The sequence below is a fragment of the Poecilia formosa genome, unplaced genomic scaffold, assembly GCF_000485575.1.
Source record: "Poecilia formosa unplaced genomic scaffold, Poecilia_formosa-5.1.2 Scaffold437, whole genome shotgun sequence".
Lineage (NCBI taxonomy): Eukaryota > Metazoa > Chordata > Actinopteri > Cyprinodontiformes > Poeciliidae > Poecilia > Poecilia formosa.
In genome coordinates, this window is record NW_006800376.1 from 227,866 (window position 1) to 292,399 (window position 64,534).

A 64,534-nucleotide genomic window follows, 5' to 3' on the forward strand; every position below is an offset into this window, starting at 1 on the left:
TTCACGCTCATCATTTCAAGACTAAGATTATTATTATTATTATTTTAAATAAAATAACTGAAATGTCTCCCCAAGGTTTTACTAACATTGTGTCCCTGTGGCTATATTTTTGAGTTAAGCTGAAGCAGGATATTAAATGCTTAGTATTGCCTTCAAAAGACATAATTTACACACACGTTTCTTTCTCAGCATTCCATTTCATCCTATGGATTTTTATATTGAGTAAAGAGAGAGGGCGCCATCTTGTGGCTTAAAGTAAAAATGCGAATGAGCTTTCATCTGTTCTTTAAACATAATCCGATTTTGAAAAAGAATTACGTTTAAAGCTGATTTCTTTACCAACTTTATGTTAATCCAATTTTTATTTTTATTACCTTACTGGTAATATTGCTGGAAAATTTTTGTTTTGTGTGTGTGTGTGTGTGTGCGTGTGTATGTGTGTGTGTGGCTTATTTCAGATATGTCCAAAATTGTTTTCAACAAATTGTATTTTCTCACTTGATATGGAAAGTCTTGAATCTTTTCCCTTGGTGTGACGTTTCTTTATTCTGTTGCTGATTATCCAAATCGATAAGGATCTGTAAAAAAAAGATATCCAAAGATATCCAATTTAGCGTCGTCGTCTTCAAATTGCCACAAGGTGGCCCTTCCTTGACTTCCCTATTGAAAAATATGTTGTAAATGTGAGGAATTTTGGAAGACGTTTATTACTTGCACTCATAGAGGTCATTAATATTTTTCCCTTATCTTTAAGATTCACTTTGTTTAAAATCTGCTAATTTGAATCTATAAAATTTGTTTCAAGTATATTTCAGCTGCACTTTAATTGTGGCAAAACGGCATTTAAAGTGTATTTAATACATCTGTGTGCTAAAATGCAGCAAATATATACTCTAGAACAAATCAAAACATGTCTTTAATAATTTATGGACTTTATCAGTTTGATAAGTAGATTATATTGCTCTACAAATGCACTTAAATCTACTGTAAGCATACCACTAATATAAGAAATACAAGAGATAACTTTTCATTAAAGTAACGGTGATAGTAAATATAGACCTCAGTTCTTACATGTCAAGATAGTTTATTACTTTATACATATTTTACAATCACAAAAATGAATACATTTAGAAAGAACAAAGATGGATGTCATGTAGCTACTTACTTTCATCTTAAGAAAAAGTTAAAAAAATAAATAAATAATTTGAACAAATAAAATCTAAATTGATGATAAAAAGTGTTCAAAAACATGAATGTCAATTTACATATTTCGTCAGCACTGCAGACACTTTATTATATCATCACATTCCTTTGCCAATCACCCCCTCTTTCTTTACAAAAGATGCTTCAGGCAAAAAAAAAGGAAAAAAAAACACTCCATTATTTAGGAAGTTGACAATTTGTAGCAGTGTCTAATGATTAGTAGAGAAAAATCAACTCATGCATGTGGTTAATCTCTGCCAGTAACTGAACATCCTAAATGAGAATGTAATAAATAAGATGTCCTCATTCTCCACAGTTTATGTATGATAATGTGTGTGACATGACAAAGCGGGAGATCCTACAAGATATAAGCATACTGTCTTTGTTTGTAGCACGAAAGATCCAAGATGAACAATTAAATATTCTTTTAGGTGAAAAAGTGAGGAAACACCAACTTAGAGGGAGAAACAACTGAAATGCTAATCATCTGAGTTTGTGAAAATGCTAATAGCTTTTGAAATGCTTGAGCTTAAACTAAGACTGAAGTGTTTTGTTGAAAATCAGTATTGTGTCCGATGAGGACTGAAGAAGGTAATCACATGCGTTTATCCTAAAAGGAAACAAAATATTCTCAAGCTAAGCGTTTTACCTAACAGGAAGTGATCATTAATTTAAAGATCATTTATTTTAACATGTTCAGACACATCTAAATAACCAGTTTATCATTACAGCTTCAGAATAATACACATGCAGACGATTTCAAACTGACCCACCTTTAATCCAGACCTGTCACTCCACTGAAAACATTAAAAGATTCGGCATCTAGATAAAGCAGACACACGTTTAGTTTTTAGTCTCACATCAAGGAGGACCAAGATTTGTGCTCTAAACGTTTATTAACAAACACACAGTTTTGCTTTCAATATCAAGCTGAACAATTTTGCTAAGATTGTTTGGTATATTTACACGATCTGGCAATATTTTTTGAAGCTGTTCTATGCTATGTGGACACAAAATAAAAGGAAACTGAAAGTGTCAATAAGTAAAAATTGAAACTCATCAAATTACCCTGAAAACAGATTCAGGGTAATTTGAATTACCCTGTCTCCTCAATCCTGCAGTCCCGACTGAAACTGGCAACAGCGTATTCGCGTGTTAAATCAACGGATCCCTTTTAATAATAGAACCAGTGACAATTTCAGGGAAGCAAATATGCCAGCCTTCGAACTGATCCCGACATCTTCAACCCTTTCTTGCTGTCGATTGCAACAAGCTGAATGTAATAAAACTTTCTTAAGCCACACATCCGGCCGGCCTCTGGTGGAGGATAAGTCATTGTTCGGTGGCTCATGCCCCTCTGTGGGTGAGCTCTGCTGGGGCATGCTGGACACTTGTTTACCCAGGATCCAGAGTCTCAAGGGCCAGCTGTGTGGACTTCCCTTTATTTGCTTTCGGATCTGCCCAAATGAAGCAGAGTTAATTCTACGGAGTGCCGCAGAGATTACACAACTGCTTCCTGCAGCGGAGGAGCTGATAGGGTTTTAATTGGTTCATTCTCAATATATTAAGTAGAACTTGTTCATGTAGAGCGAAAGTCAGAGCATATATAACAATGTTAGACATTGTCTAACTTCTCCTGCGTTTCCAATAAACTCACTGAATGAGTCTCATACTGGAGCATCCATAAAGCTGATGCTGACTTTTGCTGGACTGAGGAATGTAGACAAGTAACTCTTCTGCTGATCTGCATTCACCAGACGAGGGCCAGAAGTACTTGCTTTCGACTGGGCTTTATGAGCCACAGAGGTCTGCAGGAGGAGATGTCGGTGGAGATGAAAGTGGAACCAAAAGGAGGGAAAAGCCGTGTTTGCAGATTTAGCAGAGTTCAGCGGTCTGTTGTCCGGATCCGCCGAAGGCTCAGCAGCTCCCTTTGACTGCTGCCGGCTTAATTTGTTGTTCTACAATGAGTCTGTGCACTTCTCCAAATCCACAAGCAGAATGCAGACGGAGAGTCAATTATATCTGCATTAGCAGGAGTTGGCCGGGCAATCCCTTCATGCACACACTCCCAAATCAAGTGCTGTAGGTGACGTGTTTACAGCGACGGAGCCTCGACACCGAGTCGCTACACTGCCTCTCTGGGTGGCTGTGGATTTGTTTCAGACGGCGCAGCCTCGTCACTCCAGAAATATGCAACGCAAAGGTATTCGTGCCACTGCGGCAGCTTTACAGCCACAAACCTCAGAGTATTGAGAATTTAAGTGATATACCAATACAAACACAGAGCAGTACATAATTGTCAATTAGAAGCGAAACGATACACGTAACTTTACATTAGATAAAAAATATGAACCTCATTTATTCTGACGCCCCTAAATATCCAGGGCAAATGACTGAACTCGGAGTTAATCCAGTTAATTAATGATCTCCACCTCTGTTACCCGACTTGGAAAGGTGGGAATTAACCATTGTAACTCTGGAGGAGCTGCAGAGATCTGCATACCGTCCCCCTAGAAACACACAGCGCTCATGCATCATATTTATACGGGAGAATTGAGCCGGACAGAGGAGAAGAAAAGATGAGTAGAGTCCAGTCAAAGTACAGACCTGAGTCCAACCAAGAAACCATTGCATGACTTGAAAATTCACATATCTTCTCCACCTATTCAAACTGAACTTGAGGTATTTTACAAAAAACACAAATCAGCAAAAATTTTGAAGTTTTTCAATTAAAAATATAAATGAACCATCAAAAGTCAAATGTTTTATATCTAATTTTGCGTTTTTAAACAAGCTCCCTGACAGCGGCAGGCCTGATCTTCTGAATCAAAAGACTTCCAGCACTTCTGTGGATTAACAAAAGAGTCTAAAACTCTGGCTTCAATTGGTTAAATAAATTCTGAGCCATAAAAAGTTTAACTCTTCCCTGTAGAATAATTCAATAATTTCTCCTTCCTGGGGTTTGGGAAACAATCAGGGCAGAGTGAGATATTTCACATGTATTGTTGAGGGAGATTTCACACATCTGGGGAGACGCCCGATGCATTTTTTCTTTTTTTTCCCATCCACTGAGCTTTTATATAAAGAAAAAAAAAACAAAAAAAAACACAATTCTGTTGTTCGACACTTCCCACTTTGATGTTTTACACAGAGAGCGGGGTGCTCTGCTGAAATTCCCCCCAATTTGAATAAACTAATATAAATTTGGGAATATTTCTCATGGCCTTGTGTGCGTTCGGTGAAAGGCTTCAAAGCTGCGTGTTTGCGCCACAAATGGGGGTGAAAGTGGTAGTTTTTCATTTTATTCTCCCTTAATCTCATTACTCCCCTAGCTGATTTCATACCTGCAGGGGAAAGAGAGAGAGAGAGAGAGAGACAGAGAAAAAAAAAGTCTGTGATCAATTATATTTGCCTCGCTTTTCAAGCAGCTTGTTGTCATTTTGCCATCTGCGGACCAGCATGTCCAGTACAATGTGGTGTTTTCACTGGCTTCACTGGGCCCTCTGTGGCTTTCAGAGCAGTAGGGAGAGAGACCCTTTTCTCCTGCTCCTCGCCCCAATCCGGGGCTTTCTTCTTCCTTTTAAGTGGGCTGTTGATGAGGTTAGTCTAATCAGATTAAGTCAGCTCACATTGGCCTCTGCAGTTTGTTTTCTTCCCAAAGGCGTTCTGACATCTCCTATACTCTTCCTTTATCCGTCTCTTTGCACTTTTCATCCAGGCTTTCACCCAAAAAAAAAAAAGCCTTTCAGCAGAAATCCCAATGGACTCCTTTATAAACAGCAGTCCCCCCAATGATATAGGTTATTTAGAATGGGTCACTAGATTGCTATACATGGGAAAGGTCTTTAAAGCTGTGCAATGACGCATTTGGACATTTTCCACTGGTGTCTGTGTGAATGCCAGAGATTAGGTAAACACAAAGCACTAAATCGAATTCTGGAAATCGCTGGAACCTTTAATTTGATTCCTAAATAAATGTTTGAGGGTTGTTTTGCAAACGACATGGCTAATGCAATCTACGCTTTTATGTAGCGGGCGATTAGATGAGAGCGGGGCTTTCACGGCTCGCTTGTTAAATAGTTTTTTACGTCAAATCACAAAGATTTAGAAGTGATATCTCACAAGACGAGACGGCCGTCGTGAACGGGATAGTAAACGTAAACCCTCAAGAAATCTTACTCTGTGATTCTGTAAAACAAACAAAAAAAAAAAACAAAAAAAAAGTTTTAGGGAAGGTTATGATTTTAAATTTGTTTGAATTTGTAGAGGATAATTGAGGAGAAATAAGAGATGAAGTGAACCAAAGAATTCACCTGATTAATCGTATTTCTACATATTTGTAAATACTATTGAATAATTCTTGCTAAATTAGATTTAACGGTCGAAAAAAGCCTCTCCTTTCACAACCACAGCCGAATTTACAAGGATGTGGGTCCCTGTGCTGGAGTCTGCTTTTGGTGCCCTATCCACTGTTGGAAATTAATTTTAATTATGTAAATTACAGTACATTAATAAACTTCATTATTTTGAAATACTTTGGTATTGCTTATATTCATACAAATATTTATACAACTTATGGGATATGGGCTTTTGAGTTTTATATAAAGCACAATGTTATAAAAAAATGACTGAAAATCTATGGGGCCCTGGGATACTGCTCCTGTAAGGCCTTTCTAAAGTCTGGCAGAGCACAAAAAAAACTCTTTTTCCCCCCCTTAAAATTCATTTGAAGTGATTTGCAAGAACAAAACCTTCCTGCATTTGCCAAATAAGTCTCTGCAGTCGCCCTCAGGAGGGCGTAGAAACCTGATTCCCCCGCTAATAACAGGCTCACAAAGACAATGGGTGCAACAGGAGGCCCTTTTCAGATGACTTCAGCGCCCTGCCTTTCCAAAACCTCACGGCAGCCCACCGACTGAATGAACGTGTCGGGGCTGCAGAGCCGTTTGGAGCTAATGGATCTGAGAGACTGTCCACTTAATTACATTACAGCCTTTCAGCAGGCCTTTGAGCTCTGCCATCGGCCACACCGCGGCACTTCAGTCACGGCTACAAAGTGCAATGCGTTGTGACAGATCTGGCCCTTCTGGGAACTCTGGGGAAAAAAAAGGTTGAGCTTCATGAAACAGGTGATCCGCCTCAACTTTCCTCATCCACGAGGCACACACACACAAAAAATAAAAATAAAAACAATCAGACACTGAAGGTAAAAACTATATTTTTCTATCGTCTCTCAAAAAAATGCTGATGGTTCAGTTTTCTTCGAATCAATTCTTGATTTATTAGTTCTCAACTTACAGCAGAATTTGTGGGGAAAAACATGTAAAAAGTGTTTCCTTGAAGAGATGTGAAGTAGAAGAAAAATAGTGCATGGCTTTCAACATATTTTCCACATTTAGGTTTTGAAACCTACCAAGTCGTGTTTTAATGTTGCTTGTAGTTTGTTTGCAATAATCCTAGAGGACACAGCAAATGAGGTCAAAAGAGAGACCAAAAATGTTTCTCCTTTCCTGCATGCAAAATTCTATGCACACCAAAAAGTTAACACTGGCAATTACCCCAGTCACACCACCCCCTTGGTGAAGCATGGTGATGGCAGCATCATGCTGTGGCAATGCTTTTCGTCAGTATAGACAATGAAGCTGATAGAAATTGATGGATGGAGCTGAATACAGGACAGTATAGGAAGAAGATCTGATAGAGGCTGTAAAGACTTGAGACTCACCTCACTTGAGGTTCACCTTTCTGCAGAACAACGTCTCTAAACAAACAGCAAGAACAACTGGGATGACCTGGTCAAATTCCCGACCTAAATACAACGGGGAATCTTCCTTTTGCAACAAAAAATTGGCGAAAATGTCGGTGTTTTTGTATATAAAGTTGGTAGAGATTTATTCAAAGGACTTGCAGCTATAATAATCGGTTTCTCAGAAGATCCCAATAGAGTACACCAACCTTTGGGTTTAAACTGTAACAAAGTGCGAATAAAATCGAGGGTGTGAAAATAAGATGAATGAAAATATGTTATTTCAGATTCTATTCAGCAAATGAGTGTTTCGTTATTTGTTAAATAATCGTTGTTGATCAAAACTTTCCAAACTCTATGTAAAAGCCGTGTGTGACTGTTTCACTTACCAAAGCTCCTGTGTATCAAATGCGAGCACCAAACAAACACTGAGATAAAACGAAGCAGAAAATTGTCCTTTTTTTATACCCTTTTGGCCCAAATTGAGCTTGTGTCTAATCCGTTCCACACAAAACCCAACACAGCTAATGGAGAACAAGATTTTTCACAGGCTTCTGGTGAACCAGCCTTTAAAAAAGGGGAACATTTGTTGCTGCTTTAACATACCAGCCCATTGGTTTGTCTGGGCTCATAAAGAACCCTTCCAAATCTTCTCAGGCCAAATTATTTAAATGTAGACTGATGTCTTCTCAGTTCATGGCCAAAAGGTGTCACTTCCAGACACAAAAGTCACAGTTCACCCATGCTCACGCAGATTAAGTGGAAAATCCCTCTGACTAGTAAACACAAAGCAGCAGTTTGGAGATTTCCCCTCTCGATTATATACCATATTAAAGGTGCCATTGATCTTTTTGTCCAGTTTTGTTGGCGAAAGAAATGCGGGACTCTCTCACTCTTCTTCATAAAAATGACTCCCCATTATGCCGGTGCAAAATCAATGCAAATGAATCCTTTATTCATTTCCCTGTGAATAATCCAAGTGTTTGCACTTTTGTTTGGGCGCCGTGAGCTAAGCAAAAAAAAAAAAATCATAAGAAAGTGGCGGCGAATGTGAGCGTTTATTGGCCAGCGGAAAGAAGAGATGACCCCGCTTACCGGGTGACAAAGACTCCTTTATGACTGTGGTATGAACCTATGAAACAGGGGTATTCCACTGTGACTGACCAGCATGGCAGGGGGTCCAACATGTGTCAAGACGGTGCCTCAGTAAAACCAACTGCTCTGACACACAAAGGAGGATAGGGAGCAACCAGAAAAAGAAAAAAAAAAAAAAAGATCACTGCTTATTCAGAATCTCCGAGATGTGGTGACCGAATGGTCAGCGGCTGGGCTACTCATTTATTACTCATTTATTAGAATAGAAAAATACACCGGTTACAGAATATTAACATGAACGTAATTCCTCATGTGAATCTCTTCAATCCTGAGGCTGGCTCCTTAGTCATTTTCCCTGGCTTAAGGAGCCTAATTAGTGTTTTTGATGGCGCACATCACACTGACAAACAGTAAAGCACGGCAGTGGCAGCATCACAGTGTGGGAGTGCTCTTCAGGGGGATTGTAAAAGAAGAAGACATGCAAGAGAAAGTACAGGAGTTGAATTTCACCTGCTGTTGACTGTAAACATGCAATCAAGACATTTTCATTAACCTGGCCAAAGTTTTGCAAAATAGAAAATAGAATAAAAAGAAAATGTTCAGGCTTCCTCATGTTTTACAGTGCGTTCCTAGGATAAACTCTAATTGTATTTCTTGTGCACAATACTGTAACTGTACTTGGTTGCCTACATGTGAAAGAAAAGATATTACCCTAAGAGTAAAAGTTAACTTTTAAAAAAAATAAAAGTAGCACTTCTGGAGCCCTAGCCAGAATCAATATGTCTGAATTCTAATTTCAGGGAAGGACATAGTCTAACGGGCTTTAAGGCCATAAAATGCTCGATTGTGAAATCTGTTTTGGATCTGGTGCCATCTCTTTGCAATAAAAACCCTCAAAGAGAGTTACTATCTCATAGAGTTGAGATAATAACTCAACTCTTAAGATTTTCAAAACTGAATTAATTTATTCCTTGAACAATTCAATGTTTCATTGACTTTATCAACAGTAATGGCACGTGAGATATCAAAATTAGATTTAATTAGATCGAATTAGATATCAAAATTAGATTTGCCCTGCTCTGATATGTAAGATTATTAAATATTACACTGGTTTTATGAGTTTTTGTGGTTTTACTTTTTCGATACGAGAGCAGTCGCCACCTGGAGCCAAACATGTTGACTTGTGGTCGTCCTTTATATCATCACCGTTTCCTCTCCGAGGTTGATTGGTATCAGTTGGCGTTTTCGCTCTCGTCTAGATTTAAAAGTATTTTGTGATCGTTGCTAAATTCACCCAGCATCACCCCGCAGTCTGACTTCCTTGCAACACATTTCTGCTTGTGGTCACTTCAAACTTCATCCCATCATCAAAAGCCCTTTTCTGAACCCCAAACATCATCACCCTTTCCCCGTCCCTGTGATGTGGAGATTTCACACGGATCACAGCAAAGCCCTCCTCCTTTTAACTTTTATTTTGGCCCACAAGACAAGTTGTGTCTTTGAAACCTCTTGTATCAATCAGATCAAACAGCTGGGAAACAAAAGTGGAGGCTGGCAGCGTCAGACAAACACTGCCATTAGTCACTGCGCTCCTCTTGTGTCACGTCACGGATGAAGGAGGGCTTGTTTGCTCAGGAATATCTCCCACACTGTAAAGGCAAAAGGGAACCTACCGCCGGCGCATTCAGCGCGCATGCAAACAAGCGCGATGCTGTGTGGTCATTTACAATCAACACAGATCAAAGAGCACAAAGTGGACTTCTGTTTCAGAAAGCACCATGCGGCACAACCTTTTCTCCTCCTGAAGCTCTCGATCTTCCCACACTCGTAGACAAAATCGCCATTAACGGGGTCTGAAAAGTGTGATTTTTTTTTTTTAGCTCTCACTCTTGTATTCCTCAGCCTTGTCCCATCCCCAGGCCCCCTGCCTGGTACTGACCCAGCCAGCAGACCCCCTTCTGTCCCCTCTTTGGCCCCCGCCAACCCTGGGAAGAAGGGGCCCTCTCTGGAGTTAAAACTGGGGCTCATTAGCAGTGCCCACCTGGAGGCTGGACGGGGACAAACAGGGGGACGAAGGGGGCCGAGGCCTTTAATCTGCTGGCTGTGTGCAGCGTTGTGGCACACAGCGGGGACAAGGTTTCTGCAGGCTGGTGCGATGCAGCTCACAGCGCCACTGAACACACGTTGATCCTGATGCCTGAGTTTAATCTGTGTAATTGTCCCTCTGGGTAAAATAAAAAAGAAGAAAAAAGCCCTTTCAAAATCTTCCTCCAATAAAAGTCACTTTTATAACAGTTTCCCTTGATGGTATCACCGCAGTGCAAACAGTGCGTTAAACAATTGTGGAAACAAAACCGTTTGGTGTTCTTTGAAGTTCCGGGACCTTATGCAAATTTAAAATCTCATCAGTGCCTCAATGCTGCCCTCCCATCATTATTCCAGCCAGTAAATCTCAGCCTTGTTCAAGGGACGCAGTTTGCCGTGAATGACCTTCACTCCGTCAGTTGTGGGTACGGAGGGCTGGCGTTGAGGTATGCTTGTGTGTCTGTGTGTGCGATGCAGTGGTCTGGAGCCCCTGCGGTTAGTCGTACCGTGTCCAAAGAGAAACAAAGGGATTCCAGTCAGGGAACAGAAAGGCTACTGAGTCATGTGGCTGCAGACTGCATCCATGGAGTCATGTTGGAGAACATAGCATCCACAGGAATGCGGCATTGCCGTAATTTGCAATAATCTTGAAGCAATTTTTATTTATAAAGCCAATTTTCGAACATGGATGTAAACCGTAGTTTCTGTTGTTAATTCTGGATTTTTTAAATTATTTTTTTAAGTTGTTTTCCTATGTTTTGTGAGTCAATGTTTCCATGTTTGTTTGTTGTTTTTTTTTACTGTGCTCGCTTTGTGTCACTGAGTCCATCCTGTTTGTTTCCCATCAAGGAAGAAATACAGTGTCTACAAAAACCGTTCACCTCATTGGATGTTTTAAGCTTACTTCTTTCACATAGAAATCTTAATCAACAAAAATCACAAAAAATATGAAAAAAGTGAAAACTGATTTCAACAAAAATAATGACACTTAATAAAAATATGAAACAAAATAAGTGACTTTATAAATACCCACCCCGTCAAGTCAGTATTTATTATATGTGCACATTTATCTGAGTTCAGTTAAACCCATCATCAGGATTTGAAATGAACAACCAAAGTGTAAAAATGCCCTGGTCAGGCCATCCTCACAAACCGGGAGGGAAGGAGGAAGGAAGGAAGGGTAACCTGATGGTAAACACCAGGTTACCATGGTGAGAAACACCAGGTTACCATGACTACACTGAAGGCGTTACAAGCTTCAGCAGCTTGTAACGCTTGAGGCAGGACTGTTGTCCAGGTTCTTTACCAGTTCAAACTTTATGCTAAAGTTGCAATGAGAAAGACACCATTGAAGAAAACTCAGATCAAGGCTTTAACTAGCCAGAACCCAGACAGTCAGGTGACCTCAGGAGGAAGATGGCCTCAAAATAAAATACATTCGAAAGACTTTAGCAAGATAAAGTTGGCAAATACAGTGAAGTTGAGATGTGAAAGCTGGAACAATTAAACCAAAGGAGACTGAATGTTGATAAATTGCTTCAAGTGGTCAGGTCTATTGTAGTGCTTTTCAAAGAGGGCCAGCACAGTTGGTAGTACTGTTGCCTTGCAGCAGGAGGTTCTGGGTTTGATCCCGGCCTGGGATCGCTCTGCATACCGTTTGAATGTTCTCCCTGTATATGTTTGGATTCTCTCCTGGGTTTCAGTCTTCCTCCCGCAGTACAAAAACATTAATTAGTCTCTTTAAATTACCCTGAAGTTTGACCCAGGATGGATCGATGGACGTGCACAACTACATAGAGATAATGAACGATTTTTGATTAGACATTTACTATTTATTTATTTGAATCATAACAGATAAAAGCTACATTTTACGTGGAAAAGTTTTGAGGTGTACTCATTAGAAAAACAATGTTCACTAAAATCACTGGTTCCTCCAGGTGAGATGAAAATACTTTACACAATAAAAGAGACATTATATAAATACACAATTATTGTTTCACATTTTTCCGGAATTTCACTTTTACTAAAGCAGACTGAAGCAACCCTCTGAAGTTTGGTTTTTCGATTCTCAGTCACATGATAACCGTTCTTGACAGTCTTGAGCTAGATTTCAGTTTTTGGAAGAGTTTTACTCTGAGAAACGAGAATAGATGGTTATGGTCCAAAATACTATGTTGCAACTCGTTACTTAACACTTAAAAAAATTGTTTAATATGTTGGAAAGAAAAAAAATAAAGAGCAGATAATAAAGTGTCAAAAGTGTCCTCACTTCTTTCATTTCTATAATCCAAATTGTTTCGGAAGGACAGAACATTTGGAAACCCTGGATTCTTAATTGAATTGATCAAAGAGGAAGAGTCAGCGTTGATTATTACGAACAGTGGATTGATTGGTAAATCTCAGTCACGGACCGCCAGATCAGCGACAATTAGCATCAGCTTGACTCTCCAGTCTCACTCCTTAAGCGGGATCAAAACAGCAACCTGCTGACTGAGCACATTCCACTTGCAGCCAGCTACTCAAAGGACTCCCAGGAGGATCGCCCTCCGTACCTCACCGCTCCGCTGCTGTCCTGAGGACCCTCCGGCCCGAGGCTAAGCTCTCCCTGCAGGTAACCCGGAGATGCATCAACGAAACACAACACACAGAAACTCGCTGACCGCTACCTGCCAGTTAAGTGCCTCAGGTGGTGTTTGAGCGGCCTCGACTTCACAATCAACCACATTTCCCCCCCGCCTCAGAGCCAGGGGCATGAGAGAGGCAACATATGGCCGGCTCGGATGAACTCCCCCCACCACCACCCCACTGTTTCAGAAAACTCTGATGAGCCTCCAGGGCGATCTGAACGTCACGCTCCTCCTTACTAGATTAAATCTAATAATCTCCTATTAACGAGGCTTTCAGTGCAGAGTGGTAAAACACCGGGCCTCAGGGTTCACCAACACTCACTGAAAACTGTTTTCTGCTGTTAACTCTGTGTTTTATAGCTGTAAGTAAGAGTCGTGGCGCTCATAGACTTTCCCCTCGCTTTGCTTCGTACCGAGCATCTGGATCCTCATCTATGGAGAAACGGTAGCCTGGTCGGGATGTGGACTCTTGTTAAAAGTTTTAAATGTTACCCAATCGCTAATGTTTGTCTGCGACATTTGTAAATCGCCAGTTCAGCTCTCAGTGATTCTTGAGAATAGGGACAAAACAGGTCCTATGGATAAAGCACAAAATTTTAATAAAATACACACAAAATATATATATTTTTCAAATATCTGACTAAACTAACCTGGGTCATGTGAGCACAACAATGTATATTTTCCTGGTGTTTGTTGAATATTTTTTTTATTTTAAACATTGTAGTCGGTGGATGATGCCTGTAAAATCCCTTGTCCCGGAGCAGAACTCAATACATTATAATCGTTTAAAACAATTAAAGAAATACTAAAATTATATATTATGACAAGTACAAGTAGTCATATAAATAATTATAAAAGTATCAATAAATTGAATTAAAAATAATTTTTAGATATTTTCCAACTCCGTTGAAATTTGTCCCTAGTTTTTGTCAACACCGTCAGAAATGAAAAGAATGTAAAAAAAATCAGGCATTATTGGGGGGCACCAGAACTTCTGAGGACCCCATGACCACTTCCTTTCTACCTTCTTCCCTTTCTACCAACTGCACAGTGACGCAGTTGCAGCAAGAAGGTTCTGGGTTCGATTCCCGGCCCCGGTCTTTCTGCATGGAGTTTGCAGAAAGACCGGGTACTCTAGTTTCCTCCCACAATCCAAAAACATGACTGTCAGGTTCTCCAATTTGTCCCTAGGTGTGAATGTGTGTGTGCATGGTTTTGTGTCTGTCTCTGTGTTGCCCTGCGACAGACTGGCGACCTGTCCAGGGTGACCCTGCCTCTCGCCCAGAACGTTAGCTGGAGATAGGCACCAGCAACCCTCCTGACCCCACTAAGGGACAAGGGTGTAAAGAAAATGGATGGATGGGAATTTCTCCTCACTTTCAGCTACTGGGATGTTTCTTACCTGTTTGATAGGATTTCAAGTTTGTGGGATTTGTCATGAACCTATAAAGATCTTATGGCAGCTTCATTTCAACATAAAATTGGGCGTTTTTTATATTGAAGGTTCAACTATTTCTCACGTAAATCAATTTGAGTAAGATTGTAGACAATGTAATTTGTTATGCTATCGTAGAAAAGCTAACAAAGCGTTCTCGTGGTACCTCGAGTTTTAGCATGAGGTACAATACTTTATCATTTAAACTGCGGGATCTGTTGCTTTTAAAAGGGCTTGGTTCCGTGGCGTTCACATTGCAGAGACAAAATAAATTTCCACATGTAGTTTATCTTCAACTCTAAGATGGTGAAAGTAAAAACGAGGTAGCCCTCAGAAACCTGATGAGGCTGTAATGAAGCAGGTCCTCCCACTGGCCTGGTAATTGGACAGATGCTTTCGCTGGGAGACAGGACCCAGTCTCAGGCTCGTCTCTTTCCCTGCAGGAGCTCAGTTCAATCATTCACCGTAATTCACGTCCACCACAGACACAGTCCAGGATGATGCACCCCGCCTCTTATTTAATTAGGACCGAAGCACCAGCGGCAGGAAGGAACCCTGGTGATGGAAGATATGAGACTCAGAGAGGCTGGTTTGGATGGGAACCCAGTTGAAAATTACAACTTTATGTTGTCTACTGGGGAATTAGGTTCTGAATTAATTTAACGTAACTATCACTGGTAAATTTCTGGCAGCATTTGCAACAGAGATGTGGTAACAGTGTTTTTAATCCTGTTTAAAGAGTGACCTCTTCTTTTAAATTTATGGTTAAAGTGGTAAATGAACACTTTTATCAATTAAAAAGTAAGCAGAAAGCTTTAGAAAATGGATGCTGTTGTGGTGTTGATATTTTCCTTATGGGTCAAATGAATCAGAAGTAACCAGACATTAACTCTGAACTGACGAGGCTTTACATTTTTAGCTTGTTTATCAGTTGTAGCATCACTCACATTATTGAATCCACAATTCCTTCAATCAGAAATGCTGTTTCCGGTTAGTGTGGGTGAACTCCCGGAAAACCTGGCCTCAAAAGAAGCAAGAAAATGTATCTTAAAATGGAACGTAGTAAATGTTTAACATAGACAGGGACAAATGGGAATAAATTACTCAGAATTGCTCTTTCATACAATTTAATGAAAAAATATTTAGATACAATGGTGAATAAGAGGCATCTTCATGTGTTTTACTGTTAATTTTCTGCAGAATTCCGTTTGTTTTCTGCAATTATTGGCTCTTTTTATATTGACCTATCCAATTTTAAAATTATATACATGTTTTGTCATATCAGATGCAAAGCTAACCCAGCAGTTTCATATCTGGACCCTATTTGTGTCCGTGGCAACACACTGAACACCACTGAATTAAAGGTTTTAACTTGTACAAAAATGCCTTAGACAAAATATTTTTTAAAAAGTTCAGTATAATTTCAGGTTAGGCTTTAAAGTCATATTTTCACTACAATTTACTTGTTAAAAAAATGACTGAAATGATAAAAATATCTTGATATCCAAACACATTTTCTATTTGTTGAGGCTTTTAACTGGCACTTTGAGTAGCTTAGCATCAGTGTGTCTGCTGGAAGACCAGCTGTAGACAAAAGCATTCCAGTGTGGAGACAACCAGATCTTCCTCTCCATGAAAATGCGCCACAACACGGTCTCTCTGCTTGAAGGTCTCTCTTTCGACCTTATGACCGGACAGCCGACTGAAAATGCCAGGAATGCTAGACTGCTGCTCGATAGGAGACCATGTTCGACTTATTGGCTACCGGTGGGCAAAGCCGGGGGGGACAATGTCCAAGATGAGTTCCCACACAATAGGAACAAGACATTTATGACTTTTCAGCAGCGACAAAAATGAGAAGTTCACACTCGGGGCTGTTGTACTCCCTTGGACACTTTGGGAGAGACGCTGCTCTCAGCTGAAGGCTCTCACATTTTTGGGCCGTGTCTGGAATCCAGAAGAAAAGGTCTCCGATGTGTCCAACCTGCCTGTCCCATTTGAGGTGATTTAAATGAGGTGCAATTACATTTCTGAGCCATTGTCTCTTAAACTTGTATGCCAGCTTGACAATGTCTTTAATTGTTTGCTTTGCCGGTGTTTAAAGCAACGTTCTGACCTGATATTTTACTGGTGTGTAAAAATGGAAAATCAGAGCTACAGTGGTGGCATTCATCTCATCGTTTTTCTAATAAACTAAAGTTCTTTAACAAACCTTTTAAGTAGAGGTGCACAGATAAATCAGCCCCCATTTTCTTAATTCAAAGCGACCGGTGATTGGCCAATATTTACATGTAAAACCAATCTCATCCACCGATCTTAAGGTCTGAAAATCAGATGCAACTGAAGGAAACTTGTCCTGACCACAGAGTTAATTTAATTTTTAAATGACAATACTTATCAAATATTTCTTACATGTTTTGACAGTGTTCTTTCACGACATCTCTGTAGTAGTGTAGATGCTAAATGAAATGCATTAGGGATGTTGGGATTAGAGATGTTATAAACTCATACTGTGCAATTTTTTTAAATCGCTTGTCTTTCCTCACTATACATAAAGTGTTTTCTTTAAAACTGTTCTCATAAATAAACTAAACTTCATCCCTTGTCATACACTAAAAAGTATTCATTGATTCTCTAACATTTTAACTTCAGAAAAGCATGGTCAAATACATGCAGAGGGATTTTGATCAATTTTATTTATTTATTTATTTATTTTGCAGTCCACAAAAGTTCACCCAATCCATTTCCACCAGATTGCTGTGTTTAGTTTAAAATAATATGGAAAAAAAAATCCCTTATTACAAATACACAATCTGGCCACATTATATGCAGCTTAAATCAACTCAAAGTGCAAAAATGCAATTTCGTAAAGACTTATAGAAATGACAGTGGACCATGGAGGGCTTAACATAGCCATGCATCAAGTGTGGATATCGGCAACAGATATTAAATGCATAAAAAAAAAATACTAAAGTCAAAGATGTTGTTATCACAGTTCATATAAAGTTTTAGAGCTTTTTTTGTACACTTAATGCTTCTTGAGTCTCTTTTCTGGATCATTTTTTAAAGAAAACTCCCACTTTTGTAATAAGGCAAACTGCCTGTGGCACCTCGGAGCGGTCAGACCGAGAGTGACACCTACTGGCGATTTATTGTAAAATCAGTGGCTGACTTGAGCTGTTTTAGTCTACCAAGATGGGTTCAGGTCATCTGTTAAGTATTATTTGTGCCCCTATCTGGTTTAGGAAAGCATTAAATTATGATGAATGCACCTCTGTCTGAGCATGACTTGGAAAATGCACATAAAAATGTCATTAGTTGAAAAATTCCTTCAAATTCCTTTTCTGACAAAGACTTATGACAAGTCTTCAATTATCAAACATTTTGGGAATGTTTTTGTGCCAATTAAAAGCAAAGGGACATCTCCCGAGTCTCCCAACACCTCACTGATATCCTTTGTCCCCTTCAGCAGACCCGCTGCTATTTGAACCCGTATCCAGACCTTTCCCAATTAGACCCACCTTCCACTTTGAGGTTTACTTTCTCCAAGGCGAGGGAGAAAACAGAGTCTTTTAACAAGCGGGCCCCTTCTTCTTGTTCACGTGGGGAAGTTTACCCACATCTGTCTCAGCTACTAACCCCTGGAAGAGAGGGGGTCAGTGCCAAGGCCAGAGGTCACCACTTGTCCCATTGTGAGCTAGAACCAACACGAACCTCTACCGAATACGGCGGTCAGCGGGACGCGGTGCCCGGTTTGTTTTGTTTTTTGGGGGGGGGGTGTTTTTAGGACCGTGGATGTGTGAACTGAACAGGAGTTGTGCTTTCAAACGGAAGCGCTTGAAAGGGACCCTTCAGGTTTCCTAATGAAGTAAAGAACAAATATCTGTCCTGCTTTGTTGCTTCTTTTCTACGCCGTCAATGGCCGGCGCACAAAGTGGAAAATGAAGGCGCGGCTGGAGAATTTGCAGGTGTGCAAGGATGCGTGTGAAGTTACAGGAAGGAGGAAAACGTTTACTCAAGGGGGAGGTCTGTGTGAGAACGGATCTAGTTAGGAGCGTCACAACAGGTCTGACAAAACAGAGGTCGGGTCGGGCCGAGCTCGCAGCATCAGCCCAGCAGTGCTCGCCCAAATTATATAATAGGAAAAAAACAGCTGTCAGGTTCCATTCCCCTGCCACTGCCGCTTTCTCTCGCTAGCCTTCTTTCACTCTTATCAGCAAGCCACCATCCATAATTGACCTGATTCCCAGATTTCTGTTCCTTTGACCACCCCTGCCGTAGCATAAAAGTGGGCAGCATAGGTGGCAGAAGACTGGCCCGGCCGAGGGAACAAGGAAGGTGAAAGAAAGTATTCTTCCAACGTCTTGAAAGAAAAAAGGAAAATCAGCATAATGACCATGCTCCCCTGCCACACATTCACGCGAGGAGACCTCCTCCCCACACCCATCCACATCCAAAATCTTGATTAACCTCCCTGCTCACTCCTTCTTTCCCACCCACTCACATTCTCACACACACACCGACACAAAGTGGCTCGGAGGCCCCCTGACAGATGGGGAGAGAGGTTTCAGGGGGTTCCTTCTGAACAAATGGCACCCTGGTTTAGTGTGGTGTTGTCAGGGTTTGAATTGATCCCCGGGACTACAGAGGCTTCTCTCTGCCATTGTGTCACAATGGCAACAAGTGTGTGGAGCTGGGAGCAAGCTTGTACAGGCATGGGACCCATACCTCATGAATGATAGCTTAGCAAATGGCCCTCCTTTCACCAGCTTTCATTGTAGGGCCATCTCTTCTTTTTCTTTCATGGCCTACTCAAAAACCTCGCCCAGCTTTGTTAGTTTTATTGGGTTTGATTGGTTTGGGATTCAGAAACGTGTTGGTTTTTGTCTGATTTTGTGTGTGTGAACTCTCGGGCCACAGAGGAGGAAAATCTGTCGGCGGTGGCGTTTTGACGGGTGCCTATTTTATTTTTTTTTTTTTGGGTTGTTAAATTGATGGACGCCGCGGTCTCACGGTACGGTCCGAGGAATGATGTAAAGCTATCTGTCAGCGGTCAAAGCCAGTGAATGTGATTCAGTTTTATATGAATGGCGCTTCCTGGGAGGTCGGGAGTTCTTTCCACTCAATGAGTTAAACGCCATGTGTACAATTTTCACAGCGTTCCATAAATTCAGATGCACAACGGAGAGACTTTCACACAGGATTAGATCCCTTCTCATCAGCTCAGGGGTAAATGAACTGGACCAGTGATGAAACTGGTTTCCAGTTAGCCAGTGTTGGTTTGTTTCATGGCATTTACCCGGGACGGCATTAGAAAAAAGAGAGCATGCAAGAATTAGTTGAAAAAGTACAACTTACTCCTCAGCTACACCTTAAACAAGTTTTGTATTGTCTTTATGCATGGGTAGTCAATGGGGAGTTGGAGCTACACTATCAGCTGTATCTGAGAATAGTGACACTGTTTTATCTGCTTTTGTGCAGAACTAAATTAAATTTTATCTCTCAGAACTTTTATGATTTTCCTGCATTTGCACTGGATGTAGGACAACATCCAGCTTTCGGCCTTTGCAGCTATAGGCTTGCCCAGGCCCAGCTATAGGCCTATTGGGCTCATTAATGGTCTGTATTTTTTGCTATTGCTCAACATATACTAGTTTATCAATATAATGAAACTTTTTCCTCATCAGAAAATAAAACCTGACTGAAAGTGTGACCTCTCTGCTGACCCTGGGTTAGGGTTAGGCATCATCTCTGCTCACTCATTTAGTCGCTGTCCCTTCTCTGTCTGGTTAATGTTTCATTCCTACTCTACACTTTTGCACCTCAGAATGAAGAAAGGGGTGAGGGTGTACCACAAAGGGTTGGTTAATAAAAAGGAAAATGGAATCTGATAGATTAATGGGTAAACAAAAAATATCAGAAGAGCAGGAAGGATTGCAGGATCAGAATGTTCTTATCTTCTACATGCGATAGTTCCTTGTTCTGTGTGGCTTTGTATCTAACATCAAGTCTCTGGTTATAAGAAAGTGGAAAATGTTTTTATTTAAACCACATTATGTTGAATTTTTCACATTTTGACACCTTACAATGACAGTCTTCAATATATTTCATCGGTTTTATTTTGTGACAGACCTAAAAGAAAGTGGTTTAAATTTGCCAAAGGAAAGGGAAATTTAGAAAACATTCAAGTATTGAAAGCATGAAACACAAATCAGTCGGCCTTCCTGTTGTTTTTCACATAAAGTTGATCATGTAAGAAAATCCTGTCTTTTACTGACGTTTTTTGCTTTTTATGTGCCTTCTATCAGTAGAAAAAAATCTTTGTCTTTTACATGGTGCCAAATCATTAACTGCTCTCTGAGTGGTCATCCTGGACGTTTAGTTACTATGTTTTCTTCAGCTGTGACTGCGTTTTTCCTCTTTGTCTGAGCCAAATGAATGACGGTTGACTGCAGCTCCAGTCTGATGGTAGAATTGGCTTGAATTGATTTATTGGGGCCAGAGTTCATGTTGTTGTGAGTTAGCTAATGGCGCTTATAGAGTGTGGATGTTGCTACAGGTGTTTTGGACACATGGTCTGGTTGTATGGAGAAAACTAAGACTTGCCTGGTTCACTAACATGAAGTAGCTTTTCTGGTCGGTTGTTTGGTAGAACATGCTGACATGCCTGTGGACATCAGATTAACAATGACGGAATGGGTTCAGTTTTACCCAACTTTGTGGTATAAAACAATATCCAAAGCTTTGAAACTCTCCCTGAGCATTGTTCAGTCCATTAGCTGCAAATGAAAATTAGAAAAACAGTTGAGAGGCTCATGATAACTCTGGAGGAGCTGCAGAGAATCGCTCACAGGAAAACCATTTGCCATGCATCCCAAAAATCTGGCTGGATTGTGATCCCACCAAGATGAATTTACAGGAAATTAAGTAGATGAAGTGAGCAAAAAGTCCTGAATTTTCTGGCATTTATCTGGCTGAGAGAAACCGTCAGGTATCATTACAAAAAAACCCCAAAAAAACCATGATTTACATGCAATATGTGGTTGTAGTCAGAGAATACAAGTTCCCATCTCATGCATATATCCAGGTATTGGGAGAACGTCCTCACTTGCTCCCATTTATTCACATCCAGCTTTGGGGTGGAGGTGGTGTAATGTTCGCATTTTAAGAAAACACGGAGGGAGAACAGGCAACCGAAAAGGCCTTTGAATGAGAATCAATTAATTTTCATTTACCTCCATTAGCACTTGGCAGAGATTTGCATCTGAGAACCTTTTACCAAACTGGCAGAGGTCTTTTTTCTTTTTTTTTTTTTTTTTTTTTTTCAGCTGAGGGAGAGAGCCGCATTAAGCTAATGATGGTGGGAGGGCAGAGGGAGAAACAAAGCGCAGAAAAGTGCGGGAGGGGTGGCCGGGCCGTCCTTTTCTCTCATTAGCACCTCACAACTGAGCTCCTGTCACAGCGCGAGCCCCCACAGGCCGATCATTGGCTGCTCCCTGGCATGAGAAAATGCACCGAAAGCTTGTAAAAATTAGTCATCTTAAAATGAAACCTTGTGGTTTCATTTGCATTCTTGTTTGAGCAGATGACATCATTGCACTGTAAATTTACAGCGAGCAAAAAACGTCAGAAACTTTCTGACATTTATCTGGCTTGTATGATAACTTAGAAAATTGAAAACATAAACCGAAACACTTAATTCATAGACATAATGTACAACATAGAGTAAAGTTAACATTTAATATTGAAACGTATAACAGGTTATGTTTCAGTGCAGAAGCCAGGAAATAAGATGCTTTAGGTTTTGCAAATTTGTAACCTCTTTTTAAAAACTTTCAGTACGAATTTGATGGAATCTAAGATATCAAACCAACTCAAATGTCTACTTTATTTTGAAGAGCAAACAATGCTGCAGATGCACAAAGTAAAAATTAAATTAAATAGAAAATAAAGTTCAAACTATATGTAGTAATAATCATGTGTAAACTTTGATGTTCTGATAAATAATCTAGGCTTCAATGGGTTGAAAAATTATGCTTATGACAAAAACGTCTACTTCCAAAGAATCTTCTAAACCTTAACCGATTTTTGTTTCTGCTTCTAGTAGCATAAACTGCTTTCAAAACACAGCAGCATATTTAACAGTTTTGATGATTTTATTGCTTTAAATGCCAGGTTACTTCTTGTCACTGCTGCTGTGTGTATGAAAAAAAACACATTTAACAAAAGTTTTGTGGCTGTTTTTTGCAAATCAGTCTTAAAATTACTACACATTTCCCAATTTGTTGCTCTTGTTGCACTATTAGGTTTTGAGGAGTCACCAGTCTAAATATTTACTAGCCATCTGAGTTATCAAAGGCAAAAAGATCCACTGCTATGCAATCATATAAATACATTTTCAGCTTTTGTTGATGAAGTACATCCTGATCCCTTACATAATACACACACATAGACATAAAACTTTTTGTCCACATTGTTTTCAAGTCACACTAAACCTTTCCTGCTTTAGGTCAGCTAGGGTCACCAAAAGCATTATTTGCTAAATACTAGAATAATTAGAGATACATCTTTAGAAAATGTTTTCATTTTCTGTAGATGCATCTCCTTAGTATTTGGTAGGGTTAATTGCTTTTTTTAAACTCTGTGTCTGTCTTCCATAAGCTTCTCACAACAGTTTTGAACTGTGACGCCACCTTCACATGTTTAGATCTTTAGTTTCCACTTCTAGTTGTTTTGTTACAGTTAGGCACACAGCTGACAGCTGAGAACTTGTATAAGGGCGATAGATGGTAGAGATTCTCAGTTTTATGCAGAGGGACTTATTAGATTATTTACATTGAGCTGTAGGAGTCAAAAGTGGCTGAATGCAAGTGGAAAACACCCTTGCGGTGTCAATTACTGAATTTGTTCAACTTCACAATGATGCAGTGCTTTCGGTTGATTCAGCAAACTAACATAATGTGTAAAAGTTCACGGTATTGTTTGACACTTTCCAAAATCTTCACCCTGAGTAGCGCTGCGTGTTTGAGAAGGATCACATCTCATCAAGATTTGAAATGAGGGTCCGATCGTTGATTTAAAGCAAAGACGTGTCTCCACGTGCAGGGAGGGGCCGAGACAGTATGAAATTGAGCGGAAATTATGAGCAGAAAAGAGGATGAAAGGGCGAATGGGAGCAGGGAGCAGACAGGGTCACAGATGTGACATTACATGAACAAAAGGAGTGGCTGGGCGTGAATGTGTGCAGACATCCCAAGCAAAGCTGTCCCCCAGCTGTTTACTTCACCTGTCCATTAAAAAGGAACACATTTCATGGTGAACACAGGAGGAGAGACAGATTTACTGGGCTTACAAGGATGAGGCCTTAGAGCGGTTTGATTATTAGACAACCTATAAATAACCTCTCCTAATGTTTCTAGGAGACCCAGCTCTTCACTTAGCAATGGACCGGACTGTGTCTGAATATTAGTTACTAAAGTGATTTCACTTCCGAATTGCTTGTAGCAAAATGAAAACTTTAAAATATTGAGAAAATAACCGGAGTCATGCATGGCAACATGGTGTAACTTTCTCAGACAGATTCTGCACTCGGGCGGCTAAAACAAGAAACTAAAGCGGAGCAGAGAAATCAGATGGCTTAATTGTTCCTTGACAATTAGACCATCACTCAAGAGCACACTGAGAAAGCATGGCAGAAGTAGAAAAAGACAGGAGGCGGTTAAAGAATGGGATAAAAGTAGAGGGCCCTAAAACACCCACTGTGCGAGAGGGACAGCAAGAGAGGGTCTTCTGCCATTGAAGACCCGACAGGGCGAAAAAAGAGCAGAAAGCAGTTTACAATACTGTACAATGCTGTTCTGCATCATTAAGTGGCGCGGAGGGCAGGGCTGGGACAATGAGCTTCTGTCTTTAAAAAAAATAAAGGCCAGCAGCCCCAGAGGAGTCCTCCTATTCAGCCCATATGGCTGCAGCACTGACAGGATGCTCTGCTCGCCCCAGCCGCATGCTCAGCATCTGGACACGGGAGGTCGCTCCTCAGTGACCACTCGAGCAATAGGGAGGATTACTGGGTTTCCACAGTAACACCACAGCAATACACTGGGATGTGGGACAGCAATCAAGGGATTAGGAATAGGAAGTACTTCAGGATAGGTTTTTTTTCTTCTTATACTGGGTTGAAAGTAGCAAAAAAAAAAAATCAAAACTGAAGTCTGGAGAAAATGTCAAACCTTCACTTCATTTTATGGAGAGGAAAGTTTTAAAAAGTCAGCATTTATTTTTGAGGACATTTATAGCACAGAAATGGCAGCAGCCAAATAAGTTTTTCCTTTATTTTTTGAATGCAGAAGAAACCGATTTTGTTGGGTTTATCAAATCCAGCAGTTTTTTTTTTTTAATTCAGAACACTAGAGGTCCTTCATCGTTCTAGATTTATTTGTATTTACCCATTTTGCATAAAGTGAGTATAACAATATGGTTAAAAGAAATTTAAAAAAAGAAACTTCAGAGTCCTGCAGAGCATAGATGCACACCTTGCACACACAGCACCAGGATGCACCATGGGAATAAGGCTGAGCTTGTGGAAGTGGTGTGATGGGAGAGGCAACATATATATATATATGTATATTAGTATGTATATTAGTAGCTTGTAAAACTTTAAATAATTCCCTCCATTAACTCTCCGGCATACACAAACTGATCACCTGATAAGCCAGTCTGTCACAGTTTTTAGACATGTTGGGGAAAAAACGCCACATAGGTGCTGCTCCTTTGACTCTACATGTAAACTGCATGTCTAAAACTGCTCCAGAATCAGCATTCTGCAACTATCACTGCTATGAGCCAATTATGATATGCAGATGCTTCACTCACCTCTTTATGGTGAATGCTTGAAGTCTGAATAATTTGGAACATACTTATCACAAGGAGAAGATCATTACAATTCCACACTCAAATGATAAGTTTGTGATTTATTATTAAAAAAGAAAATAAATTAGAAGATGACCTCATGGAATAGCAACATATAGCCAGTGTTAATGCAGCACAACTTTGTGCATTTCACACCATTGATCAAGTACGCACACATTATTCAATTCAATTAAAATACTTTAATCCCAATGGGAACTAAATGTTGTGGTAACTTAAATTATTCAAGACTCTTTAAAGAGTTGTTGTAGGTGGTGATGACCGTGGGCATCTCCTGTAGCAGTCTGTGTTACAGCGAATCTGAAGAAGACTGCGACACTCTGCCTCCTGGAGACAGTCTCATGGAAGAGGATGGTAAGGGTTGTCCATAATTTTCTTAATTTTATGTAAAATCGTTTTTCAAGACTATTTAGTGTTTTTTCATTTGTGTTTAATTTATTTTTAACTATTGAAGGTCTGTGATAAGAGCCATCTTGTTTTGTTGCATGGTATATAGGTCTGAAATGAATGAAATAGATTTGATTAGAGGTTTCTGTTCCACTTGAGTAGTTTGCAACACAGATTTTTAAAACAAAAGCCTTACTGCAAAGCATCCAAATGCAGCTGTACACAAGCAGATGCATGTCCAAAGCATTTATTACTTTAGCTAGTGTTTTGTGTATTATGTACCCGGGATGACTCCTGTTCCCTTTGGACAGGCAACAAAGGACTGTCAGTATGATGGATTTTGAAGCTCTGCCTTAAAATCCAAGCAAGTGGCCTGCCTTTGCTTCTGCCCATCCTTCAACAGACCTAAAAACCTCTTCGAAAGGAGAGAATATGTGCTAAAGGACCACAGCGGAAAATAAGTTGGGGGTTGGGTCTGGACAAGGAGAACCTTGACAAGTGTTTACCCTCTTTCTGTTGCCAAGCTGTGCAGCAATAACCCACCGTAGCTAAAGGCAGTGCCTTATCCTGTAAGAAAGGCCTCAGTCTGCTGGGTCAGGGGTCACTAACTCCGCCATTGTCTATGACAGGGCAAGCACACTCCAGCTTTCAAAGGTCTCATGATGGGGGAGGAAAGATGGGCTGAAAAACACTGGGTCAGGACCAGGGACTTTATGGGAGCTGAGGGAAGAAAAAAAAAAAAAAGATTTGGACCCCAAAGGTTAAATGAAGAGCGAAAGCCCCCTTCTGTCCAATTACCGAGGGACAAACGCTCACTGTGACCCAGCGGGGTCAGAGTTCAGCGGAGCCATTGGTAACGGCACACTCTGAGTTTTTGTGGACCAGATGAGATGAACCTCTGCAGTGTTTATCTAAGTGACACCCCGACCAAATGAAAAAGTATAAATAATTAGGGGGATTGTGAACTGCCACTTGGCAGAATTAATTTATTGGCTGCTTCTTTGGTCCACGAAGCTTGAAAACACCCAGGATGCGCAGTGAAAAGGCTGAACATTAATTCTGTTCACTACAAGCAAGTTATAGTGTTCATTCCTGCTGGATGAGCACGTAGCAACAGTAGGCAATCTCTTGTCTACTGTAGTGGAAAGTACTACCAACAGCACACAGCTGACGCCGAGAGAATGTCTAAAGAACGTCAGGACTGCACACCGTTTCTACCAAGACAAGAATAAAGAATGGTCATAAATCCCTCCATCCATTTTCTGTACACCCTTGTCCCTAATGGTGCCTATCTCCAGCGAGACATTTCAGGCGAGAGGCAAGGTACACCCTAGACAGGTCGCCAGCCTGTCGCAGGGCAACACAGAGACAAACAACCACGCACACACACACTCGCATGTCTCACACTGCAGGAGGAAGCCGGAGTACCTGGAGAGAACTCGCGTATGCACAGGGAGAACCTCCAAACTCCATGCAGAAAGACCCCGGGCCAGGAATTGAACCTAGGATCTTCTCGCTGCAAGGCAACAGTAGTACCAACTGCACCACTGGGCTTAAAAGATATAAAACTGATTCAATAAAATCATCATTCATGATTCTGCACCCAGCAGCAAGAAACGTTTAGAAAACATTTATTGAACTTCATCCTGAATGTATAGTGTACATTTATTCATTTCTCAATCAATAAACCAACCAACCCAGCAAGCAATTGATTGACTCAGTAATTGATTAATTGGTCCATTGATTAATTAAGTAAGTAATTGAATATGTATGTATGTATTTATTTGTTTGTTTGTTTTGAACAGGCAATTAAAAAGGAAAAACAAAAATAAGACTGTCATGACAACTGACATGCAATTTTTTGCAGACAGTTTGCCAAACGTCAAAAATGAAACGCCATTAAACATTCAGGAAGCATTCAGCCGCTAAGGATTGTGTGCTTCCTCATCATTCCAGATTTTCTGAAACCAGATTGCATATGTTCAAATTTGTAAGGTCTTAATTTGTGTTCTGTTGGCTTTCAGGATCTTCCAGAACACGATTACAAGGACACACCTGTATGAAAGTTGGATGACGCACGGCTATTAACGCAGCAACATTAGGAAGCACTCTGCAGAACGTCCCAGAGACAACATCTTCACTTTTTACGCGTATATAGTTCAGCACACTCCACAGATGTCATGGATGTGTTGTGACAGCTTTGAGGTTCCAGGTTCACTGACAGGGGATTCAGTTGCGTCCTGGCCTTCATAGTCAGGTTTCCCTACAGGTTCAGTCGATGGCCTAGGCTCAGGGCTTCTTGAACATGGATGAACTCGGTTAAGACGGAACATGTTACAAACATTTTGGAAGTGTTTCTGAGCAGTTTTCAGACAGTTTTCTGGGAAATGAGCTTTTCTGGGATGTGCCAGGGTCCTTTTGAAACAAGTGATAATTTTGAAATTAACAATTGGGTCATTCAGTCTCATGAGGTGAAAAAGCCGTTCCCTTACAATATCGTCGTTTCCACTTAGAAGTTGGTAGATGTCTGCACTGAGTTTTTTCGCCATCTTGGGGAAAAATACAAAGTCTAGATCCTTTATTTCTTCCCAGAGTACTCCAAAAAGCCCAAGGTGGACACATACCCTGTCCCTCATTGTATATGATGTGACTGATCTATAACTAGCTTTACTAATTAGCTTCCAAAGAATTAATCTTACCATTTTGTTACGTTCTGCTTCTGTTCCACGTCTGATTCTCTTGTCTGTGTCGTACTGCACTGGTTCTGTACCTTTAGGATCAGTAGATTCAAGAAAACTCTCACTCACACAGTTTTCATCTGAATACAAGCTCTCGCTGTCAAAGAAAGTCTTTTTGATCTTTGCTCTTACAGATGAGAAAAATCTCTTCATTTTGGTAGGTTCTGGAGGAATGGGATTCTCCAGGTGATGCTTGAACATTCTTACTATTCTTGGATGCACTTGTGGGTAAATAAGTGAGGTAAATAAACACAATTCGCTAGCAAATTGGAAAGAATCTCTGGCGATGCTTTGGAAGATACTCTCACTTAGCTCTTCTGACACTGTAGTCAAGACTTCCAGATCTAATTCCTTAATTTCTGCCATAATTGCACACAAGAGGACATCATGGATGTCCTCAAAGGTCCTTCTGACATGATGCAGAGTAGATGCGTTTGCAACCTTCTCGATCACTTGCCACAAAAGGTCACTGACAAATTCACGCTCTATCTCCATTTCGATTTTGCTGACTCCAGGCATGTTTGACACTCTGATTTGAACTTTGGTAATAAATTCTCTGTTGAACACTACAATATCACCAATCATCCTTTGAAGAGCTTCATGACACAGACTTCAAAGGAAAAAGAATTCCACCCATGATGACATTGAAGTCCGAGTGTCAGCAGCATGGCAACGGTTGCTAGGGGTAATGGCGCACAACGAGCGTGGTAAAATCAAGATCGTGGGCACCAAATAGCAGGAGATGGTTCTTATCGGGGGTATGGCGTATTGTGTGTGAAATGATGCAGATCCAGCACTGGTGACAGGCAGGACAGGCAAATGCTACCAAGGCTGTTGTGGATTTTAAGAGTTGCCATCAGTGACTTGGGGTGAGTTCAAGGGCTGTCATTTGTGAAGTTACACTGTAAAAAAAAATAAAGAGCAATATTTTTGGTTTAATTAGCCTATCATGGAGGAAAAAATTGAGTGTTCATTTTTCAAAGTCATATTTTTTCACCATGTTATTCATACATTTATAAATGCCGTAGTTCCAATCTAAATATTGAATTCATAAGCTAAATGTTTAATTTACAAAGTACATTTACTTCCAACTCTTTTCCAGAATGTTCCAATATTTTGTTTACAAACAAAATATTTAGCTCCCAATTAAATATTTAGTTCTAAATACTTTTTAAAAAAATGTTGTGTCTGTGTGTGCGTGCGTGTGTGTGTGTGTGTGTAGAAGCAGAAAATTGTCTATTTTTATCTATTCTTCCTGATGTCTGAATAGTCAGACATCCATTGCAAAAATAAAATGTTTAAAAGTTTCACTATGTATAAATATCTGTATTTCACAGTATTTTTATATTTCAGTCTATTTTAAGGTATCTTAAGCAGTTTGGACTTGCAGAAAGTCTTCCATTGGTAAATAAAACTCCCCCTGCTTAGAGCATTCAGACAAACCAGTCAGCAGTTCTGTAATAATGTGGGCATCTCAGTCTCAGGCGGTACTTGTGGTGTTAATACCCTCTGATACAAAGGCCCAGGAACTGAACGGCAGGAGTGTCCTGCATCCGGAGATGACTGGATTTAAGTGTTCCTGAAGCCAGGGGCCTCCAAGGATTAAGGTTTAATAATCTACACTTGTTAGGTTAATAAGCACAATGCAATCATGTTACAAGATTCATCTTTCTAATTCCATCTTGTTAAACTTTTTTCAAACTTTTGTGTTCAAATCAAAGTTAAGTTACAGGTGAACTCTGACTGAAGTATTCTGGTGTTTGTTTTCATACCAGCGAGATTAGCTAAGTCGTGATTATTTTGGGACATTGAATCTGAGGTGATCAAAATGTAAAACAGAAAGAGCCCAAACATTCCCCTTAAAATTTTTAATTATACCTATGTTTTCACATTCCAGCGTACATCCATGAAAATTCCAAAATCTCCCAAGAAAATCCTGAAATGAACCTGAGAACAATCCATCAAAGCCCCAAGATGCAGCCGCCTGGAACACACTAAGCACTATGAAAGCTTTAAATCTCTTCCTCTGCACAATCCATTTAGCATGGCTTTGCCACACTCCACCAGGGGGGTGCTTGTGTTGGATCCCAGGGGTGGTACCACCAGGATAAATTATGCATCCAGTGTCTGTGTATGCAGCTCCTAGCTTGCTTTCTCTATGTGTGTGTGTGTGTGTGCGTGTGTGTGTTTGCGCATGTGTGAATGCAAGTGGAGGTGGAGGATTTTCTCCTCTCTGCAGGTCCTCTTCACCCATCACCAGCCTGCATAAGCCTGTTGGACACACATCGGCATGGAGAAGGGGTGTCACTAAGAGTGAGCCGGGCTCCCAGGGTCTTACAGGCCCTTAGAAGAAGCGGGATGACCTTTAATCAGGGATCAGGAGCCTGAGCTGCAGCTGGAGGCCCAGACTGCAGCCGAGCTCTCAGGTCAGGCCCCCAGCTGGCCGTCCACCTTGAGGCAGCGCGCCGATTCAACTGTAGGTCGGATGAAGCGCTCACTGCTGAGGTGTAAATTTATGACGCAATGATCGTGTTTCTCTGCAAGGCTTCAGCTCACACATCCACATGAAGTCGTTTTGAACACGACTTCTTATTCTGTTTTTCAATGAAGGGCTTGTTTTTACTGTGTGTGTGTGTGCGTGTGCGTGTGCGTGTGTGTGTGTGTGTATTTGATGAAAAACCTTCAGACATACCTGCTTTATGGCTCTGATCATGAAACTTAGAACCAGGACGACTGCAGACACGACAAGATGAGAAGACTTCATTTGGTCAACATTTTACCTTAACAATTTGATGTGTTATTATTTATGTCAACTGTAAACTCAAATATCTCCCAACAATTGACTTGTCCAAAACACCTGAATCACTTCCTCAGTATGCAGGGAAGTTCTCCCGAGGTCTGCTAGTGACCTGATTATTTGATTATAAAAGTTGCAGGGCTTGACGTCTCAAGGCCTGGAGTGAGGTCCCCTGGTCTAGAGCATGTTATCCTATTCATTGCTGCACTCATCATTCCCTGGACCCTCATTCCTACATCATTGGGTATTGGGTATTTTTTTTTTTTTTTTTTTTTTATCAGGCTTTTTTTTTTACAAAATCAACTTGCTTGCAATAATAGCTGATTGCCAAACAGTTTTTTTTTTTTGTCAGCAGGCTGTAGCATAAAACACGTGACATGTGAAGGCATGGGAAGATAAACTGTAGCGATTGGAGATATGTCCCTTTTGGGGCTGGGTAGTCATACTGTTTTAATCAGTTTTGACCAGGATAAATCATATAAAGAAAATAACCTGATCTAAAGTCACTCTATTGTTCCTAACACTTGAGGTGCAGACTAATAAAAACACTATGGACTAAAGATATTGGTGTCCTAAGATAAAAATATTATCTCCATTTTGAAATAGATATTAATCTTTAAGGCTTTATGACCTGCCTAACAACTACAGTTTAGTGTTAATATTTAATCATTCTTTGAGTTTAGACAGTTTGATAAAATAACTGATGTATATAAAATATACCAAGTTGATCAGTCTGTCACTACAAACACTATTTGACCACAGGTTGTCAATAAGGTTATACATGAAGTTAATGTACATTGTCTGTCTTCATTACAGACTTACCTTTATGAATGATCTTTTTTTTTTAGATTTGATTTACTGTAACCATTCCAAAAACACTTTGTACTCCATGAAAACTGACTGCTAAGAAGGTGTGTGCAGACATCTTGGGATCTCGACTAAAACTTGTACTGTAATACTTATATCCTCCAACAGAGGGTAGAAGATAAGTATAGGAGTAAATTATTAATGTTATAAATGGTATAGAAAAATAAGATCAGGAAATGCATTCCAGTATAATGTAATCTGTTTCTCAGATTTCTGAAACTTTTACCTGATCTAAAAATGATGGTCTGCAGACTAATTACACGAGATCGCCAGTGAAAACCTGGATGTCAAGGATGTAGTCTTCCCCATAACTTTGGATGCAGCAGCAGAGATAAAAAGAACATGTAATCTTAAACAGACTTTCCCTTTGTGTGGGACGCAGCATTAACCTGCCAATCAATCCCACATCCACAGTCATACTTAACCCTCAGACACCAACCCACAGACACTTTACAACACTCCTGCCTTGCCACCCCCCTCCGTCACCCACCCCGAGGATTATCCCCCTGCCCCCACATCTCTGGACACTACCTCTTGCCCTATTATCACATTTGATCCACACCTACCCCCCACCTCTGCCCCTTTGCTTATTCCTCCCTCCCACATGCACCACCAGCAAGGCATGCCCCCTTTTCTTTCACCACTCTCATGGAGAAGAAGAGGAGGATGAAGAGCCGGGGGCTTTCATGGGGAACAATCTGCCAGGGAGACGAAGAATGAGCGGGCACTCAATTAAGGGCTGCCCATTGAGCCTGCGGGGTGAGCCTGAATGTGGGCCCCTCCAAAGGAATGGAGTCCTATGAATAGATTGTGGGCCTTCATGAAATATTAAAGAGCGGACGGATTTCCCACAATATTTGTACACCTCGCTTTGTGGAGATTTCTCCCTCCATTGAGCCTGAAACTGTTAACACATCCGCTCTGAAGCACAGCCCTCAGACCGAACTAAGGAGCGCACGGTCCAGGCATCAAACGCTCCCCACCCTCTACTTACTCTTCTATCTCTTTCCTTTTGTCTTCCACTTTCTTCTCTGGCCTCTCTGCCCTTTGCATTGTCTTGGAGGGCTCTGCAGCAGTTTTAATGACCACCTGTTCATTCTCCAGCTCTGGCTGCTGCGACTCGCCAGGCCAAGCTCTGCTATTGTTGGGTCAGGTCGGTAGCTGCTGAGACCTCATTTCCACTTTCATTGGTGCGATGGCCAAAAGAACGTAGGCAGGTATAAAGCGCCATGACACAATTTTACCGCTTCCTAGAGTTGTTTTAGTAAATGTTTACTCCATCTGAACATAAAATATAACCCTCTACCAATATGCAGTTGTTTTATTATTTTCCAATTAGAAGTGATTACCGTATTTTCCGCACTATAAGGCACACCTAAAAACCTTCAATTTCCTCAAAAGCCGACAGTGCGCCTTACAATCCGGTGCGCCTTATATATGGACCAATATTGAGCCACAACAGGTCTAGCAACTACGGTAAGCAGCCGCCGACTTCATTTTCGCCTGTAGAAGAAGAAGTGTGCGGTGCATGCTGGGATAGTTTTCAGAACTCTGGTTTGTTAATAAAGTTTGACTGACCCATCTACCTACCGACCATCTATAATCAGGTCGTCTGCAGGTCATTTAGCACCACGTTCTCCACGAACATGCTGTGAGCGAACGGAGAAGGGTGACCATCGTCCGGCCACACCGCGTTCCAGTCGTGGAAGGCTCTCCTCGCCGACCGGAGTCGGACTGTTTTGTTGACATTCTTTATGTCAACAAAGTGGCTTTAGACATTCATCCGGGGTGCTTCGACTAGGGTTACCAAGGGACCAGCCCCTATACATTTAAAGCCGGGGTGGGGGGGAGACAGAGACTGTGGCGGCAGCGTATCGGTTGGTCTGTGTTACCCAGAAAGCAGTTGGGCACAATATTGCAACACCAACACCGTGAATGAAACAATGACTGGGGCAGCCTACTATATAAAGTACTCGGGGAGCTGTTCTTTGTTATTATACATCCACATTTGTAGAGTACGGAACAAAACGGGTGGCAACTCTAACTGTATCGTCTATTCAATGCGACTTAAAATGCGGTGTTCCTTATGTACAAAGAAAGTCTTAAAATAGGCCATTCGTTAAAGGTGCACCTTATAGTTCGGAAAATACGGTAAGAGAAATATGTATGTTAAACATGCAGTTTTAAATTTTCTGTTATTTCTTGTTAGGTTATTTTGTAAGATGTCTGAATATTCGGGGTTAGAGCAGCTTGTCTGGGAAGACGTCATTCATGAAATGTTTGTGTTGCTGCAGTGCTCTTTGCTCTTAATTTGTGTCACTTTCACTTTTTCTCATTTTGTCACACTGTGACCACATTGCATTATTTGTTTAAGTTGTGAACAAATGTAACAATAGTTGAAGGAGAAGGATTCAGTTTTCAAATCTAGAAAAGTGCATCATGTATTTGTATTCTGCCCCTTTTACTCTAATGCTAAATTAAACCTCGTGCAACCAGATTTTACTAACTAGAGTTTTCTCCAACAGTGGGTCTCAGAGTAAATGCATTTGTACTGTAAAGGTTTCAGAGGTTTGCCAGAGAACATTACTGACCCATCACATCTCGGGAGGGAGATTCTGTCAACTATTCGTCCTGGCCTCCACAAAACTGGTATTTATGAATGGCTGGCAAGAAGAAAGCCACTGTTGAAGGAAAGATATAAGTCCTGTTTGAAATTTGTCACGAACCATGTTGGGGACACATTGAATATGTGGAAAAAGGAGCTTTTTAGCCTGTATACAATGTTCTATGTGTGGTCAAAAAAATTTCCCACTGCATCCTGAGTTACCATCCGGTTGGTGTAACATGGAGGTGACAGCATCATGCTGCGGGGATGTTTTCCCTCAGCAGGAACGGGGAAGCTGGTTAAAGTCGATGGAAAAGTTGGTGGAAGGAAAACTTGATAGAAGCTCCAAAAGTTTTGAGACTGTCGCTGATGTTCACCCCCCATCACAACAACAACAACCAACCTGAAGTCAGACACTGTCTGACTTCAGGTTGCAGAATAACATTCCAGTGTTATTCTGCAACAAAAATGGGAAAGTTTTTTTTTTATTTTTCAATATTTGCCAAAAAAGATGACATCCTCATATCAATTTCATCCCACATTATAATTCTGCACTGCTTCATGTTCTCTGAGATAAAACATGGGAAGGTTGAAGGGGTGTGAATACTTTGTTCATTTGACATAAAACACAGGAAACAGTCATTAAAACACAAGAATACGTTGTAATTAAACTGTTTTGTGTGCACCATGATCTGCAAATTACAACAATCCTTTTCCGACTGTTATCTAATGTGCTCAGCTCATCGGTTTATTAGAAGTTAATCGATCACCTGAGACGGTACTTTGTCCTTCCCAATTTCACAAAACTGGTGGTGGATTATCCAAAGATTTTTTTTTTTTTTACTTCTCCCCAAAGAAGCAAAAGACATCTGCAAGACCACTTACTTGCATTACTGAGAATATTCATAAATTCTAGTATCTAAATGGCTTCATATCATCAAAAATAAGGAAATATCTTTCCTTTTTTGGGATTTGAATTTCATAAATTGGATTTTTCTGTTTGTTCTGGGCTCCATTTGAAGTTTAAGAGGGAGTCAGCAGACGGTATGAGGTAGCAGAATGCTCCTATGAGTCAATCCAGTTGATTTCCAGCTGGGTAGAACATTAAAGAGCGGGTCACTTGGCCTGTCCTCCTTATGTCGTGGTCTGGGGTCCAGGTTGTCTGTGTAGTAGCACACGAGGGCAGCTGGGTGGGGGGTTTGCAGAATATTTTAAGGGGTTGTGCAGCCAATGCGTCAGCATTTCAGGAGGACTGGGCCTGGGATGAATACTGCAAGAGGAGCAGGGGGAAGATTCTCTAAAGAGAAATCAACTTTTCTCAGTGTTTTCTGACCAGTGCATCTCTTCTCATCCTGATTACTCTCCCTCCTCTCTCCTGTCTCTGACAGATTGATACACTGGCTCAATTGTTTTTTTTTCTTTTTTTTTTATATGTCTAACCACGGCATCTTTGTCCCACCCACTCATTTCACTACAACCTATTTTCTATTTGAACTCAATTGAGACTCGCCGCTTTGTTTTTCCGTCATCTTCTCCCCATCAAAGTCTCTCATGGAAAAAAAAAAGTCGGTATGGAGGACGAAGGGGCCGGGGACGAGACAAATCTGTTTGGCTTTTACCTCACACAATGCTTCTCATTTGAATTCCCCCACATATTGCTGGTCACCAGTCTGAATGGTGCCCCTGATGAAGTGTTGTTTTTGTGGCTCTTCACATGAATCCCAAAGACCCCTTGGTGACATTTTACTCCCGTCTTTGACTTCAAAGCTGTATGTTAGGGGACGCGATGGGACAGAGGGCCGAGGTGTTACCAGGTCCACCGCTGGATGTTGTTTACCAAACCTGTCACACCCCCACCCGTTTAGGAGCATTTAAACTATGTAGTCCCCACAGCGCCAAACACAAAACATTTTTCAAGCACCAAAGTGCTTTCAGGGTAAAAAGACCCCTTTGTTTTGATGATCTTTATGATGGGACGCTCCCTGCAGGGCATCAATCCCATAAAGGATCATTTTTAGTCATTGTGTTGGATGTCTGAGGTCATGGTATAAGGTCATGATCGGCATAAATATACTCCAATTCCACATGAATGACAGTCCTTCTTACATGCCTTTTTTTTCTGGCACGGAGCAACTATGTAAAAGCACATTGGAAATAAAAATTTATGTTGGGCTTCATATTACAAATGTAAAACAATTGAGTCAGTCATGTTGCATAGGATTTCAGATTTATTAAAAACAAAACTCTGCAAGATAAAGTAATTCCCCAAGGGAAACTAAAACTAAAGGTATTCCTGCTCCAAGTGGTGAAATTAAGTTGCACTTTGCTGCCCCCTTCTGACAGAATTTTTTAAAACACTTTAATAAAACTGCATTTTATTATTGAAGACTTTTTGTCTTAAGAAAGTTAAGAAGTTGAGAAATTGATTGTGTATTATAATAAATGCAAGTCTGCTTAATCAAAAAATAAAAAATAAATAAATAAAAAAGCTGCTGCTTTGTAAGTCATTACAGAGTCGGAGTCAGGGATTAATTATGGGATTCAATATATAAATTTGATCTCAAATATTTAAAATTCTACGTTTTTACACATACAGAGTTGTGATTTATTTACCTCATCATGACGTCGAATGTCACGTCAGGAATACATATGTTAGTGGAGGGCAACGCTAATGCAATTAATTTGTGAATTTAATATCAATGTAATTGCGTGTCTATCGAATTTGACGCATTAAGCATTTTTTATGTAGTAAGGAACTGATGAACAGTCATGTGAACTTTTACTCTGCCTCCAGTACTCTATGCAAAATCATCTTGGCTGTTAGGAACATTCAGGCGCATTACCGCCACCTATTGGCTTAGAATGTAAATGCATCAATGTCACCGGTGTATGAGGAAACCGAGAAAGGTTCTGAACACACAATTATTCCTTTAATTTACTAATTAGATAAAAATTCAAGCCCTTATTTATAAATTGATCAGGCATAACATTATGACCATCTCTGCAGCCTCACGTGCAATAAAGCAGCATTGACTTCTAGAACAATTTGAACCACTAGCTTGCTTGTTGGCTTGAACATCTCATGATGGACAAAACCTGTGTGAAATCTCACAAGACCTTTGCAAAATGTTTGGCTGTAAAAAAAAAACTTAAAAAGTGGTTACAGAAGAATTTCTAAACTACCAAAGGCTCCAGTGAGGACTGTATGTGTCATAATCTGGGGGGTGGAAAGAACAACTCATCATGCAACCCTCCCCCTGTAGAAGGAAAAGCATGTAAAAACCTGTTTAAAACGCGTAGACAATCTTGTGAAACACTAAGAACATACTCTGGTAGATGAGGCTAAAGTTTTTGTGTGTGGGTGCAATGAAACGCATCATGTTTGGAAGCCAAAAGACACCATATCATCCTAAAATAGTGAAGTCAGAGGTGGGAACATTATAATGCAGTGGGCCTGGTTTTCAGCATTTATATAATGTGTTTTGTTTTCCTGCAGAATTTACATCGGTAAAATAACTTACTGATCAAATTAGTTTTCTAATAATATTCTAAAATTATCTAAAGTATCCTTTGTTCCAGAGGAATAAAAATGTGAACAAGGCCTTGAAGTTGGTTAGCCCAGTCTATTGAAGTGCTTCTGCCTCTAAGCTAGTGTTTCACATTCTCCTGGGTCCATCCATCCATTGGCTGCAGCATCCTCTCTTATCCGTGCAGGCTGGTGTGTGAATAAGGTTTTCTTTTTCTTTTTTTACTCTAACTCCACAAGATGGCGGTAGAGAGCAACAGACGCTATTTTGAGTTAATTAAAGGTACACCAGTTATTTGGGCTCCAGGTGGAGAATTATGCATCACTTCAACCACTACTGAGCACAACACTAACATGTAGAGTGCTTCATAACGCGAAGCTTTGTTTATTTAAAAGATAGGTCAAATATCTATCTTCTTTTTGTCTGCATCAGGTATAATCTGCTTATCTTGTGTATTTTTCTTTTTTCTTGAAAATCATGTGCTTTACCCTGAAAACTGGGGAGGGAAACATATTTATTTTTAATCTGATCAGATATTTTAAAATATTTTTAAAAACACTACCTAGTATTTTTGAAATCCTTCCAAGTGAAATAAAAAAAGCCTGCAGCAACATGCATTTGTTTAGGCTTGAACCGTGTCTTTTGGCAGCGTTCTTATCTTGCAAATGCGATCTCACTTCAGTTGCGTGTCTCCTGACAAGTGGGAGAGGCTCTGAGTTAGATAGAAATCATTTGTCAGTGTGCCGTCACAATCATTGCTGCTGTCTTAGGCTGGCCTCTGTATTCCCAGCTGTTCCGTGGAAAAGAGGTGAGAACGGAGAAGTAATGATGTGGCGCCTCTTTGCATAGACAGCCTTAAACATGGGGCACGCATGTGGCAGCAGGCTGAACCTGCAAGAGTCAAACCAGCCAACCAGGGCACCATCATAGTCCCTGAGCAGCAGCAACAGTGTTCAAAATCTAAACCAGTTCTAGCATGAGGTGCATATGTCAAAGTGGAGATTTTGGTTGCCACTGATGAGATGATTTTAGCTTCTGCACAGCCTGAATTTTGCTTTCAAATTGTCAGTGGAAAAAACAAAGTGTAATCCTTGCAATCCATCACTCAGGAATCCATGTTGACTTTATCTTGGCAGAAAAGTTATTTTGAGAAACGACAACAGATTGACACAATGCTATTTTCACTACAAACCCCATAAGCTGATATCTTTATGGGCTCAGTAAAAAGGCCAACAAGACAGAAAGCTTGCAAGTGGAAGATAGACTGGAGGTATTTACAGTGAACCATGAAATTAAATGGATTTACAATATGTGCTAAAAGTATTCACATTGCTTAAACTTTTACACATTTTGTCAAGTTACAACCATAAACATTAATGTATTTATTTTATTTATGTGATAGATCTACAAACCTATGCACCACAAAAGAACTGAAATGAAAATAACTAGTTTTCAGTTTCATTTGTATGCAGCCACCTTTACTGAGGTGCCACTAGATAAAATCTAGGACAAACAACAGCGTCCATGGGTAAATAAAGGCACTTTCTGAAGAGTTTGGTCTGGCTTTTATACAAGAGTGACAAGAAGAAAGCCATATTTTATTTAGGTAAAGTCAGAAAATTTTTTGTCTACAGTCCACAGACACCAGTGAAGGGACAAAGCAGAGATGTGGAAGAAGGCAGGATGACGAAGGAAGGTTTTGCTCTACATGTAGTGAGTTATGTGGGGAGGAAAACTAGCTCTACCCCTCGTTCGAACATGATAGAAGTACAAAATCACACACATGAACAAGGATTACGAAAGGCTCATATTTTTGTACCACAAAGCTTGAAAAGGAGTAGGAAGAAGAAATAAACTCATGAACTCCTACCCCATAAACTCATACAATATACTCGGATGCACCCTCATTATTAAAAAAAAAAAATTAAGAGAATGACATGTTAATTAATTTTCCATCTTATCTGGGTTTACATGTCTAAATATATACATCCATACCCACATGCTTCAATTTACATATACACATTAGTGCGATCTCTCACCCATATTTCTGTATCTCGTGAAAATGACCTCATTATATTTCCTTTTAAATTGTATAAAATGTTGACTTTGTTTTAACTCGTCATTTAACTTGTTCTGTAATTGTACACCATGAACTGAAACACAAAAGCTCTTTCTTGTGCGTGTGATCTGAATTCTTAATTCTGACACAACACGGTGGAGGCAGAAGTATGCAGAGGGATTGCTTTTCTCCACTGGGACAAGCCTGAAGGAAAGCTGTTAAGAGGCTCAACTTGAGACTGAATGGAGGTTCGTCTGTCAGCAGGACAACTAAACATGCAGCCAGAGCTACAACTAAGAATCTGGGGCACGACTTAATGTTTGATTTTGACAGAGGCTCTTCATCTGATCTGACTGAGCTTGAGCTATTTGGAAAGAGGTGAATATGCAAAGGTGGTGAGAATACTTGTTTAAAACATTAAAACTGTGTACAGTTCTTAATCTCCCCCCCTCCACCTCCCGCCACCAAAAAAAAACAAAAAAAAAAAACAAGAAAGAAAACTTGAACATTTGTGGCTCTCAACAAAATGTGGAAAAAGTGTGTGCATGTGTGTGTATAAATGAACATGCATTCATACTTCAACAGCTTACAGATAAAGGTTCAGGAAGCTTGCAGCTAAAAGTGTTTTTCTAATGAAGGCGTTCAGGCAGGACAGGACTGGTGCAAGACTGGTTGGCAGTCAGTCACCGAGAACGCTGCAGAGTGAGTGGCATGTTCTCAGAAGACGAACAGGTCAACTGGATTGTGACCTGATCATGGCACTCATATTTTCGTCGCATGAGAGACAGCCACACCTAACAATGAGCAACAATCAGAGAGAGAGAGAGAGAGAGAGAGAGATTTATCTTGTATATGTCGCTATTACACTTACATGTAGTTAATTTTTAGTTTGATTTATAGCCAAGCCTGTTTGGCTTGTCATTGTTTTTAATCTTGTGGATTAGGGAAGTCTGCTCCTTGAGCCTGAAATGACTACGGTCGGTCGAGAACTACAAAGCCTGCTGCTGTGCAGAACGAACCTCTCCATCACTGGGCTTTCGTTCCCTTTCATCACCGCTTCAGCGGTGCAGGTGTCCTGGAGAGACGACTCAAGTTTCAGTGCGTGTTCATCCAAGAGCTGTTAGACGTGGGTTTTTTTTGTTGTTGTTGTTTCGTTATTTCATTCAGAGATCGACTTCCAGTGTTGATCTGAAAAGCCGTGAGATGGAGATGATTTGCATCGAATGTTTTGTTGCTCCATTTGGAGAATGAACTCATTATAAAATGACAGGGAGGAGTCAGTGAATTATTCAACTCTGTGATCTGAGGCTGATTGGTTTTAATAAAATTAATGTAAAAACATAATTATTTACTATTGTCAACACAGTCCAACCAGATTCGGAGCAGATGACTTTATGTTTGACTCTTTAATGCGACATATAGAACAGTTTGTGGTGAGTTTTAAATCCTGCTAAGCAGGCCAAGATTATCAGCAAAGAAACATCCAGATAAACGTGTCTGATGTGTTTGGCTTGCATCTAATACAATGTTCTTTAATTTTAAACATCTCCTCCGTCTACATAAATACGTTGGTCCACAAGTATTTCGTGTTGTTTAAACTCCTATTTTTGCTAAGCATATTCCATGCTGCAAGATGCTATTTAAAGAGGACACCTGCTCCAGGTAATCTGTCCAAACAAGCCACCCTTGTTCTTTGTTTTTTTCACATTTAAATTTTATCTTTTTGATATTTAAAATGCAATCTGTGGTCTGGAGAGCCCGGGAGGGACAGGAGTTCTTTGTTTTCGGCTTGCAAGTTTACAAAATGCTGCAATTGAACAGAGGGTAACCTCAGGAGACCTCTGTGGAGTGAATTTATGTTCATGAATTCAGTTTCTTTCTTTCTTATTGGGAGAGTTTATGTTTTATTTGAGTTAACAGGTGTTTGCTTAACAACATATTGGATAAATTAGCTAAAGGCTGGTAGTTTTTACAGCTGTGTCCTCTGTTAAGGAGGAATCATAAGATATCAATGTGACAACAGACCTGAGAAAATGGAAGTAGCGCAAAATTTCCAGGATTATGACTTTTGGACCTTTTTGGTCTTCAAACCACCGTCTGTCGGATTCTCCAAGTGTTGAACCACCTGGTCTCTTTAAGGCAGTTGGTTTTCTGGATTGCTGCAGTTCTATAGTCATCTGTGCGCAAAGATATTCTTGGTATGACAGCAGGAAATTTCCAGGTTGATTACAAGAAAAAGGTCGAAATGTTTCTTCTTTCAAGAGCCCTTAAGAAAAATTGGATTCACAAAGGAGTTCAGCGTAAAAATGCTTTAGGTCCACAGTGACTTCATAGGTGTTCATGCCCTTTGAACTTTTCCAAATTTTGCTATTTCAAGACATTTAAATGGGTTTTTATGCAAAATACTGACACAAAGTAGTGAAGTGGAAGGGAAACGATGCAGTTTTCAGTTTGATTTCACAAATAGAAAATGCTAAAGAAAAGCATCCCCTCTAGCATGATGCCTGCACCACTATATTTTACCAGTTGTGTGCGATCCATAGCAGTAGATCTGGACAAATGTAACAGAACAGCTGGGTTCCTGAAAACGTTGTTCACAAATAAAATGTACAAATCTTTGCTTATCCATGACAACTTCAGAACTTGTTTTGATTCCTGTAGGCGGGTAAAATGTTTAAAACTTGCGGATGACCAGAGATCGGCTCTAAAACCGTTGCTTATCAGCTACAAAACAAGATGGAATCAGTCATTTCCCTCCTTCTTTTCTTGGTTCGGTTGTTTACATTTGAAGTTTATTTTTCTGGAAAGTGCACGGTTCTTTCCTTTCACCCAAACATAAACTGCAGACTTGTCTTATTTCTGCTTTCCATATTTGTCCAGTAATTTGCCTAAATAAGTGTTTTGTGGTCTCCTGTTGTTTGTCCGACTTAGAATATAAACTGCAGTCATTCTTAATGATTATTTTTCATTTGTAGGCTGTCAATGATTAAACATATTTTTTTTTTCGTAGCTTCAAATTGCCTCTCTAGTTATGTTTCATGAGTTCAAATATCAATCTTTTGGTTTTGGGAGGCGATTCCACACATTTCCTATGAAAACTGAAAAGGTTGGTGCAGCCTCAGTTACCCTGGTCCTGTCAGGATGAATGGTTGTTTTTAGCGATTTGTGCTTATGTTGTTGAACAAGCCCTGGATGTGTCTCTGGTGGGACCACGCTTTCTGACACTGGCCAGTTCATTTTGCTCCAGAAAGTCTTGACAGCACCGATTCAAGACACATTGTGACTGTTGTAGCCGCAGACTGATGACCGAGTCCCCTTCGTGTTTCACTGAAGGAACGGCACTGTTTACTTTGAACGCATCATTTATGGCTTGGCAAAAATCCACCATTTTGTGTGTTGGAATCTTTGCAGCTGGTTAATTTGTATTTAATTTGTAATTTCAAGACTTGATTTGCTTACAATTTGCTTTGAACAATGTTACCTCCTTAGTTACCTCTAAGTTCACCTGTAACCTGGTTGTGATCATAATTAGACACAGCCTCCCGTCTCTACTTTCATTTGGTGTCTAACTTTGGAAATCTGTCTTTGGCTTCCTAAAGTTAGTTGTTTTACGTTCACACACTGAATACAAATAAAAGATTTGCGTTGAGCAAACTCACAATCTGGACTGCATCAGGCGTTCTGGTAAAAATGATGAAGGTTGGTAGTATTCCTAACTCCGAACTACAACACTTCATCTTTTTATCCAACACAAGTCACTTTTTGTTTGAACACGCATTACATGAGTGTAATAAATGTATTTTGCTCCAATGATAATAATTTAAAAATGCCCTTTGATTGGCATCAGGGAAGCGTTTGTTTTTCACCTGGCTGCTCCCCTATAGATCAGTTCAGACAGACAGACTGCCTGGGCAGAGCAGGCGATCATTATCTGCTTCCCTCAGCATATTGACAGGCCCGCTGTTCATACCTCACCGTACGTGTGTGGGAAGTTGGGCGCTGATAACCTGAAAACCTGCTAAAATACTTCTCAACCATGTCCACGGAAAATCCCAGCAGCTTGTTGCCATAGATAAGTACTGTGTAAAAGAAAATCACCTGCATGGAAAAGCGGGGGGAAAAAGAGTCTTTGTGTGTTGCAATAGGTTATATTCATGGATACTTTTAGAGTTCAAGTCAAATAAAAAATGAAAAGACAACTTTAAGTGAGGTCATGATAGAATGACATATAACAGAGCTGATCAAAGGCATTAGTGAACTAAGCTGCTGTTTGGGGCCCCTAAACTATTCGTCCCATAAAGGCCGGATCATAAATCTACATTTTTACAATTTTTTTTTTGTTGGTAAAGAGAATATTAGTAAAAAAAAATTGACACTTTCAGTATAGATAAAATAAAGGATTTTAAATGGGTAAAAAAAATAAATATAAAGGAATTGGCAAGTTTACTCTTTAAATTGCTCATTTTAATCTTCACTGTTTGATTATTGTGTTACCATAGTTACAATCTGTTGCTTCGAGTTTAATCCTTTATTCTTTGTGTTGGAGCTTAGTTTGATTACAAATTACACCTTAGCAAAAAATAACCTTTTCTCAAAACCAATTAAACTTGGTCCCCGCTCCCAGATTCTACCAAATCTGTAATCTGTTAGGGGTGGTGATGATCTAAACAAGAAGACAGGCCCAAATCTAATTCTGTTTAAGGCTCCCACCTTGAATCAGCCCTGTTTTATCAGTCAGTAGAATAGCCTGCTTTAGGCAAATGTAAACTGAAATCACTGCTTAAGACCTCCAGGCCACCAGGGGGCCTCCAAGAGCCCTTCAGATCCCACTCAGTATCCATCCATCCATCCATCCATCCATCCATCCATCCATCCATCCATCCATTTTCTTTACACCCTTGTCCCTTGGTGGGGTTGGGACAGTATCCATCTCATGCTAATTATTTTTTAAGTCACATGAATGAATGCAGGATTTCATAAACTTAAGTTTTAAAAGAACTGACAATTGTCAGCACAAAGTAAAGCTATAAAATTTCTGTTGTCTACTATCAAAGTTAAATATAGACACAAACAAATGATGTGTCTATATTTAAATCATCATACGTTTGACTAAAGCAAGATCACATTCCACACTTGCTGGTCTGTTTACAAAAAATGTCAACAGTTTATTGGAGCTTTTACAAAATGCTCAGAAACACAAAGAGTTAAATTTGCATTTTCCCTTTTTTTTGTCTTCATAAGTCAGAGAAATATCACAATATCCACAGTTGATTTCCTGCTTTTGCCTTTTAAAATACTTTGCTCAAATGCACTTTATTTAAATGAAGGAAATCAAATTTCACAAAACTTCTAATATATATATATAACTTCTAATGTTCAATCCATAACCTTAGTAAATTTCTTTACCAAATGATACATAGTTTATCTGCATGTGATATGTAAAATTAGTACATACCTTCTTTCTTGTAGGTCTTTGAAATGTTTTAGAAAACTGGTGTTTTTCTTACAGCTGGGCCAAGCTAACTCAACATCAAATGCAAGCATCAATGAGCATGAAAAAACTGTAGAGTTAAGAAACTTCAGGATTGTAGAATTTTATGTTAATCTATTTTAAAGGATTTTGAGTTGCATCTTCATAAACCACAATATTGCTGACCACAATTTGATTCTATATCTTATCGTTATGCCTTACAGCTAATTCAGCTAATTAAAATAAATGAAAAATTATTTTTATGTAATATAATGATATGGACTGTCATTGGCATCTTATATATATATATATATATATATATATATATATATATATATATATATAATTGCTGCTTGTAGTCCTTTTTCCAACACATGTTTTCCTTCCACTCAACTTTCCATTAATACAGCACTCTGCAAATAGTCAGCTTCTCTAGCAACAATGTCTTGTTTGTCATGAAAGACGCCAATGACTGTTTTTTTTTATTATTATTATTATGGTATTTAATTAGCTGTAAGCCATAACGATAACACACACACACACACACACACTTGTAGGTAATATAATTTTCTGAAAAACTGAATGAGTTTTTATTTGATGAAAGCCAAAATTGTAAACTATTAATTCAACCTATCTGTCAACACGTGACATTTCACGTGTTTAAGAATTTATTCTCTGTGCTTTTGTTTTATTTTATGTTTTTAGTGTATTTTGCACTTTGGGCATTTTGTGAATAAAGAAAATAAATGTGTGCTGACTGGTTTATCACGTGGATTATTGAAATAGGTTAACCTTTTAGTGACATTCTAATGAATTAAAGTGCCTCTAGTTTTAAATAAATAAATAAAGTTCAAGTATTAGAGACCAACAAGGACCACTGTAATAAAATGCAGTAAGTCCTTATTCAGATGATTCTATGCTCATTTCTTGGTCAATGACTTATAAACAAAAAATCCGATTTCAAACGAGAGCTATCGTTTCAAGAGTCGCTTCAAAGTCCTAAATATGTATTTGATTAAAGCGCAATCCTTTGACCTGTGGCTTTAACCAAAAACATTCTTATCAGACCAACACACTGGGGCATAAACAGCGTGAGAACCAGTGTGGCATCAAAGAAGGCGCTTGTTACTTCTGTGTACAACCTGTGGGCGGAGTTATCTGCACCTGCGGACATACTCACGCCACTCAAAACACTCCTCTTCCATCATCGGGACGCACAAGCGGACAGTCTAGCTGAGCCATGGCCGCAGAGGAGAAAACCCCCGGGACCCAGGAAATGCAGCTGCTGGATATCAGCTCCAGCTCTCCCCAAACAGAGTCGAAAGGTTCGGAGAAAACAGAGCGTGAGGACGGGACCGTCCAGCTGGAGAAGCCGCCGTATTCATACGTGGCTCTGATTGCGATGGCAATCAAAGAGAGCCAGGACAAGAGAACGACTCTGAGCGGGATTTATGAATACATCATATCAAAGTTTCCATACTACGAGAAGAACAAGAAAGGGTGGCAAAACAGCATTCGGCACAATTTGTCTCTTAATGAGTGCTTCATCAAGGTCCCCAGGGACAGCGGGGGGGACAGGAAGGGCAACTACTGGATGCTGGACCCGGCTTTTGAGGACATGTTCGAGAAAGGGAACTACCGGCGCCGGAGGAGGGTGCGGAGACCCTACAGACCCGCCGGCCTGCCTTACCTGACAGGAAACCCTATGGAGTATCCAGAGTCTCTCTACCTTCAGCCGTATGTGAGCGGCACCTGGGCGAGTGGGTACCCTGCGCCCCAGGTCGTCTCCGGATCCACCCGCGGACTGCCCATTGGCGGTTCCTACTGCCCGCCGCCTCACTTCCATCCCTCCGTTTACGGGGCCTACCAACATCGCCACCCGCCCGTGCTGGTTCCACACAACGCGTACCCTTACGGAGGAGTGACCCAGCCGGTGAGCCCGGACGGAGGCACGGTGTCTGTGCCTTGCCCGCAGTTCACTTCCTATTCACGACAAGCGGAGTCGCCGCTGGTTTATTTCTCGGAGCAGTGAGGACTGCAGGTTTTCTGACTGGTGGCCGCCTGTTCACAGGTTCACGGTTCATGTGCTTCACTATTTCAGGTCAGCTGGCTGTCGTTCATCAAGTTTGTTAAGTTTACTGTTTGATGGTTGAATTAGTTAGATCACACTTTGAAATGTTAGCTCTTACACATTTGTAACATGTCTTTCTTTTTTTTATGCTGGTTTCAAAAAGACAATAACAGATTTGATTGAAGTTGTTCAAAATTAAATAGATTAAGCTGCCAGAACATGAGATAAATACAGATATTTTTTTTCCATTTGTGTAAGGAAAATGTTGTCAGCCTACATATTTTATTAACTTTTATTTTTGTATTTAGAAAACGCTGAAATAGGCTGTTTATGTACGTTATTAACTGATTTTTTATTGTTCTAATTCTTTGAGCTGCTACATTATTGATGACACTGATGCACTGACTCGTTTATATTGTTTAAATTGTGAATATTTCAATACCATAAACATATATGACTGTTTAAATAAAATATTTTTGCATATTGTCATTCATTGTCTCATTCCTTTATGTTCTGAAAATATTGTTCATTTGTAGAATAAATGTTAATTTTTTGTAGAAAACAAATATTTTGTTTATGGAAGCATCTTGACTTTAAAGAACAAATAGTTGTTTCAAGGCAAAATGAGAAGTTTAGTTTAATGATTTTATTACTTTCCGCGATTATAAAAGTTGACTGAAGTTTCCTGGGAATCTCTTTGGAGATTTATTTGTACGTTTTTGAAAGGAGGGCGATTTAATTCTGAACAACGTGGAAAAAAAATGTCGTAAATAAAAGAATATTTAAAAAAAAAAAGTCAATCTCAGATAAAGATTTTGGTGTTGCATTTGAGGTACCTCGGAAGTAGTAAATCTGGAGGGGAAAAAAACTGGGAAAACTGTTTTCAATGTATTTTTCACTTAAACCTGGTGAATGGCTTTGTTTCTGAAATAGATGATGAAATGAGATTTGAATAAACAGCAGTTTACCAAAAATATAATACGTTTATTTTTTATTGCGTACTTTAATGGAAATTAGGTCAAATATCCCCCAATTTTGAATATGTGCCCAATAATGTTTGACTAAATGTTACCCCAGAGAACGCGTCTTATAGTTTCTACGCACTTCCGCTTCTTGTACAGGGGGCGTGAACAAAAGGAATTTCTTTACCGCGTGCTCCCTCGCGCAGTGTTTACCGCTGCACTTAAAACACTACGATAATATTTTAGCTTAGAAATGGAGACATTTAACATGCTGCTGTTGGAGTACCCTCAGTTAATGTACGGCGGGGTCGGAGCTACGGCGTTTATTGCAGGCGGAGCGCTGATCTACAAAATAGCTTCTAGGTAAACGCTCCGCTTTTTCGGCCATCTAAACCAGTGTCCTACGGTTTCTAACACGGTTCGCAAAAAATGTTTTATGTTTAATTTGCTTTTTAAAGAACTGTTGCAACTATTTAGATGGAGTGTTCATTTGTCAAGAATGCATACGTGCATTTTGTCTCGTGTTTAGTACTCGTCTGCGAACATACGCTAGCCTATGTGCTAATGATGCTAACAGCTGTATTAACCTATTGCGAAACACTTCCATACAGCTATTGTTTCTTCATGTTGCTCAAATCTGATGCTATCCAGTGTAAGAACAAGGTTAATAAGGTGTTGTCCAATCGTTCCTGACCCATACCGACCCTATGAGCTCCCCAGGTGTTGATCTTGAGAGTTACTTTTTCCTTTTTTTCTTTTCTTTTTATTTTTGTAGCGGAACATGTAAATTAAGAAAATGTTGCTAATACCTTGATATTAGTAGTATTTTTTTTTTACTTGTTAAAAATAACGAAAGAATTATAAGATTGATCATATCTTACACCCTTCAGCTTTGTCGGATTTCTATCAGTCTAAAAATTAAAAATTGCTTTACATTACCTCACTTGCTTGTATGTATTTACTTATTGGTAATGATGGGAGTTCTTAGTTTTAATGCATTAAATTAACATGGGGAAAAATGTTAATTTCCATGTTTAACCTGCTGATCGGAGATCACTCACTGAGAGGAAAATTATTCCCCTCTTGCCCATTGACTGATGCATTTTTAATCCTAAATATGTAATGTTACTGAGGGTGATGAGTAGCATTTCCCTCAGTTTAAACACCATGACTGTCACAACTTTTCACAGCTGAAGTTGTTGCCACTTATTCCACCACTTTTCTCTTGTATATTTGACAAATATGTTACAGGTCTTGTTATTGTAACCTTTTTAAAACCTCTGTATAGTGTGTGCACATATGGCCATGAGTTTTTAACTGTTCCACACCTTCCTCTTGTAGCATCCTGCTTCTGGGGTGTAACGTGATGGAAAGTGCATCAGCACGTTTGGTAAAGAACAGAATCAACTAAAACTCGCTTATTGCTTGCAGGAAGAAGCCCGCTTATGCAAATGTAAACTGCTGGTTCTGCAATCAGAACACAGTGGTGCCTTATGGAAACAGGAACTGCTGGGATTGTCCCAACTGTGACCAGTACAATGGCTTCCAAGAGGTAATTTCCAAAACGTTTTTTTTTTCTTTTTTAGCTTTGGAATCCTTTTTTTTTTGTCACATAGAAGCATTTTTATGTACTTCCTCTGTTTTCTGTTTGTTTTATCTTTAAAAGAATGGCGATTACAACAAACCCATCCCAGCTCAGTACATGGAGCATCTTAACCATGGTGTAACTGGAAGCGTTCCTTCACCTGAGAAACCCAAGACTCTGCAGTGGGTTAACTGTCAAATGCTGCTGTGCAGAAAGTGCAATAATAACCAGACTGTGAAAATCAAGCAGTTGGCTTCGTATGTTCCCAGGGATGACGTAAGTAATCAGTTTAAGTGTGCTCAAATTCAAATAAAACATCAAATTTTCAAGCAGGGTGGCAAAATTCCAAATCTGATCCCTTTTTTTTTGTCTTTTTCTTTGCTTTTCTAGGACAATTACGATGAGGAAATCGAAGCCTACAAGCATCACCTGGAGCAGACTTTTAAGTTGTGCAGGCCATGTCAGACTGCGGTGGAATATTACATAAAATATCAAAACCGCCAGCTTCGTACGAGGCTCCTGACCCACCAGCTCCGGCGCTCCCGAGAATCAGACTTGGGGTTTGTGAAGGTCAGTGCAACCAAAGTCTAAATAGATACATATAGTAAAGTTTTTAGCAAAAGGAAAAATATAATAAATCAGTAGCCATGGAAATATCACCGTGAAAATTATCACGTTGAAACATGAAACATGTTTTATCACAAACGTACAAAGTTGTTGAAGCAAAGGTTGATTTTGTCAACCTTTGCTTATGTCCCAATGATGCATTGTTCCTTGTTTTTCTTCAATGAAAGGAGTAGAAATGGAGCCATGCTTTCTCTCCCACAGAGCTCCCATTCTCTGTCCTCGCCCACCGGAGTCGTACTGTTACGGTCCCTGGCCTTCCTGATTTGTGCGTTTCTTCTCACTACGTTTGTCTACAAATTGCCAGAACAGCCTCTCCCTCCAAATGGGCTTCAGACCTTAAGTGGGGGCGTCGTTCCTCAAAAGCCAAAATCCAGCAACGAGTCCACCGCCAGCAACACCACAGATTTGCCTGTGTGGCAGGGTCTGCTGGACTTCATCCCAGAAAAGGCTGCTGAAAACGCCAAGCTAGTCTGGCAGCACGGCAGGGACAACCGGCTGGCGGTAGTGTCCGTGGGCCTGATGACGTGTCTCACGGCTATTTTCTTAGCCGGACCGATGCGGTAAGCGTCCACCGCGTCTTTGTCGCTTCTGTGCAACATTTTAACTTGCAATTCGTAACAAAAGCGACTCTGGTGGTTTGAATTCCCAGGTTGAGGAGAATAGACGCCATAGCCTCTGTCCTGTGGTTTGTCGTCCTGTGCCTCTGCCTGGCTGAGAGCTACTTGACCGACACGCCGAGCTGGATGGACTCAGTGAAGCTTGCTAGCGTCTCCCTCTGTTGCCTCGTCGGCCTCGCCGCCGCCGCCGCGACTCGCAAGCCACTGGGTCAGCGAAGAGCCAGATATCGAAGGTCAGATTCTGAGCAGTAATACATGTTCACATTGTGTTTGAATGTTGGGAGTGTACATGTAGTCTTCTCTGGGTGGTTTGTGTAACAAGATCGAACATGGCTGTGGTCGGTTTTTCCTCAAATAAAAACCCATACCCTTATTAGATAAATAACACTTTTAATTTATCAATCATGGTTTGAATGAGTTGTCATTTTCCTGCAGTGACTGTCAGACTGATCTCAGAACAAATGACGGCATCTTTATTGGATAACACAACACTATAGAGCTTAACCTCAATCCAGTCCTGTACAAATGTTTTAAATTACTTTGTTTTTATTTGAGGAAATCTATTTGTCATTTCTCCCTATTTCACTGTCTTTTTTTATTCTGTCCCTTTGCTATACTGTTGTGAGAACAACTGACTGTGCTACGATGACATTCAGATAGCAAACTCTTTACTGAAGGACAGTGTAATAATTTACAATAGACACATGGTTTACCATAGCAACTGATTCATGGAAGAAAAAGTTGAAGAGATCAACTTCAACCGATGAGGTACGATGATTTTAGAAAATGTCCTCCATGTTTCTCAAAGGTGGTCCAAACATTTCTATAATCCATTGTGTTTTTACTAGTTTAGATTATTAACTATATAAACCATTAACAGAATCACATTTAAGGTGAGGGACTGTAGTCACATTCCTGTCAGTATTAACTACTGTATGTTTTTATAGTGCTAGTATTTCTGTTTAAAAATGTCTTGAATGTGCTAACCTATATTAACACTACCTAGATGCTATTGCATGGATTACTAATGTTAACTCTCAAAATGTGAAAAAAAAAAAATCCTGGCCTGTATCCATACAAATCACTCGCAGCTGCACAAAAGAAAATTTTTTTACCTTGAGCGCATAAAGCAGCGGCTTCTAAAGCTGAATGACGGTTTAGTTTCATACAAACACTCAGTATGTTAGCTTTGCTGCTTGCACAGTGTTGGTACAGGAAAAAAAAAAGTTGCACATGTAACTTTGGCTTTGCTAATAATTGTTCGAAAAAGCCTTTACTTGTCATAATACTGAGCACTGAAAAAGCGGAAAACTTACCAAGAACTTTGAACTAGCTGAATACTTTAATAAAGAAAAGCATGTGATCTCGTAGGCAGCATACTGTGGGGGACGTTGCCCGTTTCAGGCAGATCTTGTTACGTTTTCGGTTTGTACAGTAGCTCTTTGTAGCTAAGAGACCAGACAGTTATGTCATCTAAATATGTTACATTTCTAGATTTATTTCTTAAATTATATGTAAAACATTTAAGCTGATTCATGTCGTAATCAGATTTGATATTTAGACATTTAAATCTTAACCCTTTTCTTTTGCCTCAAGTTCTTGCACAGCTAATTACTTCTAACTGTGCATGGTCATAGTCTCGGCCTGGTTTCCATGTGAATATCCTGACATTTTGCAGTCTCTTTTTTTCAAAATAATCCTCCATCTGTCTCCACTAATAAGCCTCTAATCACTGGAAAACATTTGCTCTGTACAGTATTGTGCAAGAAGTTGAAATGCTATTTGTCTGTAGTGATCAACTGTAAATTGTAGAAACTTAAAGCAGTATTAAGATTGTCACAGAGCTTTTTCAAGGCTTCCTACGCTGCCTTTAATAGTCTGGAATCCAGCTTCAGCTGTGAGTGTTTTCATTAGTTCTCAGTAGAATAACTAGTAAAAATCCAGCTAGGTAGCTATTCAGTTACTCAAGTGTCTAAAATGTAATAAAAATAAATAAATCTGAATTGGAATGTTGAGTGGAAAGTTCATAGAAGTTCTGCCCTCACATATTTGATCTTTTCTGCAAAATCTCTGTTACACACGGCTTTCTCATTTCTTTATAACAGTGGACCGATGTATGGTAACATGTCAGCAGAGGTGACGTCAATTAAAGCAGGACTGCGTACTCTTAACAACAAACATTTTAAGTCTTTGACACTTGGAATATTTAGTAACATGATTGGATCTGATCAAATGCCTCCCATAAGCAAAAACATGTAAAGTGCCTACATTTTTTGCACAGTACTGTCTGTAGTTATCTAAACATGTTTAACTTGATCATAGCAATCTGATAGTTGAATGCCTGACAACTAAACAGCTTGTTTAGGTTTACTTTGCAGATGAAAGCATTGCTAAAGTGTTTTATGGGATTATGTAAACAGAAATATTCTGAAAATGATTGCTACAGTATTTGTAGGATACTAATATTCCTCTAATCATCTTTCTAATTTGTTGATGCATTTGTTCTAACACTAACGTTGCATGAAGTTAACACGTCAAACCACACTAATTCTCAGTATTACTTTATTTAACTTCACTAAATGAAAATGGATAATAAATTAAAATGTGTCTCCAACTGCACAGATTTATTGTTTTTTTTGTTAGTGCAGTTATAAACTGCAGTGTTAGGCGGCATTTCAGCGTTTGACAGGCTGTGAAAATCATTAGGTGAGAAATGTAGTTTGTTTGTTTTTAGAAAGAAAAATCAACTTTATTGTAGTTTTCTGTATTTATTGCTGTGAATTTTCTTTTGGTTCTCCATGACCGTGGAACGCCTCACATAAATTAGACGCTCTGAGGTATTTTTAGCGTATTGAGTATCCTGACAGTTGCTGCCACGTCTGTTGGTTATGAAATTTGCATTGCAAAAGTATTCATGCCCCTTTTGTTTTTCCACATTGTCGCATTACAACAACAAGCATCAGGGTGTTATTTGGATTTTATCTGATAGAGCAACACAAATTGCTTCATATTTGTGAAGAGGAAGAACATCCTGCAGTGTTTTTTTTATTGTTAAAAATATTGTTAATATGTTGGTGTTTGTCTGTATTCAGCCTCCTTTACTGATGTTTTGAGTTAAAAGTTGCTTCATGTTTGTGGGCTTAATAGCAGAAAGACACGTTGTGTTGCCTCTTTTACCATTTAAGAATAAGATTTATTAACGATCTCACTGTAAATAAGTACAAAAAAGTGTCCGTCTGCATCAGATCCATTTTGCTGAAGGGTCAAATTAGTACTCATATGGGCCATCAGTCGGGGGGGCCATACAGAATTATTCTAAGGGCCGCAAACGATCCCAGGCCGCACATTGGACACCCCTGGAGTAAAGGACGCTGAAATCAAATGCATGTCTCATTTTTCAGATTTTCATCTCTAAAATTTCTTTAGAATTTATTCTTTTTCCTTTCACTTTGCAATTGTGTGTTACACTAAATCCTAGAGGAATGCATAAAGGTTTGTGGTTGTAACAAGATGAATGTGGAAAAATTCAAGTGCGTCTTACAGTCGTAGCAAACAAAACTTTTCATACTGTAATCGTTGCAGTAGAGAAGGAGAAATTAGCCTTTTTCAAAACCCATCAGACTGAAAAACCTTTTTTGTTTCCTCAAATGCCAAATCGCTACTTCAGTAACTGTGTCTTACGTATTTGTGTAAAAGCACAACTTGCCAAAGTTTTACATACTGTGCCCAAAACTGGCTATAAATATAGAGTTTGCCTGTTTGGTATGTTGTGATATTAATTATCCCCAGCCTCCATATTTATCAGTTTTGTTTTTGGTTTTTTTTTTTGCCATTTTGGGTGAATTGCTGTATCAGTATAATAAGCTGTCTGAGTGTTAGTATTTGCTAAGTAAACATTAAGCTGTAAAAGCACTGCATTAAAACCCTTATGGTAATTTTCATATATAAGCTACCATTTATGAGAACCGCAAACATATTTTGTGTGGTTTAAATATTGATTGCTCCTTTCTTACAGCATAATGTTGATATTTTTCACCTTCTCTGTGTTATTGTGAATGTGCAGCACGTAGCTAATAAATGTGATATTTCATACATAGATGTTGCAGCGATGTGTGGACCCCATATATATATGAGGGCTGGGTTTTTTTTGTTTTTTTTTTAACAGATGGTCATATCTGTTTCCATCATTTTGTCTCAGATCAATCTGTTCTCTGGTTTCTGATCTGTAGCAGCCATGAAAAGGGAGCTTCATCACTGTTGAGAGGTTTCTTGGAGTTTGCACATAGAAACATTGTGTTCTGGATACTAGCATGATCTTGATGTCTGGCTTTACTTTGCTGATTTTTTTCTTCTCTTTTTTTGTGCTTCCTGTTGTTGGCTTTAATAAACAAATAAATACAAAATTGACTTCTGGTATTTTATTTATCAACCATCATGTCACATCTGTGCTCATGTCTCTTTCTCCTCTTCTTTTCTCTGTGTATGTTGCACTATAAACTCCCACTGTAGCGTCTTATATCGTTTCTCTGCCTTTTTACAAAGATCAGATCTCTGCTTTTGCGTTTTCTTGAGCTTTTCTTTCTTGTAAAGCCAAACCTGTGTGGTTGGTTTTCTTCTTCACATGCAGCATTAACGACACACTTGAAGTTACAACCCCGGTTTGGATGTCCACCTGCAGTAATTTATTGTTTGAGGTAGTTGGGTCTGTTTGCTGTTTTTGTCTCGGCTGTTTTGTCTGCGTTTCAACTAAACCCAGCTGTTTTTATTGTTCCGTCTAGCTTTCCACACCGATTATTGACGCTGCCCACAATCATTTCTCAGCAGCGGACCACTTTGGTTCTGACCGTGTTTTCTGCCAGTAGACCATTACATTGCCTTTGTGTTGCAGATACCTTGCAGGCAGCGCTGCAGTCCCGCCCTTCAGCAGCCAGCCTCCTCCCTTTCACCCACCCGACATGGCAGACAGCTTCATCCTCACCCCGCCCCCCAACATTTCTGAGCTTATCAGCCGCCAGCACAGTCCTCGCGAGCGCAAAGCTTCCCCCTCCACTCTGCCCGGACGCCTCAGCAGAGCCCTCTGCCTCGGGACGGTCCGCTCCCTCACGAGGACAGGTAACGCTCAAATCTAAATTGGAATTTATGAAACCATTTTTTCTTTTTTTCTTTTTTTTTTTCTTTTTCAGCTTCTGAGTAGGATTCAACTTATAGGTTGGAGTTTGCTATTGTTCTTTTTGAGTAGATTTGAATTCTTCTTGCGATAGTGTGATCAACTCATTGATCACAGTATCATCCTGCGATAAGTAAATCATCTGTGATTTACTTATCATCCTGCACTATATATATAAAAAAAAGTAAAGGAATGGCTCAGAAATGTCCAGTTTGAACGTTTTTCTGAAAATAGTACGGCTTTTGAAACGTATAACAAAATGCTTAATTTTAAGTTAAGATTGAAACTGGGGGGAAAAATTTAAAAAGCAAAAACCTAAAAAAAACAAAAAAATGCTGCTTGTGTGGGCCAAGGGGATTTTTACACTTTCAGTGATATAGTTATGAATATGTATGCATATAAATCAAAGTCAAGTTTGTTTGTGTAGCACATGTCAGTAACAAAGCAGCTCAAAATGCTTTACACCATAAAAGCATAATACTGTTAACAATTACAAAACAAGCAATAAACATTACATTTTGTCAGACATCATCAACAAAATCATCAGGCAAATATCCATCAGATATATTTAATCAATGCTCCACCACCTACTAATCAAAGGCAGCTATAAATGGATGGAGTTTTAGCCTCAGTTTTTTGGCATCTTTGCAGTTTTCTGGACGTCTGTCCCCAGATTAGAGGAGCATAAAACTGAATCCTGTTTCTCCACGTTTGGTTCTGACTGTCACGGCAAAGAATAAAAACATCCAGTGCATTGCAATGTCATATGAAATTGCCAATTTGTTATTTGCACAAATAAATCTGAGTAAGTAATCCTGAAAAATGAAAAATTCAAAACTTCTTTTGTGTGTGTTTTCATGGCGTTATACTGGTTTTCTCTTATTGAGCTCTACATGACAAAGAGTTGTTCTTTTTCGCCAACAAAAATACATTTTTAGAGGTATTTTTTGTTTATAGAAAATATCTACATTTTGTGTTTTTTTTCTCATCTTCAGGTTCTGGCTACCTTTTTAGTGGTAGTAGACCTGGCTCACAATACAAAGACTCACCATCATCAGGTACCAAAATGTCTTGTTTTCTCTGATGCCACAGTACAGAGTGAGGTTTTCTTTGTTGTTGTCTTTTTTTCACCAGTTTGTTTTTCTCAGATTACTTTTCTCTGAAGTCCGGGAGTCGCCCATCATCCCCTGCCCCCTCTCCTACCCCTTCGGTGGCCGGGTCGGTCACGTCCAGCTCTGGTTCGGCCAGACAGCGCCGTCCCCTCATCAGTCCGGCTCGCCTCAACATCACTGGCCAGAAGCTCCGTCTGTTTTCCAGCGAAGCAGAGCCAAAGCTCGTTTCTCCACCTTTGTCCTCGTTTCCTTTTTGCGTTGAGCCGACGCCTTCGATTTACAGCGGCTGCTTCTCACGAGACGTCTCTCCTTTCCAAAGTCAGAACGGTAAGAATCTGCGGTTGGCCTGGACAGAGAAGTGGTTGTTGCAGGCTGCATGTAGCACCACTAGATGGCAGTGTGGAACATTGTCAAGCCTGAGTGTGGGTAAGGCTAAGGTTTATTACATGGCTGAGCTGCTTTAGCTAGGGGTTTTGGGTAATTTGATGTGATTGTTTTGTAGATTTAAGTTGCTTACTGAGAGATGGAAGTGTGATAGAAGAAGAGGAGAAACAAAGCAGCTCCTCGGCGTCCTCCGCCTGCCAGGTTGGAACAACAACACAAAGTCCTGAGAGCTTCTCTGCGCAAAAAGGTAGGCATCCCATTTGTAAGTGGAAGCAAGAGTAACTCATTAAGTCAATAATTACTGATAAAATATGTTAACCTACACTAATCTGTGTAGTGTTATTGGTCATTTTTATCGGTTTTATTCCCAGGTGATGTTCAGTGCATGAATTTACCCACAGAAAAGCTGAAACAGTGACTACTGATTTTGTCATTGCATCAGCAAAATAAGGGCTTGACTGCTTTTGTGTCAGTATTTGAACTCTTCCACCCAAAATGAGTAACTTTAAGTAATTCTGTAGGATCACATCGCATGTTTTGATATATAAAATTTAGCTGTATGGGAATATATATTGGTGTATGTTGGCCAATGAAAAGTACAGTTATCTGTTTCATGCTGTTCACTCTGAAGGATGGACTAATTAGTTGTAGAAAAGATTTTCAGCTGCTTCCGTTCACTGCTGCCATACTTTACACACCCATATAGAGTATGTTAGAGAGTCATTTGATGCCTGTGCTAATAATAATAATAATATTTAATGATAATACGAACAGTCTTGACTTAAGCAGTTTTGACTGCTTGACTTAAGCAGTCTTGCTTAAGTCAAGGTCTGTCTAAACATGTTTTTAGACAGACCAAAAACATGTTCTGTTTTTGGTCTGTCTAAAAACATGTTTAGACACACCTTGTTTTTGGTCTGTCTAAATGTTGCCATATTTCATTTTTTAATTGTATTATTAAATACCATGTCAACGCGGCAAATTACCGGGCAGATTGGGTTTGCCACAGGACTTTTTGAATTTCTTGGCCAGGTGTCAGTTTATAAGATCTCCAAGCTGCTGCTGTCAAAAAGCCGTTTCTACTGACTGTAGAAATATCTATAAAACTCTTCATTGTGTGGCTCACAATTGACCTGGTGTTCTATAATAAAGGCTGAGCTTTTATTACAAAAAAAAAAAAACTCAAACTGCATGCGAGTATAAAGCAACTTTTGACTGAGTTGTCATCTGCTAAACGCATAAATAAATGTAACTATTGTGAGCCTGAGCATAATTAAAAAGAAAATCACAAAGTTTGCCCTTTCAAGCAGTGTTTCTTAACCCTGGTCCTCACCACCCCCCTTGTCCTGCATGTTTTAGGTATTTCCCTTCTGCCGCACACCTGAATTGTATCTCTGGGTGATTAACAGGCTTCTGCAGCACTTGATGGTCATGCAATCATTTGAATCAGCTGTTCTGCAATAGAGGCACATCTGAAACATGCAGAGCAGGGGGGCTGTGAGGACCAAGGTTGAGAAACACTGGTTTAAAGTGTTAAAGTTGGGAAACCATGGAGATGCACACATAGTTTTTGTGGTAATGTTTTATAAAGCAGTGTTATCCTGAGAGCTGTTCAGTCTTGTGCAGATTTCCCCACCATTAGAAAACCTGCAGCTGCATGCTTAATTCATGTGATCTGTACTTATTTACCAATTCCAATCATCTCAAGGTCAATCTGGGTTTTACGGTAAACGGGAGAGCGACAATATTTAAATATTTAGCGTTTTTAGCCTTGGTCTAGAAGAGTCCTGTTTCCGGTTTATTGAAATTTGAAATGCTGACAACAAGCTGAAAAGTTCCTGTTGCCTAATTGAGATTCTTCTTCTCCTTCTTCTTCTTCTTCTTCTTCTTCTTCTTCTTCTTTTTTCTCCTCTCAGGTTTTGTGAAACATTTGATCTTACCCTCGGTTTTATTGACGAGCCTGACTGCCAACCTGTTGTTCGGCTGCTTCTATCTCTACCACAACTGGGGCTGAAGCCTCAGCGAGTCTGCTGCTGGTTTTCTCATGAACTGACCAGAGAGCCTGGGCCTCTGGACCTTTTTTTTATGTCTCTGGCCTCCAATACCAGAAACCCCCCGCCTCCCCCCCACCCCTCATCCCCACCATCTGCTGGCGTTTGACTTAAAAACACAGCAGATTTCAGCAGACACGTTTCAGTTCGAGTAAGACCTCCTGTTTTGTGCTAGATTGAAATAAGAGAGCGTGAACAAATTGGTCGATGGTGTGTCAGAACCCACATTTGGACGTGCGCTACGTGCACGATTGGGCGCTGAGGGGGTCACACGTAGCCTGCTGGCACCGGTTGTGATGACTGGGTGCCTTTCATTAGCAGAAAATCTTTTCTGGTTCTCTGTCAAAATGAAGGGGCACGCTTTGTTCCTGAGATAAAACATGTTCTGTTTTGAAATGTAAAGATATGTGGTGTTGATGTGTATTGTTGTGTACATGCAGGTGCAAAACGGTTCCCTGGTGCTCTGTTGTTAACTCCACCTAATGCAAAGGTTACATTTATTCACTACTGAAAAGATTCTCTGAAAATAAGGTATCTTTGTTTATATTTATTTATCCAATCAACCATTAGCGCCATCAAGAAGAATATCTTTTTTTTGTTTGTTTTATTAGTATTTAGTCATTGCAAGTTTTCTTGCACTGTTTGAGTTAATTGTTTAGTTCTTGGACTATGTGGGTTTAAAATCGTGTAACACGAGTGCAGGTGTTTTCACACTTGGTGTGAATGTTGATTTGATGTAAGTTACATTTGTGAAAATTGTATAGGATTTTTTTTCCGGTGTAAATGGGGACTATTTTAGTTTTATGTTTTGCTGTGACTTTTTCTTTTAGACAAGTGATGCTAATTAGAATTTTTAATTCATCTTTTTTTAAGTGATTCGAAGCAATGTAAAAACACAAAAATGCTACTGTAAGGTCTCTGAATGACTGCTTAATGACAGATGCATGAAGCTCTCATTAGGCAGCCTTAGGTTTTTCAACTTACTGTACACTGAACGTACCTATGCATTTATACTTGAAGTGTGACGGGCTTACGTTTGAGATCATGTTTGAACGGAAGTGATCTTTTCTACTCCAACAAGATTAACCTCAGAGAGTTAAAACAATTTTTTTGTTGTTTCAAAATGATTTTGTCTTATTGATAACATGAACACAGTACATGTTTGTTTTCTTTGGACTTCACTAGAGCTAAATCAGAGACATTGATGAGATGAAGTTGTCTGTTTACAACAGTGGTGTGAAGGTTTGTGGTTCTGCTGTTCGGCTGAGTGTGTTACTCTCTGGTATAACGCTCATCTGTACCCGTGCTTCTTTTTTTTTAAATAAATGTATTTTTTGTAACTCAATTTGTGTGCTTGTTCTACTTTCTTTCTTTTTTTTTTAAGACCAACAGATTTACTTTTCTCACACAGTTTGCTGCTTTAGGGTTTAGTATTTTTGTCACACATTTTTTTAAAGCATACTGATACTTCACATTAAATTTCTTTTTAGGTTTTTAATTTACCCTGCTGTGCTGGAGATCCTGGTTTACAGTGACGCATTCCTGTTTTTTAAAGTTTGACCACAGGTTCTTTTCCGGGGAAATTCCTGATAATTAACCCAATGTTTCATTGTTTTGACCTCTGAACCACTTAGTGTTTGCATGTACAAACACTAAGTGGTTTGTACATGCAAACACCTTATGTGCTCTTCCATCATGCTGGAAAAAAACATTCGTCCTCCTACCAGGAAAGTCATTAAAGTTATTTCTAGTCTTCTAAATTTGATAGTTATTTATTCATGGCGGCATTTTCGGCCATTTACGTGCAAGAAGAGGTATCCCATAATGGACATTAATGTTCTCAAAATGCTTCACTGCATGTCTGAATATCTTATGGTAAACATCCCACATTTCCAGATGTCCTAAATGGTCTGAAAAGAGGAAGAAACTCTACAATATTCTACAAGTTGTTGGTTCACGTTGAATCGTAATAGCCTCAACTTCCTACCTGTGTAGCCAGTTTGTTCCAAAGCAAGGAAGACGACATCTGTCCAAAAAAAAAAAAAGATCTGAACACTTTTCCTTACATTAACCATAAGGTCATTGACATGACGCTAACACATCATGTCATGGCATCACTTATACCGAAAGTTAGTTATTTATGGTTGAATATGGTTTTTAATGAACTTTCGTTACTTTTGCATTCATTTACCCTTCATCTAGGAAACTACTCAATGCAAAAAGGCCACCATCAAACATAAAGCATCAAATTTCTTTATTGTTTTATGAATTTCATCATTCATAAAACTATTGTTCCTGTTTTAGATGGTTGTTAAATCTCTACTTTGTGTTCTTAAAAGCACATCCGCCTGCGTGTTTGTGTTAAACAGGATTCTTCTCTATGGCGTCTCAGTGTTTTGTTTTGTTTTGTTTGTGTGTTTTTTTGGCGTCTTACGTAAGCAGTCCTTCTGCTGACTCTGAAGCCTCTGAGAATAAAATGCGACCAGATAAACTGCTGTGGCATCAGCTCAAAACCATAACTATGTAAATCTAAAAATAAATATCTGGGTTCTGGTTAAAAACCTATGTTATATCGCTTTTACATCCACAGATTTCCTCTAAAACACATTTCTGAACGAAACATCATCAAGGAGATTACGTATCAGAGTGTAAGCTGCTGCACTCTGTTTTTAATCATTCGATTTTATTTGTTTCCATATGCATTCAGTTTGCTTGTCGCGTTTTATATGCCCATACCTAGTTGATTTGAGTCCTGCAGACCCTCCACTGGAAATTCAAGGTTTGTTTTTTTTTTTTTACATCATCTTGAACTCTGACTACAGCCAAGTCGAAAGTTAGTTGTGTTAAATATTCCATTTCTAAATATCGCTCCCTCTGGCCGCTTTGTGCATCCACTTTGTTTTTTCCTTTTGTTCTAAATTAGTACATGTTTTGCTTCCTCTTTTTTTTTCTTCTTCTTTTTTTACTTGTTTGATTTGGGCCCCCTTCTCTGTAACTCTCAGAATAACTTTTTCTCGGAACTGCCTCTCTTATTTAACCTTTCTGTACAACTGGTTTCAAAAGAGGAAGCTCGAGCCCTCGTCACTAAAGCTGCTTCACAGCAAAGCCGGGTGGTTAAAGGAATCCAGAAAACACCTGGCTCTTGGAAACATGTAAACAATTTTATTATTTTATGGATTATATTGTCCGTAAAGGCCGTTTCTGCAGCTTTGCTCACAGCTTTGAGGAGGAGGCTGTCATTCTCTGGACTGCTAAAATAAGACTTTGGTGACATGAAGCATGTTGAAACCAATTTTGATATAAAGCAAAAATAACCTGATTAGCCAATAAGGCAAAACTCAGCCTGATCCCATATGAAAAAGTATTTGATGAGAACTTGCTGGTGAGCTTAGAAATTACTTTGAAGCTTTTAACCAAACTGAAATGTTGTTTCCAACCTGATCTTGAAATTCTTGAGATTGATGTGTTGCTTTGTGAGGCCCTTGAGCCCATGAGCTTCACGTTGTCAGATTTTATTACTGATTCCTCGGACCGTTCTATCCAACAACAAATGGGTTTTATTTCTACACCCATTCAAAGTGCTCAACTCTTTAGTTGAGTTTAGGGTCACTTCTGTGTTATTGAACTTCATCTACTTTCCCATCGGCTCTGTTTCCATATGAGAAAATGTCCGCGTCATGATTCTTCCACCACCATGTTTCGCTATGCAGATGGTGCATTCAGGGTAATATGCAAAGTTTTGCATTCAGGCCAAAAAGTTCATCTTAGGTCTCGTCTGACCAGAGCACAATTCTTCACATTTGCCGCATACCTTACATAGCTTATTGAAGTTTGCCACTCTTTTGTAAGTACTTGATATTTTTCTTCTTGCACAACTTATTTGTCCTTTTAGCAGCCTTTAGCCTTTTTTTTTCCCCCTCTAATGCTCTCAAACACCACACCTCTGAGGCGTCATCAGATCAGATGGATTTATACTGGCACTAAATTACACTCTGACAGACTCTGTTTAACAGTCAGGTGTCTCCTGACATTCGTAGTTGACCTGGATTTTGTTTGAGGTTATCATAGTAGGAGAGGCTAAATTCAAAAGCACCCTGCATGTTTGATTTTTATTTCTAAAAAAAAAAAAGAGTGAGAAGCATGTTTCTTTCATTTAACAATTAGCTACACATTTTCTTGTACACAAAATTAATATGTTTTTTTTTTCCTTTAATTGAGAGTTTAAATTTTTTTAAATCAAAGTTTGGAGTTGTAATGTGAAAAATTATGTGGAAGACTGTAGGTGATTTGAATATTTTCGTTAGACACTATTTAGGTTTATGTGCATAAGCATCTCCCAAATTGTTTCCATCAATCCCACTTTTTTTTGTGTATATATATATATATATACA

The 64,534-nt window shown here is 39.6% G+C and overlaps 2 protein-coding genes across 2 annotated transcripts; both read left to right on the plus strand.

The window, feature by feature from the left end:
- The first annotated feature begins 46,698 nt into the window (after nucleotides 1-46,698).
- foxl2l (forkhead box L2-like) lies at nucleotides 46,699-48,127 on the plus strand. The gene has a single exon (XM_007577326.2). It carries the CDS (start codon nucleotides 46,808-46,810, stop codon nucleotides 47,597-47,599), a length of 792 nt encoding a protein of 263 aa, XP_007577388.1. The 5' UTR covers nucleotides 46,699-46,807; the 3' UTR covers nucleotides 47,600-48,127.
- A 621-nt stretch (nucleotides 48,128-48,748) lies between these two features.
- tmem201 (transmembrane protein 201) lies at nucleotides 48,749-60,313 on the plus strand. Its single transcript, XM_007577327.2, has 11 exons — nucleotides 48,749-48,963; nucleotides 50,032-50,152; nucleotides 50,267-50,461; nucleotides 50,576-50,755; nucleotides 51,014-51,372; nucleotides 51,462-51,662; nucleotides 56,318-56,541; nucleotides 57,592-57,654; nucleotides 57,745-58,035; nucleotides 58,211-58,339; nucleotides 60,009-60,313. Exons 1-11 carry the CDS (start codon nucleotides 48,854-48,856, stop codon nucleotides 60,104-60,106), a joined length of 1,971 nt encoding a protein of 656 aa, XP_007577389.1. The 5' UTR covers nucleotides 48,749-48,853; the 3' UTR covers nucleotides 60,107-60,313.
- Nucleotides 60,314-64,534: the final 4,221 nt, after the last annotated feature.

What these genes read in the sequence shown, in the direction of transcription:
- foxl2l (XM_007577326.2), top strand. Translation starts at nt 46,808, where the DNA reads ATGGCCGCAGAGGAGAAAACCCCCGGGACCCAGGAAATGCAGCTGCTG.
- tmem201 (XM_007577327.2), top strand. Translation starts at nt 48,854, where the DNA reads ATGGAGACATTTAACATGCTGCTGTTGGAGTACCCTCAGTTAATGTAC. An exon ending in CGAAGAGCCAGATATCGAAG is followed by an intron (nt 51,663 to 56,317) that starts GTCAGATTCTGA and finishes TTTGTGTTGCAG; the next exon opens with ATACCTTGCAGGCAGCGCTG. An exon ending in TCCTTTCCAAAGTCAGAACG is followed by an intron (nt 58,036 to 58,210) that starts GTAAGAATCTGC and finishes ATTGTTTTGTAG; the next exon opens with ATTTAAGTTGCTTACTGAGA.